Source organism: Meriones unguiculatus, chromosome 7 (assembly GCF_030254825.1).
Source record: "Meriones unguiculatus strain TT.TT164.6M chromosome 7, Bangor_MerUng_6.1, whole genome shotgun sequence".
NCBI lineage: Eukaryota > Metazoa > Chordata > Mammalia > Rodentia > Muridae > Meriones > Meriones unguiculatus.
In genome coordinates this window covers 48,914,400-48,986,488 of record NC_083355.1, presented here as the reverse complement: position 1 = coordinate 48,986,488, position 72,089 = coordinate 48,914,400, and the positions used below count along the sequence as shown (strand labels likewise).

The 72,089-nt window shown below is 38.8% G+C and overlaps 1 protein-coding gene and 2 pseudogenes across 1 annotated transcript; 2 read left to right on the top strand and 1 right to left on the bottom strand.

The window, feature by feature from the left end:
- Positions 1 to 26,533: 26,533 nt before the first annotated feature.
- LOC110543923 (olfactory receptor 4C15-like) lies at positions 26,534 to 27,475 on the top strand (annotated as a pseudogene).
- A 20,758-nt stretch (positions 27,476 to 48,233) lies between these two features.
- On the top strand, positions 48,234 to 49,249 carry LOC110565936 (olfactory receptor 4C15-like). The gene has a single exon (XM_021663718.2). It carries the CDS (start codon positions 48,269 to 48,271, stop codon positions 49,199 to 49,201), a length of 933 nt encoding a protein of 310 aa, XP_021519393.2. The 5' UTR covers positions 48,234 to 48,268; the 3' UTR covers positions 49,202 to 49,249.
- Positions 49,250 to 61,998: 12,749 nt separating this feature from the next.
- Positions 61,999 to 62,451, bottom strand: LOC110565932 (actin-related protein 2/3 complex subunit 5-like; annotated as a pseudogene).
- Between the last annotated feature and the right edge of the window lie 9,638 nt (positions 62,452 to 72,089).

The following is a 72,089-nucleotide window of genomic DNA, read 5'->3' as shown; positions in this document are numbered from 1 at the left end:
TCTAGGTTGTTTCCAGTTTCTGGCATTTGCAAATAAAATTGCTATGAACACAGTTGAGCAAATGCCCTTGTTGTGTGGTAGAAAATCTTTTTTCCACGAGTAGTATAGCTGTGTCTTGAGATGAGGTTATTCCCAATATTCTGAGAAAGCATCAGATTGATTCCCAAAGTGGTTGCACAAGTTTGCCCTCCCACCAGCAGTGGAGGAGTGCTCCCCTTTCTCCACATCCAGGCCAGTATCTGCTGTTCACAGAGACTTTGATCCTAACTACTCTAACTTCTGTGAGCCGAAATCCAAGAGTTGTTTTAATTTCCATTTCCCTAAAAAAAAAACATTTCTTTAAAAAAAACTATTAATTACACTTTATTCACTTTGTTTTCCCCCTGTGGTTCCTTCCCTCCTCCCATCCCAACCCCTCTCTTCCTCCACCCTCTGCATGCATGCCTCTCCCCAAGTCCACTGATAGGGGAGGTCTTCTTTTCCTTCCTTCCTATCCTAGTCAATTAGGTCTCATCAGGAGTGGCTGCACTATCTTCTTCTGTGGCCTGGTAATGCTGCTTCCCCCTCAGGGGGAGGTAATTAAAGAGCAGGCCAATCAGTTCACGTCAGAGACAGACCCTGTTCCTATTACAATGGAACCCACTTGAACACTGAACTGCCATGGGCTACATCTGTGCAGGGGCGTTGGCCCTTGGTTGGATTATCAGTCTCAGGAAAGACCCCTGTGAGCAGATTTTTTGGTTCTGTTGCTCTCCTTGTGGAGTTCCTGTCCTTTCCAGATCTTACTGTATCCCACTTATTTTCTAAGATTCCCTGCACTCTGCCCAAAGGTTGCCCATAAGTCTCAGCATCTGCATTGATAGTCTGAAGAGCAGAGCCTTTCAGAGGTCCTCTGTGTCAAGCTCCTGACTTGTTTCCCCTTTTCTCCTTCTTCTGATGTCCATCCTCTTTGCCTTTCTGGATAGGGATTGAGCATTTTAGCAAGAGTCCTCCCTCTAGTTTCTTTAGGTGTACAGATTTTAATAGGTTTATCCTATATTATATGTCTATGTGAGTGAGTATATACTGTGTGCATCTTTCTGCTTCTGGGATAGCTCACTCAGGATGATCTTTTCTAGATATTCTCCATAGAGGAATATAAAATGGCAGAAAAACACTTAAAGAAATGCTCAACATCCTTAGTCATAAGGGAAATGCAAATCAAAACAACCCTAAGATTTCACCTTACACCCATCAGAATGGCTAAGATCAAAAACTCAAGTGACAACACATGCTGGAGAGATTGTGGAGAAAGGGGAACCCTCCTCCACTGCTGGTGGGAATGTAAACTTGTACAACCACTCTGGAAAGCAATCTGACACTTCCTTAAACAACTAGGAATAGCGCTTCCTCAAGATCCAGCTATACCTCTCCTAGGCATATACCCAAAAGAGGCTCAAGTACACAATAAGGACATTTGCTCAACCATGCTTGTAGCAGCCTTATTTGTAATAGCCAGCAGCTGGAAACAGCCCAGATGCTCCTCAGTGGAGGAATGGATACAGAAATTGTGGTACATCTACACAATGGAATGTTATTCAGCGATAAAAAAAAATGAGGAAATCATGAACATTTCTTTAAATGCTTCACAGCCTTTTGAGATTTCTGTTGAGAATTCTTTTTTTTTTTTAAGAGGGTATATATGCCCAGGAGTGGAATAGCTGGATCTTGAGGTAGTGCTATTCCCAATTTCCTGAGAAAGCGGAAGACTGATTTCGAAGGTGGTTGTACAAGTTTACATTCCCACCAGCAATAGAGGAGGGTTCTCTTTTCTCCACATCCTCTCCACCATGTGTTGTCGCTTGTGCTTTTTATCTTAGCCGTTGTGACAGGTGTAAGATGGAATCTCAGAGTTGTTTTGATTTGCATTTCTCTGATAACTAAGGATGTTGGCATTTCTTTAAATGTTTTTCTACAATTCTATATTCCTCTATTGAGAATTCTGTTTAGCTCTTTACTCCATTTTTTAATTTATTTTTTTATTTATTACACATTATTCACTTTGTATCTATACAAAAAGTTGTCTCCTGTGCCAATGAGTTCAAAGCTCTTCTTCACTTTCTTCTCTAAAAGAGTTATTGTACCTGGTTTTATGTTGGTTTGTATCCCAGCTGTAGCCCCCTCCTTCATTTCCTCCAAATCTCGCCCTCCATCCCTCAATTCCTCCCATACCCCTCCCCGAGTCCTCTGATGGGGAGGTCCTCCTTCCCTCCCATCTGACCCTAGCCTATCAGATCTCATAAGGTCTGTTTGCACTGTCTTCCTCTGTGGCTTGGTAAGGCTGCCCCAGCTCTGTGGGTGGGCGGGGGAAGGTGATCAAAGAGCCAGCCACTGAGTTCCTGTCAGAGAGAGCCCATGTTTCCAGTACCCCATTTTTAATTGTGTGGTTTGTTGGTGTCTATTTTTTTTATTTCTTTATATATTCTGGATATTAGCCCTTTCTATCAGATGTAGGGTTAGTGAAAACCTTTTTCTAGTCTGTAGGCTACTGTTTTGTTCTGTTGACAGTGTCCTTTGCTTTACAGAAGCTTTTCAGTTTCAAGGGGTCCCTTGTATTAATTGTAGATCTTAGAGCCTGAGCTGTTGGTGTTCTGTTCAGGAAACTGTCTCCTCTGTGAATGAGTTCGAGGTTCTTCCCCACTTTCTCTTCCAACTGATTTAGTGTGTCTGGTTTTATCTTGAGATCTTTGTTTCACTTGGACCTTAATTTTGCGCAGGGTGATAGATATGAATCTATTTGTATTTTTCTACCTTTCCCACCATTCAATAAGGACATTTGCTTAAGTGTTCACAGTAGCTTTATTTGTGATAGTCAGAATCTAGAAACAACATGATGTCCAGCAACGATGGAATGGATACAGAAATTGTGGTATATCTACACAATGGATATCATAGTAATTCAGCTATTAAAAACAAGGAAATCATGAAATTTGCAGCTAAATGGTGGGAACTAGAAGAAATAATCCTGAGTGAGTTAACCCAGAGAGACAGCATAATATATACTCACTTATAAGCACATATTAATTGTATAATATAGGGTAGCCATCTACAGACCTAATGAAGCTAAACACTAAGGAGGACCCTAGGAAGATGCTTAAATCTCATTCAGAATGCCAAACTAGTTAGACACCAGAAGTGGTAAAAGAGAGAAAATAGGATGGGGGCTTACTATAGAGGGTCCTCTGAAAGGATCCACCCAACAGGGGATGGAAACAGATGTTGAGACTCAAGGCTAAACTCTGGGCAGACTGCAGGGAGTCTTATGGAAGAAGAATGGTGTGGGGTAAAGGGACATGTAGGGGGCAGGGGACCAACAAAGCAAAGACCCAGGGGGTCCTGCAGATACTGATGCATCAATGGAGGACAATGTATGGAGAGGACCTAGACCTCTTGCTCAGATGTGGCCAATTGGCAGCCCAGTCACCATGTGGCTCTCTGAGTAAGGGGAGCAGGTGCTGCCTCTATAATGAACTTGGTTGACTGGTCTTTGATCACTTGACCCTGGTGATGTGGATACCATGGAGGAAGAGGTTCCAGGTAGTCCTGATGAGACTTAACAAGATATGGGCAGATGGCAAAGGTGGAGAGCTCTCCCTTTTATTTGACTAGGGGATGGGGATAGGAGCAAGAGGGAGGAAGGGTAGGACTGGGGGGAGTTGATGGAGGGGCTTCAGTTGGGATATATAATGAATAAATTGTGCAGAAAAAAACAAAAATTGAAAGAATAAAAAGAAAATTCTTTGTTTAGCTCTCTATCCCATTTTTAAAATTGGATTACTTGGTTTGTGGTGTTTAATTTCTTGAGTTTTTTATGTATATTGGATATTAGCCATTTGCTGGATGTAGGATTGGAGAAGATCATTTCCCAATCTGTATACCACCCTTTTGTTCTTTTGACATTGTCCTTTTCTTACATAAGCTTTCCTCCCTTCCCAATCCCACCCTCCCTCTTCCCTACCCGTGTCCTTCTCCCAGTCCACTGAAAAGGGAGGTTCTCCTCCCCTTTCCTTTGACCCTAGTCTATCAGGTCTCATCAGGAGTGGCTGCATTGTCTTCTTCTGTGGCCTGGTAAGGCTGCTCCTCCCTCATATAGGTATTTTACTTGCTTGGTTAGAGTTACACCTAGATACTTTATATTCCTTGTGGCTGTTGTGAAGGGTGTGGTTTCCCTAATTTCTTTCTCTGCCCCCTTGGTTTTTATATACAGAATAGTTACTGATTTTTTTTTAATTAACTTTGTATGCAACCACTTTGCTGAAGGTGTTTAGCAGCTGTAGGTAAGCTCTGGTGGAATTTTTGGGATCACTTATGTATATTATCATATCATTTGCAAATAGCAGTATTTTAACTTCTTCCTTTGCTATTTCTATCCCATTGATCTCTTTTTGTTCTCTTATTGAACTTCTAGTACTATATTAAAAAGATATGGAGGGAGTGGGCAACCTTGTCTTGTCCCTGATTTTAGGATTGCTTAAAGTTTCTTCCCTTTTAGTTTGAGGTTGGCTATTGGCTTGCTGTATATAGCCTTTATTATCTTTTGGTATGAGCCTTCTATTCCTGATCTCTTCAAGACAGGTATTGAATTTTGTCAAAGGCTTTTTCTGCATCTAATGAGATGATCATGTGATTTATTTTCTTTCAGTTTGTTTATACAGTGTATTGCATTGATGAATTTGTGTATGTTGAACCATTCTTGCATCCCTGGGATGAAGCCTACTGGATCAGGTGGATGACATATTTGATGTGTTTTTAGATTCTGTGTATCTTATTGAGCATTCTTGCATCAGTGTTCATAAGGGAGATTGGTCTGAAATTTTATTTCAGGGTGACTGTGGCTTCACAGAATGAGTTTGGTAACGTTCCTTCTTTTTATATTCTGTAGGATAGTTGGAGGAATGTTCTTTGAATGGCTGGTTGAATTCTGAGCTAAAATCATTTGGTCCTGCACCTTTTTTTGGGGGGAGGGGTTGGGAGACTTTTGATGACTGCTTCTATTTCCTTAGGGGTCATAAGACTATTTAAACTGTTTACCTTATCTTTATTTAACTTTGGTAGGTGAAATCTTTCAAGAAAATTGTCCATTTTCTTTAGTTTTCCAATTTTGTGGAACATGGGCTTTTGAAGTTAGAACTAAAGATTCTTTTGAATTTCTCAGTGTCTATTGTTATGTGTCACTTTTTATTTCTGATTTTGTTAATTTGAGTACTGCCTCTCTCTTTTATTTAGCTTGGCTGGGGTTTGTCTATCTTGTTGATTTCCTCAAAGAACCAACTCTTGGCTTCATTGAGTCTTTGTATTGCTGTCTTTGTTACTAATTTATTGATTTCACCCAGGTTTGATTATTTGCTGCCATGTACTACCCTTGAGTGTGTTTCTATCTTTTTTATAAAGCTTTCATGTGAGCTGTTAAATCGCTAGTGGGGGATCACTCTAATGTTTTTATAAAGGCACTTAATGCAATGAACCTTTCTCTTAGCACTGTTTTCATGTTGTCCCATAAGTCTGGGTAAGTTGTGCCTTCATTTTCTTTGAATTCTAGGAAAAAATTGTTTATTTATGTTTATTTCTTTCCTGACCCAATGGTCAGTGAGCAGGAAGTTGTTCAGTTTCCATGACTGTGCAAGTTTTGTTTTATTTCTCTTTAGTTGAGGTCTAGTTTTATTCCTTGGTTATCTGATAAAGAACAATGGGTTAATTCAATTTTCTTGTATGGTTGAGGTTTGCGTTATGACCGACTAAATGGTCAGTTTTGGAGAAGGTTCCTAGTTCTGAGAAAAAAGTATTTTCTTTTGTGATTAGGTGAAAAGTTCTGTAGACATTTATTAGGTCCTTTGATTTGTGACCTAGGTTAGTCTCATCATTTCTGTATTTAGTTTCAGTCTTAATGATCTGGGTCTATTGGTTAGAGTGGGTGTTGAAGTCTTCTCCCACTATTTTTTTTAGTTCATAGAAGCTTTATTCTTTATTTTTTATTAATTATTATATTAAATACAATTTATTCACTTTGTATCTCAGCTATAGCCCCTCTGTCATTCCCTCCCAATCCCACCCTCCCTTACTCATCTCCTCTCATACCCCTCTCCATGTCCACTGATAAGGGAGTCCATCAGACCGTAGCTTATCAGGACTGGCTTGCATTGTCCTCCTCTGTGGCCCAGCCAGGCTGCTCTCCCCTTGAGTGGGGGGGGGGGGTCAAAAAGCCTGCTACTGAGTTCATTTCAGAGACAGTTCCTGTTAACCTTACTAGGGTACCCACTTGGATACTGAGATGCAATGGACTACATCTGAGTAGGGGAAGTCTCCCACTATTTTTTTAATTAATTTTTATTTTTCTAATATTAATCACAGGTTATTTACTTTGTATCTCAGCCATAGCTCCCTCCCTCATTCACTCTCAATCTCACCTTCCATCTCTCACCTCCTCCCTGTCCCTTTCCAAGTCCACTGCTAGGGGAGGACCTCCTCCCCTTCCATCTGACCCTAGCTTATCAGGTATCTTTAGGACAGGCTGCAATGTCCTCCTCTGTGGCCAAGCAAGGCTGTTTCTCCCTCGGGGTGTGACGGGACAGGTAAAGGAGCCAGTCATTTTGAGTTCATGTCAAAAATAGTTCCTGTTCTCCTTACTAGGGTGCCCACTTGGATACTGAGCTACCATGGGCTACATCCGAGCAGGGGTTCTAGGTTATATCCATACGTGGTCCTTGGTTGGAGAAACAGTCTCATAGATGACCCCTTTTCTCTGAGATAGTTGGTCCTTGTGGTGTTCCTGTCCTTTCCCGGTCATATTAACTCCCCCTTTTATCATATGGTTCCCTGCACTCTGCCGAAGGTTTGGTTATGAGTCTCGGCATCTGTTTTTATACACTGCTATGTAGAGTATTTCAGAGGCCCTCTATGGTAGGCTTCTGTTCTGCTACTTGTTTTCTCCTACTTCCCATGTCCATCCCATTTGTTTTTCTAAGTGAAGCTTGATCATCTTAGCCAGGGTCCTCTTTCTTGTTTAACTTCATTAGGTGCACATATTTTAGTATATTTATCCTATCTTATAGGACTATATAAGTGAGTATATATCATGTCTGTCTTTCTGCTCCTGGGATACCTCACTTGGGGTGATCTTTTCTAGATCCCACAATTTGCCTACAAATTTCATGGTTTCCTTGTTTTTAACTGCTGAGTAGTATTCCATTGTGTAAAAGTACCACAATTTCTGTCTCCATTCCTCCATTGATAGACATATGGGTTGTTTCCAGGTTCTCACAATTACAAATAAAGCTGATACAACATGGTTGAGCAAATGTCTTTGTTGTGTACTTGAGCTTCTTTTGAATATATACCTAGGAGTGGTATAGCTGGATCTTGAGGGAGCACTATTCCTAATTGTCTGATAAATCGCCAGTCAGATTGATTTCTAAAGTGGTTGTATAAGTTTACATGCCCACCAGCAATGGAGGAGGGTTCCCAGTTCGCCACAACCTCTCCAGCATGTGTTTTCACTTAAGTTTTTAACCTTTTTCATTCCAATGGTTGTAAGGTGAAATCTCAGGGTTATTTTGATCTCTCTGATGGCTAAGGACGTTGAGCATGTTTTTAGTTGTTTCTCTGCCATTCTATTCCTCTACAGAGAATTCTCTGTTTAGCTCCTTATCCCATTCTTTAACTGGATTGTTTGATTTATTGCTTTTTAATTTCTTTAGTTCTTTATATGTGCTGGATATTAGCCCTCTGTCAGATATAGGGTTGGTAAAGATCCTTTCCCAATCTGTAGGCTGTCGTTTTGTTCTGATGAAAATGTCTTTTGCTTTACAGAAGCTTTTCAGCTTCATGAGGTCCCATTTATTGATTTTTGCTCTTAGAGCCTGTGCTGTTGGTGTTCTGTTCAGGAAGTTGTCTCCTGTGCCAATGAGTACTAGGCTCTTCCCCACTTTTTCTTCTAACCAATTTAGTGTATCTGGTTTTATGTTGAGGTCTTTGATCCACTTGGGCTTTAGTTTAGTGCAGGTTGATAAATATGGATGTATCTTAATTTTTCTGCATGTAGACATCCAGTTGGAGCAGCACCATTTCTTGAAGATGCTGTCTTTTTCCATTGAATGGTTTTGTGTTCTTTATTGAAAATCTAGTATTCATGGGAGTTTGAGTTCAATTCTGGATCTTCTATTTGGTTCCATTGACCCTCCATTTTGTTTTTATGCCAATACCATGCAGTTTTTATTACTATTGCTCTGCAGTACAGCTTGAGATCAGAGATGGAGATACCTCCAAATGATCTGTTGTTGGACAAGATCGTTTTGGAAATTCTGGAGTTTTGTTTCTCCATATGAAGTTGAGAAATTTTCTTTCAAGGTCTGTAAAGAATTGTATTGGTATTTTGATGGGAATTGAACTGAACATGTAGATTGTTTTTGGTAGGATGACTATTTACACTATGTTAATCCTACCAATCCATGAGCACAGGAGATGTTTCCATCTTCTGATATTTTCTTCAATTTCTTTCTTCAGATACTTGAAGTTTTTTTCAAACAGGTCTTTCACCTGCTTGGTTAAAGTCACCCCAAGGAACTTTATATTATTGGTGGCTATTGTGAAGGGTGTTGTTTCCCTAATTTTTTTCTCAGCCCTTTTTTCTTGTGTATACAGGAGGGCTTCTGATTTTTTTGAGTTAATTTTTTATCCAGCCACTTTGCTGAAGGTGTTTATCAGCTGAAGGAGTTCTCTGGTTGAATTTTTGGGGTCACTCATATATACTATCATATCATCTGCGAACAGTGAAACTTTGACCTCTTCCTTTCTGATTGATCTCCTTTACCTTGATATCCTTTACTTGTCTTATCACTCTATCTAGGACTTCCAGTACTATCTTGAATACATATGGAGAGAGTGGGCAGCCTTGCCTGGTCCCTGATTTCAGTGGGATTGATTTAAGTTTCTCTCCATTGAGTTTGATGTTGGCTATAGGCTTGCTGTATATTGCCTTTACTATGTTTAGGTATGTGCCTTGTATCCCTGATATCTCCAAGGCTTTAAACATGAATGAATGTTGGATTTTGTCAAATGCTTTTTTGGCATCTAAGGAGATGATCATGTGGTTTTTAATCCTTCAGTTTGTTTATAAGGTGGATACATTGATGGATTTCCATATATTGAATTACCCTTGCATGCCTGGGATGAAGCCTACTTGGTCATTGTAGATGATATCTTTTATGTGTTCTTGGCTTCAGTTTGCAAGTATTTCATTGAGTATTTTTGCATCAATGTTCATAAGAGAGATAGCTCTGAACTTTTCTTTTTTTGTTCAGTCTTTTTGTGGTTTACCTATCAAGGAGATTGTAGCTTCATAGAATGAATTTATTAAAGTTCCTTCTTTTTTTTAATTTTGTGCAATAGCTTGGAGAGAATTGGAATTGCCACTTCTTTGAAGGTGTGGTAGAATTCTGCACTGAATCCATCTGGCGCAGGGCATTTTTTGGAAGGGAGACTGTTGATGACTGCTTCTTTTTCCTTGGGGGATATAGGTCTATTCAATCTTTCTACCTGAGCTTGACTTAATTTTGATAGAGTCTATCTAGAAAATTGTCCATTTCTTTTAGATTTTCAAAATTTGTGGCATATAGGCTTTTGTAGTATGACCTGATGATTGTTTGAATTTCCTCAGTAGTTATGTTCCCCTTTTCATTTCTGATTTGCTGATTTGGATGGTGTCTCTTTGCTTTTTAGTTAGTTTGGCTACGGTTTGTCTATCTTGTTGATTTTCTCAAAGAACCAGCTCTTGGTTTCATTGATTCTTTGAATAGTTTTATTTGTTTCAAATTGATTTATTTCAGCCCTGAGTTTGTTTATTTCCAGCCATCTGCTCCTCTTGAGTGTATCTGCTTCTTTTTTTTTTTCCCTAGGGCTTTCAGTTGGTCCATTAAGTTTCTTATATGAGATGTTACAAATTTCTTCTTGAAGGTACTTAGTGCTATGAATTTTCCTCTGAGCACTGCTTTCAATATGTCCCATAAATTTGGGTATGTTGTATCTTCATTTTCATTGAATTCTAGGAAATCTTTGATTTCTTTATTTCTTCCTTCTTCCAGCTGTCATTGAATAGCAAGTTGTTCAGTTTCCATGTGTCTGGAGGCTTTATGTTATCACTACTGTTATTTCTATTTCTATTTCTGTTGTTGAGGTTCAGCTTTAGTCCATGGTGGCCAGATAAAATACAGGGGATTATTTCAATCTTTTTGTATCTGTTGAGGCTTGCTTTTTGACCAACTAAATGGTCTATTTTGGAGAAGGTTCCATGAGTTGCTGAAAAGAAGGCATATTCTTTTGAGTTTGGGTGAAAAGTTCTGTAGACATGTGTTAGGTACATTTGGATTAGGGCCTCTGTAAGTGCCTTTATTTCCCTATTTGGCTTCTGTCTAGATGATCTGTCCCTTGATGAAAGTGGAGGGTTAAAGTCTCCCACTATCAAGGTGTTAGGATCGATGTGTGATTTAAGTTTTACTAACATTTCATTTATGAATGTAGGCGCTCTTGTATTTGGGTCATAGATGTTCAGAACTGTGATGTCCTCTTGGTGGAATTTTCCTTTGATGGGAATGTAGTGACCCTCCTCATCTTTTTTGATTAAATTTTCTTGAAAGTCTATTTTATTAGATAGTAGGATAACTACTCCAGCTTGTTTTCTGGGTCCATTTGCTTGAAAAAACTGTTTTCCAGCCCCTCACTCTGAGGTATTCTTTATCTTTGTTGCAGAGGTATGTTTCCTCGATGCAGCAGAATGTTGAATCCTGTTTTCACACCCATTCTGTTCATTCTGTTAGTCTGTGTCTTTTTATTGGAGAGTTGAGTCAATTGGTGTTGATAGATAATAGTGACCAATGAATGTTAGTTCCTTTTATTGTGTAGTTGGTGGTCTTATTGTGATTCATTATTTGTTTTCTTTTAATTTCTTTAGGGACATTATCTGTACCATATATTTTCTTGGTTATAGTTGTTTTCATTCGATTACAGTTTTCCTTCTAGTATCTTCTGTATGGCTGGTTTGCTGTGTACAAAGTGCAAATTTAGTTTTATCATGGAATATTTTGTTTTTTTCCATCTATTTTGATTGATAGCTTTGCTGAGTATAGTAGTCTTGGATGGCATCTGTGGTCCCTTAAAGTCAGCATGACACCTGCACAGGCCCTTCTGGTTTTCGTAGTTTCTGATGAGAAGTCTGGTGTGATTCAGAAAGGTCTACCTTTCCACATTACTTGGCCTTTTCCCCTTGCTGCTTTTAATATATCTTCTTTGTTCTGTATATTTAATGTTTTGACAATGATGTGACATGAGGATTTTCTTTTTTGATCTACCTTGCTTGGTGTTCTGTAGGCCTCTTGTATGTTTATGGACATCTTTTTCTTTAAGTTGGGGAAATTTTCTTCTATGATTTTCTTGAAGATATTTTCTTGATCTTGGAGACTGGCGTCTTCTTTTTCATCAATTCCTCTTATTTTTAGATTTCACCTTTTCATGGCATTTTTGATTTCTTGGATATTTTGTGTTTGAGACTTTTCTGATTTTACTTTTTCTTTGAGAGAAGTATCAATTTCTGCAAGCGTATCTTCAGCACTAGAGATTCTCTCTTCAGTCTCTTGTATTCTGTTGGTGATGCTTACTTTTGTGGTTCCTGATCTTTTCTTTAAATTCTACAACTTCAGGGTTTTCTCAGTTTGTGTTTTCTTTATTGATTCTAATTCTGTTTTCATGCCTTGCCCCATTTCCTTCATCTGTTTGAATGTGTTCTCCTGTCTCTGTATGATGACCTCTATTTTTTTGTTTGTTTCTTCTCTATACGCCACTAATTTTGCCTGTACTTGTCCCTCTATTTGCCTGACTATTTCTCTGAGAAATTTGTTTGTTTCCTCTTTATGAGACTCTAATAACTGGATCAGCATATCTTTAAAGGTCATTTTCCTGTGTTTCTGATGAATCAGAGTAACCATTGCTTTTGGGGATTGCTGGTGAGGCCATGATTCCCTGATTTTTGTTGGGTGTGTGCTTTTGTCGACCTCTGGCCATTTCTTTATATGCAACCTTCACTGTTTGTTCTTGGATTCTTCAGTTCAGATTGGTACCATCTTTCTCTGGTGTCTGGAGAATTCTTCAGGGAGATGAGAGAGGTCAAGTGGTTTCAGTGTGTGCATTGGTGCTTCAGCTGTACCTGTGGAAGGGAAGTCCATGGGTGCAGAAGGACAGATATGAGCAAGTGCGTATGCTTGCACGTGCATGGAGGTTTGCCTTGAGGGACAGGGTGCTAGAGAGTGTAGAGTATGGTGCTGAAGTTATTACAAGCACTGGTGGTGTTATGGTGTGCAAATTTCCTCTTTAAATGCTTCTAATAACTGCATAAGCATAGATTTAAGGTAACTTTCCTGTGTTTTCAGCTACATTAGAATATCCAGTGTTTTCAGGGGTTTCTGTTGGAGCCATGATGTCCTGATTTTAGTTGATCATGTTCTTACACTGGCGTTTAGCCATCTGACTTTCTGTAACCTTGGCTGTTTGTTCTAGGAAATTGCTTGGTTTCTGGGACCTTTGTGATTCAGTGAAGTCCTTCTCTCTCCTCAAGACCACTAGTAGAGTTGCACCAAATATTGGATCTGCATGTCTCAGGATTCTGGAGTAGTCTTCAGGATGATGGAAGAGGTCTGGAGGAACACCAATGAGTGCTGGTATTTCAGAGACAGCCAGACATGTGTGGGTTTTTCAGAAGGCAACTGTGGCTTACTGGCAAAGCAGGCACTGGGTTCCTGACACTCAGACTCTGCTGGGCTCTGCCATCTTGGACCTGGGATTGGCTTTAATCTTTTTGACTTTTGTAGCCAAAATAAAAACAATTTTAGTCAGACACAGTGGCTCACGCCTTTAATCTCAGCACTCAAGGAGGCAGAGGCAGGCAGAGACCAAGCCAGTCCAGTCTACAGAGTGAATCCAGAACTGCCAAGGCTACAGAGAAAATGCTGTCTCTAAAAAAGTTTTATTTGAAGTCATCAGTGATGAAAACATTCAAAATTTGACATATCTTCTTATTGTAGGGGGATATAGTTGTAATACCAAAATTATAGAGGTAGAGACAATAGGGTCACCTGAGTTTGAGACCAACATGGTATACATAAAAAGTATTAATCCACTCTCTGAAACAAGAACAACCTGCCTCAAAAAATAAGAAAAATAAAAGATAAATTTTTGTCTGTAATTCCCTAAATAAATTTATCTCAGGTTGCATTGTGGTTATATTTCAAATTCCTCTAGCATACCAATATTACTAAAACATATTGATTGAGAATTCTGAAAAAATTACTACATCATTTTGTTCTTTTCTTAAAATTAATGTTTTCACAGCCATAGCTTATGACCAGAATGTCATTATTTTCAAGACTTTCTCTTATGCTTCCATCATGAACTGGGGACTCTGCTAGGGATTCCCAGACCTGGGGGCTTTTTGCATTCCATCATTCACATTTTAATCACTTTGTAGATGCAATGTTATTATCATATTTGGTGTGACTTGTACCCACTATTGCACAAATTTTCTAAGAATAAGTCCACTAAAGAACAGAAATTATTTTAGTCATAGTTGTTTCATGACAAAGTTCGTGAATGATTAAACTTTAAATTATCTGGACAAAGCATATACATTTCAACAGACTCAGAAGTGTATAACAAACCATGACATCCTGGTGTATTTTTCTTCACTTTTTAAGGATTTATTAGCTGTTCAATCTAAGTGGTCATACTATAATTCTATGCACAACATGTAACGTGTTGTGTTTGCTCACGTTCCTCTCCCCAATTATATTGGTTCCCCTTCATTTTTCTTCTTCATTCCTAGTGGTTTCCCTTTTACACACTTGTCCTTCTTTTATCCCTTACCTCTCACATCTCAGATAAAACATACAACAGGTTTTTGAATTGTAAAGTGGCTTATTTTACATGATGTATTTTCCTCTTTTTCCATTCATTTTCTTACAAATAACATAGATTTATTCTTCTTTATGACTACATAAAACAAAGGTTTTTTTTCTGTATAAACCACATTTTCCTTAGTAGTTGATCAGGATGATTGTATAATCCACCTTTAATGGATAAGTGATAAACATGGGTATAAAGGTAACTCCATTGTAAGTTGCTAGATAGATATTCATTACTGGTGTGCTTATATGTTATATGTTATAGTCTTAAAATTTTGAAAAACTCAAAGTCCAGCATATTTTCATTGACAGCCAAGTTGAGCGATTTGCCATAGGGTATCAATTTGCTCCTGCACGAGGTCAATCCTCTGATTGAATACCATCAAGCTTCCTTTTAGTTGAGCATTAATTCCTTTTTGTACAACTAAGGCATGAGTTACATTGGCTAAAAGATTATTCAGGGTCTGAGCAGTCTGCCCAGTATGACTCATGGCTAATGCCACGGTGGTAGCTCCAACAGCCGCCAATGAGATAGTAGTAACAATGGTGGCTGTAGTTCCAAGATCCCTTTTCTGTCTGAAGAGAGTCATAGCGTGAGGGGCATCAACGGGCACAGGCACCCAGCGAGGCATGCGAGTAACTAGGGCATACCTAAATTCACTAGCATTACAGCATTGGGCAAAAAAGCAAGTATCATTACCACAATTACTTGGCTCTATCTGGCTAATAATGAATAAAAATTGGGGATATAAACAAACAGGTGTGGGTTTATAGGAAATATTATGAGAAGCCTTAACCCCCTCGTTGGAACATCCTGCATCAATTCTAGAACTAGCAGTGGTCGTGTCCGATGTCTGAGTAGGTTCAGGAGACCATTGCCCCCAGAGGCGAGAAGTGCTCCATGTAAATTGACTAACTCCATGTTTTCCTCCATTTTTGAAAGTCCTTTAAGGTTCTTAAATTATTTTTCCCCTTTTTTAAAAATTTTTCATCAACTACACTTTATTCATTCTGCATCCCCCATAAGCCCCTCCCTCCTCCCCTCCCAATCCCACCCTCCCTCCTCCCTTTGCTTGCATGCCACTCCCCAAGTCCACTGATAGGGGAGGTTCTCCTCTCCTTTCTAGAATTCGATACTACGATGGAGCAGCTGTGAGTGGCCATTGTCACGGTAAATTCTACCAGAGTGGACGCAGGACTACCCACAGGATTATCATCATGGATTGCTGCAGCCATGAATCATCTGAAGGAATGGGCGGGCATGGGAGCATTAGCAGGCCTTCTGGTGTTGGTCTCCTTGGTTTGCCTGTGGTATATATGCAAGATTAGAGTCTCACAACAGAGTAATGCAGCCATGACCATTCAGGCCTTTACAGCCATTGAAGCAGGACATTCTCCCCAAGCATGGTTGGCTACCATAAAAAGCTAAAATGTTATGCTCAGGATGCGAGGCTAAGCACTGCACTCAGGGTCAGCCACTTTCTACCCAGAGAAGAGCAAGTCTGATTGCATGCGGGTTGATGCCCCAGGTCCTGCCTCTGAGAAAAAGGTATCAGACGGGTCTGATGCTCTTTGGGTGGATGACACCTAAATGAACATCAGTACAAAGTCCCAATTTATTTCTAATATCAGAGATCAGACCTCTACTCTTGCCTGATGCATCTAAAACAAAAAGGGGGAACTGTAGAGAGCTGCGGAATGCTATGCCTTAAAGATGGAGCTGGTTTCCGCCTTCCACCTTCCCGATGGTGAGTGCTCTCTGTCACGAACAATTCCACATTTGGCTAAGCTGAGGATCTGGCTTGCTTCCGTGTATGTGGACCTATCTGCATTGCCCACATGGCATGCTGGGGTTGGCTACCCAGAGGCTATTTAAGCTGTGGGCTGGTTTTCCCCAGGGTCAGATGATTGTTCAAGGTTCCTGAATAAACTGCATTGAAAAAAAAAAGAAGCTAAACAACAAGGAGGACCCTAGGGAAGATGCTTAATTCTCATTCAGAAGGGCAAACAGGATAGGCACCAGAAGCAGTAGAAGAGAGGGAACAGAATGGGAGCCTACAGCAGATGTCCTCTGAAAGACTCCACCCAGCAAGGTATTGAAACAGATGCAGAGACTCACAGCCAAACTTTGGGCAGAGTGCAGGGAGTCTTATGGAAAAGGGGGAGATAGAAAAACTCAGAGGGAACAAGAGCTTCGCAAGAAGATGAACAGAGCCAAAACTTCTGGGCCTAGGTGTTCTGCAGAGACTGATGCATCAACCTTGGTTAACCGTGCATGGAGAGGACCTACACCCCATGTTCATATGTAGCCCATAGGCAGCTTAGTTTTTATGGTTTCCCTAGTAAGGGAAGCAGGGGCAGTCTCTGGCATGAACTCAGTTGCCAGCTCTTTGATCACTTTACAGAGGAAGAGGATCCAGGCAGTCCTGATGAGACCTGATAGGCTAGTGTCAGACATTTGGAGAGAAGGACTTCCCCTATCAGTGGACTAGGGGAGAGTAGTGGGGTGAGGAGAGGAAGGGAGGTGGGACTGGGAAGAGATGAAGGAGGCAGCTACAACTGGGATACAAAGTAAACAAGTTGTAAAATAATAATAATAATTTTTAAAAAGAAAAAAAAAGAATTTTTAATTTTGATGGGAATTCATTGAATCTGTAGATTGCTTTTAGTAAGATGACCATTTTTACTATGTTAATCTTACTGATCAATAAACATGGGACATTTTTTCAAAAAAATTTTGAAAAACTCTTCTACTGATTTTCAATATGGCTGAACACATTCTCACCAGCAATAAATAAGTCTTCCCACTGTCAGAAATAAGTTTGGGGCTGCAAAGAAAGGAAGGGTTATTCAGAAAATAAACAAAAACAGAAAAAGGGGTAACTGCTTTCAGCCATCAAATTCCTATAATAGAAACACAGATCTTTGTGTAAACAAAGGTTTTACTGGATAGGGAGAATTTTAAAAATTACATAAAAGTCTTTTTTTTAATTTACTTATTTATTATTATAAATTACAGTTTATTCACTTTGTATCCCAGCTATAGAATCCTTCCTCATCCCCTCCCAATCACACCCTCCTTCCCTTAATTCCTCTCATGTCCCTCCCCAAGTCCTCTGATAGGAGAGGTCCTCTTCCCCTTCCATCTGAACATAGCCTATTAGGTCTCATCAGGGCTGGCTGCATTGTTTTCCTCTGTGTCCTGGTAAGGCTGCTCCCCACTCATGGGGAGGTGATCAAAGAGCTATCCATGAGTTGATGTCAGAGACAGTCCCTGTGCCCATTACTGAGGAACCTACTTAGAGACTGAGCTGCCATGGCCTACATCTGTACAGGGTCATTGGTTAGAATATCAATCTCAGAAAAGACCCTGTGCCCACAGTTTTTGTTTCTCTTGCTCTACTTGTAGAGCTCCTGTCCGCTCCAGGTCTTTCTATCTCCCCTTTCTCTCAGAAGATTCCCGCAGTCTGCCCAAAGTTTGGCTATGAGTCTCGGCATCTGTTTTGATACCTTGCTGGGTAGAGTCTTTCAAAGCCCCTCTGTGGATAGGCTCCTATCCTGTTCCTTTTTTTTCCCTCTTCTTTTTTTTATAAATTTTATTTGTTTATATTAATTACAGTTTATTCACTTTGTATCCCTGCTGTAGCCCCCTCCTCTTCTGATGTCCATTTAGTTTGCCTATCTGAGTAAGGATTGATCATCTTACCCAAGGTCCTCCTTCTTGCTTAGTTTCTTTAGGTATGCAGATTTAAGTATGTTTATCTTATATTATATGTCTAATACCCACTTATAAGTGAGTATATACCATGTGTGTCTTTTGGCTTCTGGGATACCTCACTCAGGATGATCTTTTCTAGTTCTCACCATTTGCCTGCAAATTTCATGATTTCTTTTTATTTAATAGCTGAGTATATTGCATTGTATAAATGTACTACTATTTCTGTATCTGTTCCTCAGCTGAAGGACATCTGTGTTTTTTCCAGATCCTGGCTAATACAAATAGAGCTGCTATAAACATGGTTGAGCAAATGTTCTTGTTATATATTTGAACATATTTTGGATATATGCCTAGGAGTGCTAAAGAAAAAGTGGGTAAGAGCCTTGAGCTCACTGGCACAGGAGACAATTTCCTGAGCAAATCACCAACAGCACAGGTTCTAAGATCAACAATCAATAAATGGGACCTCATGAAATTGAAAAGCTTCTGCAAAGCAAAGGACACTGTCGTCAGAACAAAACGACAGCCTACAGATTGGGAAAGAATCTTCACTAACCCTATATCTGACAGAGGGCTAATATCCAGAATATATAAAGAACTCAAGAAGTTAAACAGCAACAAATCAAGTAATCAAATTAAAAAAATTAGAGTAAACAGCTAAACAGAGAATTCTCAATAGAGGAATAACAAATGTCAGAGAAACACTTAAAGAAATGCTAACCAAAACTACCCTGAGATTTCACCTTACATCCATCAGTTTGGTGAAGTTCAGAAACTCAAGTGACAACACATGCTGGAGAGGATGTGGAGAAAGTGAAACTCTCCTCCATTGCTGGTGGGAGTATAAATTGTACAACTACTTTGGAAACCAATCTAGCACTTTCTCAGAAAATTAGGAATAGTGCTACCTGAAGATCCAGCTATTCTACTCCTAGGCATATATCCAAAAGATGCTCAAGTATACAACCACAACATTTGCTCAACCATGTTTGTAGCAGCTCTATTCATAATAGCTAGAAGCTGGAAACCACATAGATGTCCATCAATGGAGGAATGGATATAGAAATTGTTGTACATTTATACAATAGAGTACTACTCAGCTATTAAATACAGGAAATCATGAAATTTGCAGGCAAGTGGTAGGAACTAGAACAGATCATCTCAAATCAAAATTTTAGTCATTATTTTACATAATTTTATATTCTTAATTGAAGAAACTATTCTATCTGATCATGGCAGTATGTAGAGTGTTGGGATGCTGACAGTTTAAAAAGATTCTATAACTCAGAAATTAAGCGATTATGCTCTAAGAAGAAAATAAAAACACTTTCAGAAAATATGTAGATCCTTATCCTTTCTATAAAACTTTAAATAAACCTCAACTGCCTGAAAGATATGCCCACTGGTACAACAGTAGCATAAATTATTAATTTAAGGCTCATTTCATGAGATGGAACAAATAAATGATACTTTTAGTGGGGTCAAAAATCTGTTATCACATAGGTCATGGGTACTACAGGAAACCTAATACTACTATTTGGCTAAATGGCATAACAATAAGATTACTCCTAATGATCATAGATCAATACATAAATCAACCATCATCAGAAAAGCCTTATTTCAGTAGATAGCAATTAACAAAACATTCATAACAGAACAATATGCAGACAGTGACAAACTTTTGAGCACTCAGCCCTAAATGGGCTGTCTTTTTCACACCTTTCCCCTCAAGGCTTAGGGATCTATGTAGAATGGGAGACAAATCACGTTATTTATTACTACATTGCTTTTCATATATTTTATAAAATGTTTGTTTTTAATTAACAATTCTTGATAAAGTATTTTTAAAATTTTATTCATTTTTTATTCACTTTACATCCTGGTTGTAGCCCCATTTTTCTTCCCCTCTCAGACCCACTCTCCTCTCCCTGTCCTGCCTCTCCTTTTCCTCAGAAAAGGGGGGCTCCATTTCCCATCTACCCCAGCTCATCAAGTTGCACCAAGACTGAGCATGTCCTTGATCCCTGTGGTCTGGCAAGACAGTCTTGCCAAGAAGAAGTGATCAAAAAGCTGGCAAATGAGAACCTGTCTAGTGCAGGTCCCTCTTCCCGTACTAGAGAATCCATATGAAGCCTAAGCTGCCCATCTGCTAAATCTTCTTAGAGGGCCTACGTCCGGTTAATGTATGGTCCCTGGTTGATGCTTCAGTCTCAGCAAGCATCTCTGGGCTCTGGTTAGTTGACTCTGTTGGTATTCTTGTGGAGTGCCTGTCACCTCCAGGTACTTTTTCTTGTCACTTTTCCACAAGACTTCCCTATGTCTCACCCCATGTTTGGCTGCGAGTCTCCGCATTTGTTTTGAGGCTATCCTTAGTAGAGTCTCAGAGGACAACTCTGACAGGCTTCTGTATGCAAGCTTAGCAGACTATCTTTCCTATTGTCAAGAGTTGGCACTCTTCTATATGGTGAGTTTCAGTTAGGCCAGGCATTGGTTGGGCATTCCTTTAATCTCTCTCTCTCTCTCTCTCTCTCTCTCTCTCTCTCTCTCTCTCTCTCTCTTTATCTGCTGTAACTTTATCTCTTGTAGTATTTTCAAGACAGTACATATACTTTCTTTGCAGACAGGTAGAAGATTCCTTAGGAGAGCACTCAGCATTTATGTTTTGTGGGTACACAGCATCTTAAATTCTGTGAGAGCTATAGCCCACTCATCACATAGCAATGTTCTCTACCTACACATGATGCCATTTTAAAGTACTCTCAGATGAATATCCAAGAACACTTAAAAACAAAAGAGTTAATATTTGAGGACCATAAACAAATTATACTTTTTTAGAGTGATAAATGTTGCACATGAAAAAAATGTAAAAGCGTTTTTAGTAGAATTCAAAGTTATGTGAAAATAAAAAATGAAGGGAACAATGGGCAAGAAGAAACCCTTGGCATAGGGAAACACTTCCCAAGGCAGCTGCAGAGCAAGCTCAAAGAAGCATAATCCTGGCACTTGGAGGTAGATGCTGGATGATCAGGAGTTTTAAAATCATGCTAAGCTGCATGGTGATGCTGATTTTAAAACTGATTATCAGAGGCTCCACACAGCAAAGGATGAAAACAGATACTGAAATCCATCACCAAATGTTTGGTGGAGTTCAGTGAGCCTTATGGAAGAGATGGGAGCAGGATAGAAGGACCCAGAGGGGACCGGAGTTCCACAAGAAGACCAACAGGACCAGCTAACTTGGGCCTAGGCAAGCTTGTGAAGACTGAAGCACCTACCAAGGGCCATGCATGGACTGGACCTAGGCCCTCTATACATATGTACTTGACTGGAAGCTTGGACTTTATGTGGACTCCTTAATAAGGGAAGCAGGGTCTATTTCTCACAAGTCTGATGCATGCTTTTCGACTGATCACCCCTGGCAGGGCTGCCTTACCAGGCCAACATGGAAGAGAATGAATAGATGTACTAGGGTGGGTTGTTGTTGGTGGGGGTCCCCTTTTCTGAGTAGTAGGAAATAGGGGAAAAGGGATAGAGGGTAGGACTGTGAGGGTAGGAGAGAGGGAGCTATGATTGGGATGTAAAGTGAATAAGTAAATTAATTAATAAAAACAAAACTCATATCAGAAAGGGATGTATTTTACAAGCTCCCTTAAATTTGAAAAAAATAAAACTTCTACTCTCAATTGTGTACTGAGTACAAATGTGTAAATCCGGATTATCATGCTATACAAGTCAAACACAAACACAGAAAGTCAAATAAAACCCAATATTACTGATGAATATAGATGAAAAATTCTTCAAGAAAATTCAACAAAACCCATGATGATAAAATTTCATTTCCGAGATGCAAAGAGGTGTCTACATACGTACATAAGTAAATTTACATATGTAAATAAATTATTACAACTCATTGTAGTGATAGAACAAATAACAATCAAATTATCATCTTAATAAGAACAGAGAAAATACTGACAAAATTAACACCGTTTCATGGTAAAACTCCTCACAAATATGCACAGAAAGAATTTCCATTAAAGTAATAAAGATAATTTATCAACACAGGAAGCAGGCATCATACTCTGTGGTGATCAAGAGGAAGGCAAAAACGTCTGTTACACTTCTGTGAAGGTCCACCATAGGAACTAGGCAATGAAACACTCATTCAATAAAACAAGAAGACATAAAATTATTTTATTTTGCAGAGAAACATGTAAAACCATAAGGTTTTTTTGAGAAAATTAGAACTGCTATAAAAGTTCAGTAAAGTGACTGGATACAAAACAACATTAAACATAAGATATGTGGCTATAAATGTATTATTTGAAATAGAAACTAAGACAAGTAAATTTGCAAGAAAAATAAAAATGCCTAAGTTTTTAGAATAAACTTAACCAAATCGGTGTCATACATGTGTGCACACACATGCATGCATGCACATATTCACACAGAATACATACTACAATAATTTGAGTAAAGACATTAAGGGGAGTGACACTCTCCCAGACAGCAAATGTATTTATTATGAGAAGTTGAAGGGAGCTGTTCTGCCCTTCTTCAAGATACAGCAACAATTGCCAGCTAATATTAGCAGAGTGTCAACCTGCCCCACACTGAACTAGCTGACACTTCCATCCTGGACTTCTCAGCCTGCAAGCTTTAAGAAATTTGTTGTTTTTCTTTATATACTACCTTATCTAGAGCAGATTGAGGAGACTGTAATATCCTTTTGAAAGTATTCTTTATGATGGCTTTTTTGATCTTCATTTATCCTGACTATACAAGGGTAAGGGACAAGAGAACTATTTGAAACTTTCATCTATTTACACAAGAATGATGAGGCCATTATTATTTCCATGATGCTATGCTGACAAAAAGAACCAACAAAATAAGAAAAAAATATTCTGCAAATTAGGATTATATGATTAGAGATTATATGCTTTCTCCTTGATCTATGTTAAACTCTGCAGTTGATTAGTTTAGCTTTCTCATATCATGCCAACAGCAGGTAAAAATAGGATTAAGAACTTACCTAGAGTGATTAATCATAGCTGCTAGAGAGAGAGAAAAAAATGTGTTGAGCAAGAAGCAAAAAAGAATATGTCTAGAAATGAAAAGGCCCCAGGCATGGAGGAGAGTTCCTTTATTTTCAGGTACAGCTTTAGGATACATGATGAGCATTGTCTGCCATTGCCACTTTGAATGTATGCTCCACGTCCATGAGATAGGTATGCTTTGAAATATGTCTCTCAACTTTCTTCTTAATCTGTGACCTTAATGTGTGCATACCCAGTAATATACTCATCAACTGCGGTATTTTCCTAAATGTATTTAAGTATCACCCATATAAAATGACAACAGTTCTTAAAAATAATTAAGATCTTTATAGTTATAGTAATTAAAAGTGCTTTAAACACCCAGGCAAGTGTAAAAGCACAAACTTTGTGCCATAAACTCATGCAGAAAGAAATCTTAAAACCCCAGGGAAATAAGAATCAGTCACCCCGGCTGATGACATCTCAGGAAAACCTCTTTAAAATCTAGTGGCAACAAAGGAGGGAACTTTGGCTTGTTTGTTTTTCTTGCATCTCGAGACCATGCTGATGGCTGGACCAGAGAAGCAATGCTAGCATGCTTTACATCAACTTCCAGAATCACTGTTCTCTCTCAGCTGAGGAGGGTAGTTGGATACAAACAGAAGTTTGGCCACCACTGGATGGTGTACTCCATATAGAGTAGGAAATGCCTGTTTTCTGACTTTTCACAGAAGAGATGGCTTATATATGTAAGGTACATTTCAACATTTTCAGTGATGATTTTAAGACTATAATGGGGTACTTTAAATGTGAATGCTGTGTGTTAGGCTACTGTGTTTAAAGCAAACGAGGAAAAATCAGTGTGTAACTGTGCGTATGGAGTTTCACACACTTGGTGCTCAGGCTCTTCATCAATAGTGTGGACATTGAAATTATGGGTAATCAATACCATCAGTTATTAGAGTGATATATTAGGAGCTCAGAGGCTAGTACATGTAAATGAATAATTGTTCAGGTGGCAATAATTGCTCAGGTGGCAATCAGTTGTCTACTCAGAACTTTTTCCTTCCTTTCTTCTTTCTCCTCTCTAACTTCTTCTTTTCTCTCTTCCCCTTGAACATTTGCTTCTTTTTTTTTCTTTTTTATTATTATCATTCATTACAATTTATTCAATGTGTATCCTGGCTGTGGCCCCTTCTCGCATCTCTTCCTAATCCCACCCTCTCTCCCTTTCCCCCCACTTGCCCCTCCCATAGTCCGCTAATAGAGGAGGTCCCCTTCTATTTGACCCAAGCCAATCAGGTCTCAATCAGGACTGGTTGCTTCTTTAATTCTAATGAAATCAAACACATTCCCAACTTGTCATCTTGAAGTTGAAAGCAAGTAACAGAGAAATAGCGCAAATGCATTATCAGTGGGTAACACTAGTGTTCTATTGTTCTGATATCATTGATTAGAAAGCAGTATATTTTGAAGCTGTGTAAGGAATGGCAACACTGGGGCCTGGCTGGTTGGGCTGTTGTCTATGTACTACATCGCTATTGATAGAGAATGTAAAATGTAATCTTCCCATAACTGGATACTTGGTTTGGTACAGAGAAGGACACGAAATCAGGGAGAGTGACTTAAGTCAAAACAAAGTCTGGTGGCTTAAGAATGTCTATTTCACTTTCTCTATGTGGCTGAGACTTCCTCTGAACTGCACAGAAAATTCAATTAAAGATTAAAGAACACTGTTTCAGTGTTCATGGTTGTGACTTGGTCTCTCCTAAAATTAGCAGAATCACCCAGACACCAAAAAGAAGTTTCAGAAATGCATTAGAAAGGCAATGAGAGGGAGCAGTAAAGGTTTTTTTTTTTTTTCCTGTATGCCATAAACAGTAAAATAAGATAAGCTGAGACATTTTTGGAAGGTGGCAGCTAGAAAAGGTTAGTAATCTGAAGATCAGTGGGTTCTTTACCTTTGCATTTTTATTCTGTGAAATGCTGAGTTTCATTCTGACATTTCATGTATGGGCACCATGCCTTGCCATCTTCTTACTAAACTTTTTTTGTCCAGTTTGCTTTAGCACTGAATGACAACTGGTAAACTAAGTAGTTATCATCTTAGTTTATTGTAAATATTTGCTGCTCGATCCAGTGACTTTATAGGGTGTGTTAAAGACCTCTACTTCCTTGGCTACAGCATGGTTGAAGTTTATATTACACATGTTAGTGAGGACCTTATATTAGGATATCATTTAAATGACTGTTGTAAAATAAATAAGTAAACTGTCACATGATAGATTATAATATCTATTTTCTTTAGATGTCAGTCATTACATCTCATTTTCTTTTCAGAACAATCTTATTCTTATAAACACATATATTTGCAACAGTAACCATGTATTCATAAAATTACATACTCATGAATATGTATAGATATATTCACATAAATGTACATATATGTCTATACATAAATATTTTACATGAAAAGATACAGAAGAATTTGGGTTGTGACTGCCTAAGAAAAATAAATCAGAAAGATGGAATATTTACACAAAGAATTTGTGGAAGTACATTCTGTGGACAAAACAATTAAGTCTTCTTGTGAATTAATAACACTTAGAATTGTAAAGGAATGCTACCATGAGTAACATTTTGATATTTTCAAATTTGACCATATAATGAAGATGAGCAAGTAAGATGTTATTGACATGTTTTATAGTGAATTCTTACAGGTTTCAAATTCTTATATTTTGCAAATAATTAAGTCTCTTTAAATTATATTTAAGGGAGTTTCTCTTTTTCAGCTCTGTGTTATGACCAGTCTTCATTTGTAGCTGATTGGTACATGACTTTCTGATTCTTTGTCATTGACTCTGTTGCTGTTATCTGGATGTCTCATGTGCATAAGGACAGAGGAAGTAGATGCTTTAACCTTTACAGAGAGACACTATAAGGCACATCTCTTTCCAGAAGTTCTATCAGAGAAAATCTCACTCTTCATCTTATTGATTCAGTGTAGACATCATGAATATAAGAGATTGAGTCTCTAAAGTTCCAGGTTGAGTGTCTTTTTTTTTATCTGATCAATATAGTTGATGATAAATTTTACAAAAATAAAATACAGGAACCCGGTTAACATAGTGCTGACTAGGGCTAGGGTTTGCTTTTTATTTCTTTTTGTGGTATTTTAATTAGCTATTATGAAAATGATATGTTTTACAGAGTAATCATTACAATGAATAGATTGAAATTTCCATACTTTTAACATAAGCATCATGAAGAGCACTGCATAATTTTCCACAGAATACTAATTAATTAAAAGTTCCAATAAATTCATAGTTTTACATGCATTTAAGATGAATCATTGATTTTGAAGTGTACTCTATAGTAACTTTTGACTCTTCTGTTGGTAGATAAGGCAGTGCTTTGGTCAGTCAATGATGAGTTAAGATCTGGTCTTCATTTACATCCTGAATAGTTTAAAATGCATTTCAATATTCTGCTTCAAGAAGCTCATAGAGACTGATGAAAGCTGACCCTTCAAATATAGGCTATTGCTCTCATCTCACCCACATAGATGCTTTTATCTCCAATATTTTAAATGTGGTTATTTAAGTATAATTTAATTTATAATTTATCTCAGTTTCAACACTGTGTTATACAATTGTACTTTAAAAATATTATAATATTTTTTAAATTACAAAACAATAAAACACCAACTTTTATATGATAATTACAGAAACTTGAATGAGCTACTCTTTTCTCATCATTGCAGACTGACATGAACATGTAACTTTAACATCTTCTTGAGAATAATGTGAAACCAGAGCTTTGTCACTGAGTTCATACTCCTTGGACTTTCACAGAACTCATGTGTTGAGAATATATTGTGTGTTATATTTTTGTTTATCTACCTTGCAACTATTGGAGGCAACATGATAATTGTGGTGACCATCATCTACAGCCCTGCACTACTTGGTTCCCCCATGTACTTCTTCTTGATATTCCTGTCCTTACTGGATGCATGCACCTCTTCTACTGTAACACTTAAGAAGATTGTAGACTTCTTCTATGAGAGAAAGACCATTCCTTTGGCTGTTGCATGACACAACTGTTTGTTATCCACTTCTTCACTGGGATAGAAGTGATTGTCCTGTCAGCCATGGCCTATGACCGCTACGTGGCCATTTGCAAGCCTTTACATTACTCTTGCATAATGACTGGAAGGCTCTGTGGCATTTTGGTGATGGTATCCTGGGCAGGAGGCTTCTTGTATTCTATTATACAAATTATCTTCACTTTGCAGCTGCCCTTCTGTGGACCCCACATTATTGATCACTACATGAGTGACTTGTTCCCATTGCTGAAGCTTGCCTGCACTGAGCCACATCTATTTGTCATTTTGGTGTTTGCCAACAGTGGGTCTATATGCATCATAATCTTCTCTATTTTGGTTGTCTCTTATGGTGTCATCTTGTTCTCTTTGAGAGCTCACAGCTCTAAAGGGTGACACAAAGCTCTCTCCACCTGTGGATTCCACATTACAGTTGTCCTTTTGTTCTTTGTTCCATGCTTTTTAATATATGCACGACCTACATCTGCCTTCTCTTCTGAAAGAAAAAAAAATGCATTTGTTTTTTGCAGCCATCATAACACTACTTCTGAATCCTATGGTTTACACTTTCAGGAATAAGGAAATGAAGAATGCCATCAGGAAAATGTGGAAGAGATTGATAGTGGTTTCTCATGACTATTAAAATATTAGACTTAAAATGCTGGGGAGGATTATCAACATGGATTGCTGCAGCCATGAATCATCTGAAGGAATGGGCGGGCATGGGAGTGTTAGCAGGCCTTCTGGTGTTGGTCTCCTTGGTTTGCCTGTGGTATATATGCAAGATTAGAGTCTCACAACAGTGTGATGCAGCCATGATCATTCAGGCCTTTACAGCCATTGAAGCAGGACATTCTCCCCAAGCATGGTTGGATACCATAAAAGGTTAAAATGATACGCTCAGGATGCGAGGCTAAGCACTGCACTCAGGGTCAGCCGCTTTGGACCCAGAGAAAAGCATGTCTGATTGCATGCGGGTTGATGCCCCAGGTCCCGCCTCTGAGAAAAAGGTATCGGACGGGTCTGATGCTCTTTGGGTGGATGACACCTAAATGAACATCTGTGCAAAGTCCCAATTTATTTCTAATATCAGAGATCAGACCTCTACTCTTGCCTGATGCGTCTAAAACAAAAAGGGGGAACTGTAGAGAGCTGCGGAATGCTATGCCTTAAAGATGGAGCTGGTTTCTGCCTTCCACCTTCCCGATGGTGAGTGCTCTCTGTCACGAACAACTCCACATTTGGCTAAGGCCGAGGATCTGGCTTGCTTCCATGTATGTGGACCTATCTGCATTGCCCCCGTGGCACGCCTGGGTTGGCTACCCAGAGGCTATTTAAGCTGTGGGCTGGCTTTCCCCGGGGTCCGAGGATTGTTCAATGTTCCTGAATAAACTGCATTGAAAAAAAAAAAATGCTGGGGAAAACTGATTGGCCTGCTCTTTGATCACCTCCCTCCCCCTGAGGGGGGGAGCAGCCTTACCAGGCCACAGAAGAGGACAATGCAGCCACTCTTGATGAGACCTAACAGACTAGGATCAGAAGGAAGAAAAAGAAACCCTCCCCTATCAGTGGACAGGGGGAGAGACATGTGTGAAGAAAGGGGAGAAAGGAAGGTATTGGGTGGGGAGGAGGGAGAGAACTAGAGGGGGGATACAAAGTAAATAAAGTGTAATTAAAATGAAATTAAATTAAAATTAAAAACTGCTGGGGAAATTGACCATTGGGTAAAAGCATTTGCTGTGCAAACATAAGCTATTATTTTTGATTCCCGGAACCCATGTCAGAAGTCAGTCATGGTAGCATATTTTTAACCAAATACTGGTGAAGGGCTCCTCCCAAAACCAGCGATGCCAAGGTTCAGTGGACATATTCTCATAAGGAAATAAGGTAGAAATGATAAACACAGAGTCAGTCTCTTCATTTGTCTCTGCATGTATGTGGACAGGTAAACATACCATCCACACATACACACATATATGCAACACTAAATGTATATATGTGTGTGTGTGTGTGTTTGGGGCTGATTTTTTAGATTTGAGCAATGTAGACTTAGCCTTGGAGAAGACTCATTCTTCTGATTTTAATATTTTTACTTTGTATATACACAGAAAGATTATATTCAATAATTATCAATATGTATCAATAACCAATGAAATGTATATATTTTAGATCACTCTGTATTTTCCATATTTATTTACTTATTTATTTTGAGATAAGGTTTCTCTACATTGCTTCAGCAGTCCAAAAACTCATGTAGACCAGACTGTCCTTGAACTCACAGAGATTTGCTTGACTCTGCCTCCCAAGTGCTGCGATTAAAGAATTGTACCACCACACCCAGCAATATATATATTTATACACACACACACACACACACACACATATATATATATACATATATATAGCCTTGGCTATCCTGGACTCACTTTGTAGACCAGGTTGGCCTCAAACTCACAGAGAGCCACCTGCTCTGCCTCCCAGAGTGGTGGGATTATAGGCATGTGCCACCGTGCCTGCCTATATTTTCTAGTATTCAGGTTTTCATATGAAATATTTAGCAAATTTATTGAATATAACATACTTTCCCCTTTGAACCAAAAGCTCTAACAGGTCAGGAAAACTTTATATCCCATGGGAAATTCCAACTATCATGGCACTTTTATTTGTCAGAGTGAAGGGAATCATATGAAAGAAGGGGGAGTTAGTATGACCAGGAGAGGACAGGAGCTCCACAATGACCAAATATCCCAGGGCACAGGGGTCTTTTATGAGACTTTTACTCCAACCAAGGACCATGTATAGGTATAACCTAGAACCCCTGCTCATATGTAGCCCATGGTAGCTCACTATCCAATTGGGTACCCTAGTAAGGGAACAGGGACTATTTTTTATATGAACTCAATGGCTGGCTCTTTGACCTCCCCATGGGAGGAGCAGCCTTGCTTGGCCACAAAGGTGGACATTGCAGCCAGTCCTGAAGGAACCTGATAAGCTAGAGTCAGATGGAAGGGGAGGAGACCTCCCCTATCAGTGGACTTAGAAAAGGGCAGAGAGGAGATGAGGAAGGGAAGGTGGGATTGGGAGGGAATGAAGGAGCAGGCTACAGCTAGGATACAAAGTTATTAACTTGTAACTAATATTAAAAAAATAAAAAATCACTCTAGAATTATTAAATTTTCCACAACAGAAGACAATGATTGAAATAAAACTATGAAATAAAATACTGACTACCTTGACTAAAACATTCATTTTGTTTCATTATACATCACATTCAGGCATTATTTTATATTTCCTTGACTTCAGTTTTATAGATGTGGACTCTTCTATTGCTATGAGAGGAGAACAAAAATTAGTTTTTAGCTGTGAGATAAAAACTGTATGTCATTTACCTAATTTTTATTCACACTAGTTTAAAGATAAGAACTTGGTCAGCTTCTCTTACCCTGTCCTGAAACACATGTAAACTCACAGAAACTGTGACACAGAGAGATTCAAACAGAGCCTTTACTGAAAATGAGAAATGGACACTAAGCCCCAAGCCCAGTCAAGAAGCAGTTTAGAGTTGATACCTGCTAGAAATAAAAAAAGAGTTTTCCTCAATGAAGTGTTACTGGTTATGCTACCCATACCCCCCAGCAGGACTCATGCTCAAGAGTAGTTTGACAACATAAGATGGAACCCAAGTGTTTTGGTGGACTTGTTGTTTTGTTTTGCCATTTTCTATTTTACATTTGAAAAATTTTTCTTTTATTTTGATTTATAGAATTATCATTTCTTCCTCCCTGTTCTATACTTCAAACACTCCAATACATTCCTATATGCTGTCTTTCAAATTCCTGATTGATTTTTTCACTGATTGCCATTACATGGATATACATCCATATTCCTAAACATAACATGCTCAGTTTAAATAATTTTGCGTGTATATATGTTTTAAGAGGGCAATACTTGGTATTAGACAACAGTTCATGAAATATTCTCTGTGGAAGACTATTTTTCCTACTCTTAGCATTTTGTATTTGCTTGTGGTTCTATGTGTAGTCTTTCCCACACCCACTTTAGCATATCTATTGTGGTGTCTTTGGTTAGCTCATGTATTGGTGGTCATGTTGGCGTGATTTTACGGGTGTATATTCTGACATTACTGTGATTCACAGCCTCACAACAAATTCCCTGTTCTTCCGGCTCTTACATTCTTTCCGGCCCATCTTTTACATTGTTCCCTATAACCTAGGTATATAAATGTATGCATAATTTGTCTTTCAATATGGTTTCAAATTCTAGAGTCCCATTCCTAAGCCTACCATGTCCTCCCAATGATTCTAGCTCTTTTAGCCTGCCCACATGAATGGCTCTCTTCCACTCTCCTTCTTGGCTTTTTGCAGCCAGTCTACACTATTCTAAGCCAAGATCTCTCTCTATCTCTTCCTCTATCGTCTCAGATTTTATTATCACAGCTTGGCCTCATTCAGTAGCTAGAACTTAGTGAATCTGATTTCCAAATTCTCACTGAAATGGACACATAATTACAAAATGTCATATGTCTAAACTTGCTCTGCTCTACGCTCACAAGTTTCTCATCTCTAAGTTTCTACTTCTTTCTTTAAAAAAATCTTTTATCTCTGATTTTTCTGCACTCTGATCACAAAAGTAGAATAAAAAATCTTAATATTGTGTTGCAAACTCTTGTATTTTATTTTAATTTTTATTATTATCATATTTTACAATTTATTAAATTTGTACTCCGGTTATGGCCCCCTCCCTCATCTCCTCCCAATCTCACCTTGCCTTCCATCTCTCCCCTTATGCCCCTCACTTAGTCCACTGATAGGGGAGGTCCTCCTCCCCTTCTATTTGACCCTAGCCTATCAGGATTCATCAGGATTGGTTGTATTGTCTTCCTCTGTGGCTTGACAAGCTGAGGAATGGATACAGAAATTATGGCACATTTATACAATGGAATATTACTCAGCAATAAAAAGCAAGGAAATTATGAAATTTACGGGTAAATGGTAGGAACTGGAAAAGATCATCCTGAGTGAGGTATCACAGAAGCAGAAAGACATACAGGGGAAATACTTACTCATAAGTGGATATTAGACATATAATATATGATAAATATACTAAAATCTGTACACCTAAAGAAACTAATCAAGACAGAGGATGCCAAGCCAGTTAAAATACTCAGTACCCATTCAGAAAGGCAAAGAGGATGGATATCAGAAGAAGGAGAAAACAGGGAACAGGACAAGAGCCTGACACAGAGGGCCTCTAAAGAGCTCTACCCTGCAGGGTATCAAAGCAGATGATGGTACTTATGCCCAACTTTTGGACAAAGTGCAGGGAATCTTATGAAAGAACTGGGAAATAGTAAGTCCTCGAGAGGACAGGAGCTCCACAAGGAGAGCAACAAAACCAAAATATATGGGCACAGGAGTCTTTTCTGAGAGTGATAATCCAACCAATGACCACTGATGGAGATAACCTAGAACCCCTGCACAGACGTAGCCCATGACAGTTCAGTGTCCAAGTGGGTTCCATAGTAATGGGAACAGGGACTGTTTCTGACATGAACTGATTGTCCTGCTCTTTGATCACCTCCCCCTGAGGGGGGAGCAGCCTTACCAGCCACAGAGGAAGACAATGTAGCCGCTCCTGATGAGACCTGATAGACTAGGATCAGAAGGAAGGAGAGGAAGACCTTCCCTATCAGTGGACTTGGGGAGGGGCATGTGTGGAGAAGTGGGAGAGAGGGTGGAACTAGGAGGGAAGAGGGAGGAGTTTATGAGGGATACAAAGTGAATAAACTGTAATTAGTAAAAATTAAAATGTAAAATAAAATAAAAAACAATAATAATAATTTTTATATTAATCACAGATTCTTTACTTTGTATCCCAACCATAGCCCCCTTTCTCATTCCCTCACAATCACACCCTCCCTAATCTCCTCCCTGCCCCTTTCCAAGTCCACTGTTAGGGGAGGTCCTCCTCCCCTTCCATCTGACCCTAGCATATCAGGTATCTTCAGGACTGGCTGCTATGTCCTCCTCTGTGGCCTAACAAGGCTCCTCCTCCCTCAGGTGTGTGTGTGTGTGTGTGTGTGTGTGTGTGTGTGTGTGTGTGTGTGTGTATGTGTGTCAAAGAGCCAATCATTGAGTTCATGTCAGAAATAGTACCTGTTCCCCTTACTAGGGAAAAACAGTTGGATACTCATCTACCATGGGCTCATCTGAACAGGGGTTCTAGGTTATATCCATACATGGTCTGTGGTTAGTGAAACAGTCTCATAAAATATCCCTGTGCCCTGATATATTTGGTCCTTGTGGTGTTCCTGTCTTCTCCTGGTCATACTAACTCCCCCTTCTTTCATATGATTCCCTGCACTCTGCCGAAGGTTTGGCTATGAGTCTCAGCATCTGCTTTGATACACAGCTAGGTCGAGTCTTTCAGAGGCCCTCTGTGGTAGGCTCCTGTCCTGTTACTGTTTTCTCCTATTTCCTATGTCCATCCCATTTCTCTTTCTGAGTGAGGATTGATCATCTTACCCAGGGTCCTCTTTCTTATTGATCTTTAGGAGTACATATTTTAGTATGTTTATCTTATATTATAGGTCTAGTACCCACTTAAAAGTGAGTATATATCATGTGTGTCTTTCTGCTCCGGGGATACCTCACTCAGGATGATATTTTCTAGATCCCACCATTTGCCTGCAAATTTCATGATTCCCTTGTTTTTAATTGCTGAGTAGTATTCCATTGTATAAAAGTACCACAATTCCTATATCCATTTTTCAACTTATTGACATCTGGGTTGTTTCCAGGTTTTGGCTATTACAAATAAAGCTGCTACAAACATGGTTGAGCAAATGTCTTTACTGTGTACTTAAGCATATTTTGGATATATGGTAGGAGTGATATAGCTGGATCTTGAGTAAGCAGTATTCCTAATTATCTGTACCTCATTATTTAAATGTATTACTTGGTTTGTTAGTGTTTAACTTCTTGAGTTCTTTTTTTCTTTTTTTTAATTTAATTTAATTTTTTTATTATTAGTTACATGTTATTAACTCTGCATCCCAGCTGTATCCCACTCCCTTATTCCCTCCTAATCCCACCCTCCCTCCCTCATCTCCTCCCTGCCCCTTCCAAGTCCACTGATTGGGGAGGACCTCCTCCCCTTTCATCTGACCGTGTTTTATCAGGTATCTTCAGGACTAGCTGCAAAGTCCTCCTCTGTGGCCTAACAGTATTTCTCCTCCCTTGGGGGGGTGGGGAGGTCAAAGAGCCAGCCATTGAGTTCCTGTCAGAAATAGTCCTTGTTCCCCTTACTATGGGAAACTAATTGTTACCTAGCTACCACGGGCTACAGCCAAACAGAGGTTCTAGGTTATATCCATACATGGTCCTTGGTGGAGTGTCAATCTCAGAAAAGATCCATGTGCCCTGATATATTTGGTCCTTGTGGAGCTCCTATCCTTTCCATATCATACTAACTTCCCTTCTTTCATATGATTCCCTGTACTCTGCCAAAGGTTTGGTTATGAGTCTTAGTATCTTCTTTGAAACACTGCTAGGTAGAATCTTTCAGATGCCTTCTGCGGTAGACTCCTGTCATACGTCCAAATGCACATATCATTTGTCTTTCTAAGTGAGGATTGATCATCTTACCTCGTGTCTGCTTTCTTGTTTATCTCCTTTAGGTGTATAGACTTCATTATGTTTATTATATTTTGTAGGTCTACATAAGCGAGTATATACCATGTTTGTTTTTCTCCTTCTGGGTTACTTCACTCAGAATGATCTTTTCTAGATCCCACCATTTGCCTGCAAATTTCATGATTTCCTCATTTTTGATTGCTGAGTAGTATTCCATTGTTTAAAAATACCACAATTTCTGTATCCATTCCTCTGCTGTTGGACATCTGGGTTGTTTCCAGGTTGTGGCTATTACAAATAAAGCTGCTACAAATATGGTTGAGCAAATTTCCTTGTTGTGTACTTGTGCAAATTTTGGGTATGTACCTAGCAGTGGTAGAGCTGGGTCTTGAGGAAGCACTATTCCTAATTGTCTAAGAAAGTGTGAGAATGACTTCCAAAGTGGTTGTACCAGTTTACATTACCACCAGCAACGGAGGAGGGTTCCCCTTTCTCCACAACCTCTCCAGCATGTGTTGTCACTTGTCACTTGAGTTTTTCATCTTGGCCATTCTGATGGGTGTGAGGTGAAATCTCAGGGTCGTTTTGATTTTCATTTCCCTAATGGCTAATGAGGTTGAGCATTTCCTTCTTTTTTTTCTATTTAAAATATTATTTTAGGTGTGGTAGCCTTTAATTACAACACTGGGGAAGGTGAAGCCATCCTGGTTTACCTGGTGAGTTTTGTCTATGTAAGGCTACATAGAAACACCCTGTCTCATAACAAAAACAGTGATGACAACAACAAGAACCAGAAAACCCAACAAACACAACAGCAACAAAGGGTTTTATGGCTTTCCTGAGAAAAGAAAGTTATACTTATGAATTATATCTATATCTTAGAGTATTAAGTTCTTTAAAAAATTTTTCATTATTAAATATGCTTTATTCACTTTGTATCCCCCCTTTGGTTCCCTCCCTCCTTCCCTCTCAATTCCTCCATTCCTCCACCCTCTGCATGCATGCCCCTCCCCAAGTCCACTGATAGGGGAGGTCTTCTTTTCCTTCCTTCCTATCCTAGTCAATTAGGTCTCATCAGGAATGGCTGCCTTGTCTTCTTGTGTGGCCTGGTAATGCTGCTTCTCCCTCAGGGGGAGGTAATTAAAGAGCAGGCCAATCAGTTCATGTCAGAGACAGTCCCTGTTCCTATTACAATGGAACCCACTTGGATACTGAACTGCCATGAGCTACATCTGTGCAGGGGGTCATAGGTTTAGAAGACCCTGAGATAAATCCACACACTTATGGACACCTGATTTTTGACAAAGATGCCAAAACTATTCAATGGAAAAAAGACAGCATCTTCAACGATTGGTGCTGGTCTAACTGGATATCTACATGTAGAAAAATGCAAATAGATCCATACTTATCGCCCTGCACAAAACTAAAGTCCAAGTGGATCAAATACCTCAACATAAAACCAGACACACTAGACCTGTTAGAAGAAAAAGTGGGGAAGAGCCTTGAACTCATTGGCACAGGAGACAACTTCCTGAACAGAACACCAACAGCACAGGCTCTAAGAACAACAATCAATAAATGACACTTCATGAAACTGAAAATTGTCTGTAAAGCAAAGGACACTGTCGTCAGAACAAAATGACAGCCTACAGATTGGGAAAGGATCTTCACCAACCCTATATCTGACAGAGGACTAATATCCAGTATATATAAAGAACTAAAGAAGCTGAAAAGCAACAAACCCAGTAATCCAATTAAAAAACGGGGTACAGAGCTAAACAGAGAATTCTCTGCAGAGGAATATCGAATGGCAGAGAAACACTGAAAGAAATGCTCAGCCTCATTAGCCATAAGGAAAATGCAAATCAAAACGACCCTAAAATTTCACCTTACACCCATCAGAATGGCTAAGATCAAAAACTCAAGAACATTTCTTTAAGTGGACATCCAGTTGGAGTATCACCATTTGTTGAAGTTGTTGTCTTTTTCCATTGAATGGTTTTGTGTTCTTTATTGAAAATCTAGTATTCATGGGAGTTTGGGTTCATTTTTAGGTCTTCTATTTGGTTCCACTGATCTACTCTTCTGCTTCTATGCCAATACCACGCTGTTGTTATTACTATTGCTCTGCAGTACAGTTTGAGATCAGAGATGGAGATTTCTCCAGATGATCTCTTGTTGGACAAGATCGTTTTGTAAATTCTGGGGTTTTGTTTCTCCATATGACACACATGATATATACTCACTTACATAGTCCAATAAGATAGGATAAACATATTAAAATCTGTACACCTAAAGAAGATCAACAAGAACAAGGACCCTGGGTAAGATATTCAAACCTCACTTAGAAAGACAAATATGTTCTTTATATATTTTTAGATGTCAGCCCTTGGTCAGATATATGGTTAGTGAAGATCCTTTCCCCATCTGTAGGTTTACGTTTTCTTCTGAGGACAGTGTCCTTTGCTTTACAAAACCCTGTTACTTTCATGAGGTCCCATTTATTGATTATTGATGATAATTTTACCTACTTTGTCAAAATCAAGTACTCATAGGTATGTGGGTTTATTTGTGGATCTTTGATTCAATTCCATTGATCCACGATTCTGTTTCTTTGCCAGTATCATTCAGCTTTTATTACCGTTGCCCTATAGTACAGCTTGAGATCAGAGATAGTTGGTGAAGAAACTTTCCCAGTCTGTAGGCTGTCGTTTTGTTCTGATGACAGTGTCCTTTGCTTTACTGAAGCTTCGGTTTCATGAGGTTACTGTGCTGTTGAATAGCACCTTGAGCACTCCTGACCTAGTCTGACTTTGGAAGCTAAGCAGTGTCAGGCCTAGTTAGTACTTGGATGGAAGGAATCCAAATTATTTGTATACAATGATTGCTAGATTTTTCATGACAAGAAAATCAGGGAGGAGCAGCCCTGCTAGGTCACAGAGGAGGACTTTTCAGCCAGGCCTGAAGATACCTGATAAGCTATGGTCAAATGAAAGGGAAAGAGGTCCTCCCTTATCCATGGACTTAGAAAGGGGCAAGGAGAAGATGAGAGAGGGAAGGTGGGATTGGGAGGGAATGAAGGATCAGGCTATACCTGGGATACAAAGTTAATAAACTGTAACTAATATTAAATTTAAAAAAAGGAGAAAATCAACTTTTGCAGCCAGCTGCTGTTGAACATGCCTGCAATCCCAGCACTTGGAGAGGCAGAGGCAGAGGCAGGCTGATCTCTGTGAGATCAAGGCCAGCCTGGTCTACAGAGCAAGTTTAAAACAGCCAAGGCTACACAGAGAAACCTTGTCTTGAAAAATATCAGCTTTTATTTTACTTAGTACACAGCATTATACTTAAATTCTGCACAGAGTTCCTGCATTCCATCTGTTATATATGCTTTATTTCTGAGAATGATACTTTATTAAAGATAAGCATCTCTATCTCAATACTTTAAACTTGACTTTGGATGAGAATAAAAGTCTTATAAAAATTTATTCAGTGAAAAAAAATATGCTATTTTATTCCTTGGGTACTCCTGGGGCCATAAGTTATACAAGTCCTCAGGGAGCTAGGAATAGGTCTCACAAGTGTATTGCCTCTCAAGAAACCCTCATTAATTTTCATTCACTATTAAACTGAAATTTTGGCTGTTTTCATTTCATTTTTATGGTTAAAACATGAGACAACCTCAGAGAAACATTATAAAATTCCCTTCCTACTCTGTGAGAGTACTTTTCTTTATTACAAGTAGGAGGAAGCATTGGATGCAGTGTTTTGGTCACCAGTGAACAGACTGCACTCAGAAAACAGCAAGGCTGTCTTCATGTTTCTTTTCATACAACTGACATATGGTTAAAAATATAAGGTACATTTTTACATTTTCAGAGATGCTTTTAATTTTGATAAAGTAAGTTATAGTTTTGGTGTTGTCACAAAACTTTGTGTTTAATTCAAAGACTGATTTTTCACTTCATAAATGTGTTTTGAGAGAGTTACATATTCTCTAAAGATCAGATTTATTACCTTAAATGGGGAATTTTATATGAAAATTAGAGCACATAGAAGTCAATAAAATAATACATGTAGAACCGAGAAAATAGCACTTAAAAGTAAGAACTACTCAAGTCTTCATAAAAAATATTTTCAGATTATAAATTCTTTTTCCCCCATCCCTCCCTTCCTGACCCTACCTTTACCACTTCTTTCTTTTTCTCCTTCTCCTCATTTCCCCTCCCTTCATTCCCCTCCTCCTTTTCCTCCTCTTAATCTTCTTTTCTTTCTCCTCAGTCTCCTTTTTTTCCACCTCCTTCTCTGCTTTCCATCTTCCTGGACATTTCCTACTTCCCTCCTTTCCTGTCTTCTTTTGATCATGTATTTCTTCAAGTTTAATGTAACCAATCACCATTTCACATTTTCACTTTTGTGGTGAAACCAAGTAATGTATAAAGGTACCAGATGTGTTTTCTATTATCCCTGCAATCATTTATTACTTGTTTTTTTTCCCCCTAAATACATGATCATTTATGTATGAATATACTTACCATTCTGACACTTGGATGCATAGGTAGTATGCTTCAAGGTTTTGTAAAGAATGCTGATTTAGGTTTATGGAAAAATTGATGTGCTATTAAACTCTATGTAATAATGAAAATGAATATTAAAATAATATATGCTGTATCTACAACTAACACTAAAACATGACACAAAGAAGGACACTATAGTCAAATTTACTTATGTTACAAAGCAAACAGGCTTCTGATATATGGCTACTTAAGTTTTTCCCCTTAGTGTTAGGTTTTGAGCTCAGAACCTTTCAGGAAATTCTAAATTGAAGCTTTGAACTGTTTTTGTGTTTTTAATCTTGGCTTGATCACTCTTCCCAAAATGAGCTGATTCAACAAGTCATCAATGAGGAGTTTCTAAATCCATGAGGAAGGAGAGGAGAAGAAACAGAAAAAAGAGCTTTCTCCGACATTTCAAAAATACTAAGATAAGGAAGTTGAGGCATTTAGGGACATTAGCGGAGAACAAAAGAGGATTACTTATCTTTGGAGAGCATATTCCCAGAGAGCTGTATAAAGAAATTTCTACTGAGACACAACATGAAATAGATCTTTTATTGGTAGCTAGTAATCTTAAATGAAAAGATGTTAGATTTATGGATCAATTAAGAACAATCAATTTAAGAACAATTTAAAGTCAGGTTTTAATCCATTTATTATTTATAATATTTATTTTTTAAATACATTTTTAAAAAACAACCTAGAAAAAACAGCCTTTCTGCTCATCCCTTTTACAGTTTTTAATTTTACAGACATTTTTATATTATCAAAGAAATTCTGTTCTTTGTAGATATACTGATGCTAAAATTAGCTTTTGTACTAAAATAGTGGGCTATACGGATACTTGAGAAAAGGGAGGTACAAAATTCCCAAAGTTAACTGCTCAGTGAGATGCCTAGTGACATCCTGTATAACTCAAGAATTTTTAAGTGTATTGCAGTTAGAAAAGAAACTCATGCTGAGTAGTATTCCATTGTGTAAATGTGCCACAAATTCTAAATCCATTTCTCAATCGAGGGTAATCTGGGTTGTTTCCAGATTTTGGTTATTATGAATAAAGCTGCTATGCACATGGTTGAGCAAATATCCTTGTATACTTGAGCATATTTTGTATATATGCCTAGGAGTGGCATAGCTGTATCTTGAGGTAGCACTATGCCTAGTAGTCTGAGAAAGTGCCAGATTGATTTCTAAAGTGGTTGTACAACGTTGCATTCACACCAGTAATGGAGGAGGGTCTCCCTTTCTCCACAACCTCTCCAGCAGGCTTCATTCCTTGAGTTTTTGATCTTAGCAATTCTGATGGGTATGAGGTGGAATCTCAGGGTCATTATATTTGCATTTCCCTGATGACTAAGCACATTGAGCATTTGTTTAAGTGTTTCCCTATTTGATATTCCTCCATTGAGGAATATCTCTGTTTAGCTCTGTACCTCATTTTTTAATTGTATTACTTGACTTGTTGCTGTTTAACTTTTTGAGTTCTTTATATATTCCAGATATTAGCCCTCTGTAAGATAAAGGGTTGGTGAAGATCTTTCTCAGTCTGTAGGCTATGGTTTTGTCCTGATGACACTGCCCTTTGCTTTAAAGAAGCTTCTCAGTTTCACGAGGTACCATTTATTGATTGTTGATCTTAGAGACTGTGCTGTTGATATTGTGTTCAGGAAGATTGCTTCTCTGCCAATGAGTTCAAGGTTCTTCCCGACTTTTTCTACTCAGCAATTTTAAACAAGAAAATCATGGAATTTGCAGGCAAATGGTGGGAACTAAAAAAGATCATCCTGAGTGAGATAACCCAGAAGCAGGAAGACAAACATGGTATATACTCACTTATAAGCAGATATTAGACATATGATATAGCATAAACATACTAAAATCTGTACACCTAAAGAAACTAATCTTGAAGGAGGACTCTGGCTAAGATGCTCAATCCTCCTTCAGAAAGGCAAACCAAATAGACACCTCAATTGGAAGAAAACAAGGAACAGGACAGGAGCCTACCACAGAGGGCCTCTGAAAGACTCTACCAGCAGGGTATCAAAGCAGATGCTGTGACTCACAGCCAAACTTTGGGCAGAGTGCAGGGAATCTTATGAAAGAAGGGGGAGAAGACACTAAGACCTGGAGGAACAGCCAGTGCTCTTAACCCCTGAGACAAGTCTGGGCACAGGGATCTTTTCTGAGACTGATTTCCAACCAAGAACCATACATGGAGATAACCTAGAACCCCTGCACAGATGTAGCCCATGGCAGCCCAGTATCCAAGTAGGTTCCCCAGTAAGGGGAACAGGGACTGTCTCTGACATGAACCCAGTGGCCTGCCCCTTGATAACTTCTTCCTCGTGGGGTGACTTAACCAACACACAGAGTAGAGGATCCAGGAAGTCCTGATGGGACTTTATAAACTAGGGTTAAGAGTACTTCCCTTATAAGTGGACTAGGGAAGAAGGATAACGGAGGAAAAGAGTGGGAGGGTGGGATCAGAAGGAGTTGAAGGAGGGGGCTGCAACTGGTATAAAAAGTGAATAAATTGTAAATAATAATAAATTATAATAAAAAAGAAGAAATATCATTTGATAATTGTGGTAGTCTTGTTTACATATCATATCATTAATGAATGTGTTACATGTTTCCTCCCCTTTCAGTATTTCTGACACTATGATATATTCTATTAGAAACCTTTCTTATCTCATTTTATTATAAAAATAGAATTTTGGGGTTATTTAGCTGTTTCAAAGATATAAACATATTTAAGATTCTGTAATTGGTTTCTAATATATATTTTGAAAGAATTGCATGAACAAATGAATATTTTAAAACGTGATTGTAAAAGATTATTTTAATTCAAGTGATTGAATTCCCTTCTTTTGGGTTCACAAGCATTGTTTAAAATAATGTGTATGATAAAATATTCACAAATTTATTTTGATTTATAGCTTATGGTATACAATGATAAAATCTATGAAGTGGACTTTGTGTGGTGGAACATGATTTTAATTCCACTACTTTGGAGGTATCACGAGTTCAAATTCATTCAAGGATACCTGGTGAATTTGAGTCTGGCCTGGGCCAGATATTGTTTATCTTGGAACCTATCAGTGAGGGCTTTATTTTTCACAAGATCGTCTTTATATTCTACTACTAATTATTAAGAATATTAGGTCTTTTTGCTTCTGGGACAACTCACTCAGGATGATCCTTTCCAGATCCCACCATTTACCTGCAAATTTCATGATTTCCTTATTTTTCATTGCTGAGTAATATTCCATTGTGTAGATGTACCACAATTTCTGCATCCATTCTTCAGTTGAGGGGCATCTGGGTTGTTTCCAGCTTCTGGCTATTACAAATAAAGCTGCTACAAACATGGTTGAGCAAATGTCCTTTTTGTGTACTTGAGCCTCTTTTGGATATATGCCCAGGAGTGGTATGGCTGGATCTTGAGGAAGCGCTATTCCTAGTTGTCTGAGAAAGCGCCAGATTGATTTCCAGAGTGGTTGTACAAGTTTACATTCCCACCAGCAGTGGAGAAGGGTTCCCCTTTCTCCACAACCTCTCCAGCATGTGTTGTCACTTGAGTTTTTGATCTTGGCCATTCTCATGGGTGTAAGGTGAAATCTCAGGGTTGTTTTGATTTGCATTTCCCTAATGGCTAGTGAGGTTGAGCATTTCTTTAAGTGCTTCTCTGCCATTCGGTATTCCTCTACAGAGAATTTAGATTAGAGTCTCACAACAGTGTGATGCAGCCATGATCATTCAGACCTTTACAGCCATTGAAGCAGGACAGTCTCCCCAAGCATGGTTGGCTACCATAAAAAGCTAAAATGATACGCTCAGGATGCGAGGCTAAGCACTGCACTCAGGGTCAGCCGCTTTGGACCCAGAGAAGAGCATGTCTGATTGCATGCGGGTTGATGCCCCAGGTCCCACCTCTGAGAAAAAGGTATCAGACGGGTCTGATGCTCTTTGGGTGGATGACACCTAAATGAACATCAGTACAAAGTCCCAATTTATTTCTAATATCAGAGATCAGACCTCTACTCTTGCCTGATGCGTCTAAAACAAAAAGGGGGAACTGTAGAGAGCTGCGTAATGCTATGCCTTAAAGATGGAGCTGGTTTCCGCCTTCCACCTTCCTGATGGTGAGTGCTCTCTGTCATGAACAATTCCACATTTGGCAAAGGCTGAGGATCTGGCTTGCTTCCATGTATGTGGACCTATCTGCATTGCCCACGTGGCACGCCTGGGTTGGCTACCCAGAGGCTATTTAAGCTGTGGGCTGGCTTTCCCCGGGGTCAGAGGATTGTTCAATGTTCCTGAATAAACTGCATTGAAAAAAAAAAAAAAAAAAAAAGAATATTAGGTAGTACTGTGCATTGAAGCTATCATATCTTGTAGCTATGAAATGAAGCATTTTGGTGTTTTGCCTTTTATATAAATATGGTGAACAGCACTTATCAGCTTTAGCTATGCACATCAAGAGTTTATCTAAAATTGAATTATCTGGTGAATGTCATTGCTTAGGGCAATTTAGGCCATTTATTCTTAGCTCTCAGTATCTCTTCCTACAGATTTTTGGTTCCAGAATTAATTTTTATATAACACCATAAAAAACTTTAGTACTTCTTTCTATTCAATGTTTGTGAAAGTGAAACACATGAGACAATTACTATGAGTGACATTTTGAGGTATTTTTTTTTACCTTCTGCATCATCCTTAGAGAAGAGCAGGTAGGCTGTTTATGAAAATATTTTATAATTAATTCATACAGATTTCAAATCATATACATTATAAAACTACATTTTCAGAAAAATTCATATTGTGTTAACAATTGACAAGTAATTAAGTCTCAAAAGCCTAAATTCTACTTAATGAGTGGTCTCTTCTTCAGATACATGCTGCCCCAGTTTTCATGTTTAGCCTGTTGGTCCCTCCCTACTGATTCTTCAACATCTTTTGTGCTGCCATCGTAAAGATGCTTTTCTCATATAAACAAAGTAATAAAATTATTTAACCTTTACAGAAAGAGGGAGATGGCAGAAAAAAAAATAAAAATAAAAAAAACACTGCTGCTCTGAAAAAACAATTTCACTGAGAAAACAGTTTCAGTCTTTACCCAGTAGACTCTGTGGAGACCTCCTGGGTATTGACACCTGGGTCACTAAGATCCCAGATTAATCACCTATTCGCTTTATTTTAATATTTTCATTATATATTTTGAACAAATTAAATAGAATAAGTAAGCTTTCCCACATACTTTTTTACTAGGGGTTAAATCCTGCATAGCTTATAGTAGTTTATAGTCCCAGTAATATCATTTTGTTTTCATAAAAACAGGATGATTTTTTTTATAAAGTTCTGGTCACATTTTACTTATTTATTCATTTATTTATTTATTCTTTTATTTAATCTTGAAGTTTCTTTTATTGATTTATTATTCATTACAATTTATTCACTTTGTATCCAGGCCATATCCTCCTCCATCTCCCCCAGTCACACCTACCCACCCTCTTTTTTCTCCCCCTATCCTCCTTCCCTCTTCCACTATTCCCTTTCTATCTGACACTGGCCTAACAAGTCTCATCAGGGCTGGCTGCATCATCTTCCCCTGTGACCTGGCAAGGCTGCAATCCCAAGGGAATTTGATCAAAGAGCTGGCCACTGAGTTCAGTTCATGTCAGAGACAGCCCTTGTCTTCCTTGCTAGGAAACCCACTTGGAGGCTGAGCAAGGGTTCTATGTCAAAGTAATTTTAATTGGATTTCCAAGTAAGCCAATTAAAAAATGGGGTACATATGATGTTGAGAATTTTTCTTTTAATGTCTGTAAAGAATTGTGTTGGTAATTTGATGGGAACTGCATTGAATCTGTAGATTGCTTTTGGTAAGATGGCCATTTTTACTCTGTTAATCCTGCCAAACCATGAGCATGGGAGATCTTTCCATCTTCTGATATATTTTTCTGTTCTTTCCTCAGGAACTGAAAAAATCTTTTCATACAAGCCTTTGACTTGCTTGGTTAAAGTTACAGCAAGGTACTTTATGTCTTTGTGGCTATTGTGAAGTATGTTAGAAAGACCTAGAGGGAGCAGGAGCTCCACAAGGAGAGCAACAGAACCAGAACATCTGGGCACAGGGGTTTCTTCTGAGCTGATACTCCAAACAAGAATCATGCATGGAAATAACTTAGAACCCCTGCACAGAAGTAACCCATGGGACAGCTCATGTCCAAGAGGGTTCCCCAATAATAGGAACAGGGACCTTCTCTGACATGAACACAAAAGCCAGTTCTGGTGAGACCTGATAGATAGGGTCAGATGAGCAGGGAGGAGGAACTCTCCTATCATTGGACTAGGGAAGGAGCAAAGGAGAAGAGTGAGGGAGGGTGAGATTTGGAGGGGATGGGGAGGATTAGAGCTGGGTTATGAAGTGAATAAACTATAATTAATAAAAAGAAAAGAAAGAAAAGAAAAAACAGAAAAGAAAAAATGGGATACAGAGCTAAACAGAGAATTCTCAAAAGAGGAATATCTAATGGCAGAGAAACAATTAAAGAAATGCTCAACAGAAATTGTGGTACATTTACACAATGAAATACTATTCAGCTATTAAAAACAAGGAAATCATGAAATTTGCAGGCAAATGGTAGGAACTAGAAAAGATCATCTTCAATGAGGTAATCCAGAAGTAGAAAGACACACATGGTATATATTCACTCATAAGTGGATATTAGCCACATAATATAGGATAAATATGCTAAAATCCATACTTCTAAAGAAGCTAACAAGGAAGACTCTAGGGAAGATGTTCGATCCTCATTCAGAAGGACAAATGTGATAGATATCAGAAGCTGGAGGAGTTAGGGAACAGTAAAGCAGCCTACCACAGAGAGCCTCTGAAAGACGATTGACGGAGGTATTGAAGCAGAGGCTGAGACTCATAGCCAAACTTTGGGTAGAAAACAATAAATTTTGTGAAAGAAGGGGAGAGATAGGAAAACCTGAAGGGGCCAAAAGAGCTCCAAAAGGAGACCAACAGAGCCATAAAAACTCAGCCCTGGGGGTCCTGAAGAGAATGACACCGCAACAAAGGACAATGCTTGGAGAGGGCATAAAACTCAGGTTCAGATATAGCCCGTAGACTTAGTCTCCAAGTAGGTCCCTAGTAAGCAGGGACTTTCTCTGGCATGAACTCAGTGCCAGGCTCTCTGATCACCTTTCCCTGGGAGGGGGGTGTGTTGCAGCCTTGCCAGTACACAAAGGAAGATAACGCAGCCAGTCCTGATGGGACCTGATAGTCTAGGGCCAAATAGAAGGGGAGGAGGACCTCTGCTCTCAGTGGACTATGGGAGGGGAATAGGGTAGAGGACGAAGGGAGAGTGGGATTAGGAGCAGATGAGGGAGAGGAACACAGCTGGGATACAAATTAAATAAATTATAATAAATGACAATAATGTAATTAATCTGAAAAAATAAAAATTTATTTAAATTAAAAAAATAAATATATATTTTTATAAAAAGAAATGCTCAGTGTCCTTAGTCATCGGAGAAATGCAAATCAAAACTACCCTGAGATTCCAATCTGCAGCCATCAGAATGGCTAAGATCAAAAACTCAAGAGATGACTCATGCTGGAGAGGATGTGGAGGAAGGTGAACCTTCCTCCATTGCTGGTGGGAATGTAACCCTGTACAACTGCTTTGGAAATCAATCTTGTGCTTTCTCAGAAAATTAGGTATAGTACTACCTCAAGATCAAGCTATACCACTCCTGGGCATATATCTGAAAGATGCTAAACCATACAAGATCATTTGCTGAACTATGTTCATAGCAGTATTATTCATAATAGCCAGAATGTGGAAACAACCTAGATGTCCCTTAAGTAATGAATGGATGCAGGAATTGTGGTACACTTACACAATGGAATACTACTCACCTATTAAAAACAAGGAAATCATTTTGTTTTTTTAAATATTTCTTAGACATTTTTATTTCAGCTTTCAAAAACTTTTCATTAGTTTCATGTTCTTTTTTAATTTTTTTCTTTATTATTATTATTTATTACAATTTTTTCACTTTGTGTTCTGACTGTAACCTCCACCCTCATCTCCTCCCACTCTCACCCTTCCTTCTTCTCCCCCTGTATCTCTCCCCTAGTCTACTGATAGGGGAGGTACTCCACCTCTACTATCTGACCCTAGCTTATTAGGTCTCATCAGGACTGGCTGGTTGTATCCTCTTCCTCTCTGGCCTGACAAGGCTGCCCCCCCCCCCCCAGCCCCAGTGAAAGGTAACCAAAGAGCTGGCCACTGAGTCCTTGTAGAGACACCCCTGCTCCTCTTACTAGACAACTCAACAGAAACTGAGCTGCTTATGGCCTACATCTGAGCAGGGGGTCTAGGCCCTCTCCATGCATGGTCCTTGGTTGGTGATTGGTCTCTTCAGGGCCCCCTGGGCCCAGATGTTTTGGCTCTGTTGGTCTCCTTGTGGAGCTTGTGTTCCCTCCTGGTCACATTTTAAGATATTAAGAGTCTCATGCTCTACCGACTGAGCTAGCTGGACTGTGGTCACATTTTAAAATGATGAAGTAAAAGTGAAATTTCAATATTTGGCTCATAGACAACAGACAGAATTTTCTTTAGTAAAGTGAAGATTGAGTCTTTTGATGTTTCAACATACCTCATTGTTGTAAACAAATTCACAGCGCAGCCAGTTTTTCAAGTGAATGATTTACAGCTTCTCTTATTGCTAGATAAGGCAGTGTTCTGATTAGTCACTGAGGATTATCCCACCTGCTCTAATGTGTGCGATACCAGATAAGATGGCTAAATTGTGATCTTTTGTACATATCTCGAATATAGTTTCTAAATGTTTTTTATTATTTAACTTAAAAATACAAAAATTATGATAAAATATAACAGTTCAAAGATATATTATTTTTCTTCCCTACCAGAGAGTAGATGCTTTCATCCCTAATATTTAAAGAGTGGCTATTTCATGGTGTTCAAGTTCGTTCTCACCTCAGTTCTACATGTTATATACCTATATACTTTACAAACATTTTAAAATTCTGCTTCTAATAGTGATAAAATAAATCAAGATAATTTTTATAAAGGACATACCAACTTGTTCATAGTAATTCTATAAATTATATTTAGTGGTTTTTTTTTTCATAATTGTAGTTTTAGTTGAACATATTTTACATTTACCATCTCCTTGAGAATCATGAAAAACCAGAGCTGTGTCACTGAGTTCATATTCCTGGGGCTTTCACAGAACTCAAAAGTTGAGAAAGTACTATTTGTTGTATTTTTGATGATCTACCTTGCAACTATTGGAGGCAACATGATAATTGTGGTGACCATCATCTACAGCCCTGCACTACTTGCTTCCCCCATGTACTTCTTCTTGATATTCCTGTCCTTCCTGGATGCATGCACCTCTTCTACTGTAACACCAAAGATGATTGTAGACTTCTTCTATGAGAGAAAGACCATTTCCTTTGGCTGTTGCATGACTCAACTGTTTGCTGTCCACTTCTTCACTGGAATGGAGGTGATTCTCTTGTCAGCCATGGCCTATGACCGCTATGTAGCCATTTGCAAGCCCCTTCACTACTCTTCCATCATGAACTGGAAGCTCTGTGGCAATCTTGTGATGGTGGCCTGGACAGGAGGCTTCTTGCATTCTATCATACAAATTATCTTCACTTTGCAGCTGCCCTTCTGTGGACCCAATATTATTGATCACTACATGTGTGACTTGTTCCCATTGCTGAAGCTTGCCTGCACTGACACATACATATTTGTCATTTTGGTGTTTGCCAACAGTGGGTCTATATGCATCATAATCTTCTCTATTTTGCTTGTCTCATATGGTGTCATCTTGTACTCTTTGAGAGCTCACAGCTCTGAAGGGAAATTTAAAGCTCTCTCCACCTGTGGATCCCACATTACTGTTGTGTTTTTTTTCTTTGTTCCATGCATATTAACATATGCAAGGCCTACATCTGCATTCTCCTTTGAGAAAAATGCTGTTGTGTTTACCACAGTCTTGACACCATTGCTCAATCCTATGGTTTACACTTTCAGGAATAACAAAATGAAGAACTCAATCACAAAATTGTGGAATAAACTGATAGTTTCTGACAAATATTAAAAATTACCATTACTGTGTTCTGGAAATGGATTTGTGGGTAAGATAACTTTATGCTGTGCAAAGAGAAATACATAAGTTTTAAGTTTCAAGCACCCATATCATAATCCAGTCATAACAGAGTCCTTTAACCCAGTATTGGTTCAGTGGGTCAGATAAACTAATCCCAGATACTTAAAAGACTGTTAATCTATTCAAACACATAACTGAAAGCTCATTCCAGAACTTATTCCAAGATAATTAAGTAGTGTACAACAGGTGAAAATAGTCATATTGTCTAATGTATTTGTACGTATGTGCACAAGCACAAAGATCATGCTTTCTTCATGTCTACAAATATATGTGCTACCTACTTACCTACCCATTTATCCTCATACAAACATGAAGAAACAAGAATTCATTATTTACCTATGCAGTCTACATTATTTAGGTTAACATATAGAATGAAATTACATCATTCTTTAGAGAGCCCTTTAACGATTGAGGTGAGAAAACTTTTTAATGTTTCTTTTTATTTTTGATATTTTCATATAAATATTTTACTTCTCCTCTACCCTTTATTCTTCAAACCTTTCCAGATGCACCATCTTGCTCTCTTTCAAATTCATAGTTTTTTCATTAATTATCATTATTTGCATAACTGTATATGTATACACATTTATATTCCTACATATAACTGTTTCAGTCTATATAATGTTACTTATGTGTATGTTTTTAGGGCTGAGCATATAATATTGGATAACCATTTGGCATGTTCTTTCCTGAAGAAGATTATTTTTTCCACTCTCAGCCAGTTATGATGACACACACTGGTTGTACATGCTGAAGAGACAAAAGCAGAAGGATCCTGAGATAGCTTTTGTAGAGATTACATTATTGAATTGTTGAATTGAACTGTAGAGATTACACTATTGAATTGACTACTTAGTATTGTCACATGACAACACTAGTTCATGTGAAAATAAATTCATAACTTTCTACTCTCATAAATCTAATGAAACATTTGAAAAGGTTTAAATATTAGAATACTTGCCATTTAAACTATGACATATTTAAAAAGCATGTTGAAAAACTGAATGTACATTAAAATTAGGAAAAAATGCTGAAATTATTCCAAGAGAAAAATAGAATATTAAGTGACATTTTGAGACATCAAAATGCATCAAAAGAATTCAACCCAAATTCTGGGTGCTTCTGTATTATTTGACTTAACTTTAAAATTAGTACTATTCTTGTTTGATATAATACTTGAGTAAGTTCATTTCTTCACAGATTAGTATGACTATACTGAGTACCTCTTAGGTGATATTATGAACTCACTCCAATGAGTTTTGTGACATAATTCAATAGAGGAAAATGCATAAACTCTTCCTCTTCCAATTCATCCAAAGGCAGGTAGGTGTTGGGCATCACTTTGTGGCCTAAGATGTAACATATTTATCTCAATCTTTACAGGGAGAAAAAGAAAACCAGAGAAAGGAGATTCAAGATTAGTTTTTATAAAAGTAATATATTTTTAATTATTGAGTGATTTTTATTATTCTAAATTTTCTTTATATATGATATATATATATGATATATGATATATAAATATGTGACTCTCAATGAAGCTCATTGAGATTTAAGCATATTCTATAACAATTTATGGCAATGTTATGTGAAGGTTGACAAATTAAATTTGTAGGAAAATATTTAGTTATAGCTTGCTTTTCTTTTCAGTGGCACTAACAGGCCAACTGAATTTTACAGACAAAATTAATAAATGCTCATGTTTGTCTCTTCTTAGTTTTACATTGCAATATGAAAGTACAAGAACTCAAAGAAGATGCATGGCATTGTCCTGCATGCCCAGTGGAAACTGTTCAAAATTGAAGATCCAGATCAAAACAACATTTGAGTAAAGTGTGTAGCTTACATCAGACAAAATGCTTAATAGAAGCTTAGACATTTTGGGGGCGATTTGCCCACCCAATCTCTATGTTTGTTATCAAACTCAAAGGAAATACATCTTCCTGATGTCCTTGCCTTGCAAGTAAAGAATATTTTCCCCAAAGTTGTTCATTTATTCACAAGAATTAGCTTAAGAAATAAATATCTGACAAAAATCAGTGACTTAACTTATTTATCAAGCGACTAATCCAATGTTTGAAACAAAACCATGAACTAAATTATTTTAAATATAGTATAGTATCCAAAACAGGTTTGTTTTGTTACATTAAAATCAAGCATTACCCTTTTATTATTTTAATCTTGAATATTCAATTGTAGAGAAAAGTGTGAGAAGTTGAGCAAATCATCTCTCCTGAGGGATATGGAAGAACTAAAATGGGAAATTAAGAACTCAGGAGCAGAGAGCATAAGAAGCACATTACATCCCAGGGTTCATTTTTATTGTTATGACTCCTTTTTAATAATTACAAGTTTAAAATTAGTAGAGAAGCATAATTCATAGGCCACTATGTTCAGGGTAGGGAGGAAATACAGTCCACAGTTAATGTGCACTATTGAAATAATTATGGCCATGTCAAGGATGCAAATACCTCAAACCCATGGAAAGCTTTCACTGGGTCAGGCTCGGAGAAAAGGTAAAGCTTCTCTCTTGTGCTATTATGAGTATTTACGAATGATTGACCCTTAGTTAAAACCAGTGTATGCAGCAATAATCCACTATAGCTTTCTCCTTTAGGATGACTGCAACCTGAAACTGTTCCCCTCCTATGAGGATGAGTTAATCCATGTCTTTTTCTTTCCTGTTGTATATAATGAACTTGCTGAATTTCCAATTTGCTCTTGTTTCATCTCCATCAGAGCACATGTTCCACTCAATTCTAGCTTTTCTCTATATGTTTGCTGTTTTTTTTTTTCCTTTCTGCCAATTCACATCAATAACAGAGACTTGAAGATGGCCTTGTGAAGGTAGCCTTCATAAAAGCTTATGAAGAACTTCAAGGTCCTAGGGGAGAATCTACCTACTGTTGTTGTTGTGTTTTTTGGTTTTCGTTTGTTTATTTTGTTTTTTATCGTACATGGAAATGATGGCAGCCTTTTAAATACTTGTGCTAATACCCTTAGTACACTTTTTAGCGTGTTGAGTAGTTTCTTCTTACACTGTGTAGTGCTTAATGCAAAGAACTATACATCTTTCAAGTGCAGAGCAAGTGACTGTTTAATGTTCATCCCTAAATGAAACAGTTATTTTACTTTTTTCCTAGATCCAGGAAACATTTTTGAACAGAAGCCAGGAATATCATAAGAATTTGAGGAAGATGAAAATCACTATGAAACATTGTCTTTTGGATATGATAGGATCATTGAAATCATGAAAAAAAAATAGCACTGGAATGGCACAAGTTCCAGCCTGTATAGGAAAGGGGTCATGAATCCCCAAGTCTCACCCGAGGAGTTATTGACAATTAAGCTTTCCTAGTTTAGGAATAGCATTTTCTTTAAGCTTGAGGCCCCAGGAAATTTGCCTATGATCCAGTAAAGAATCTTCTATCCATGTTCGTAAAAGTAATCCTAAAGACAGTAGGTCAAAACCAAAAGACTCAAATATAAGAAGAAATATAGTTAGGGAAAAGAAAGGAGTCAGTATAATTGCAGTGGCCACAAGAGAGTTTACTGTGTAGTCAATGTGGTCATAGAACACTGTGTACATGTACATGTTATCTTATCAAAAAGACAAAATTATTAGTAGAGGAAATGAACATTTTTATTAATGTATACATCTTTAAAGTTTTATACATAAAACCATGAAAATGGAAATGTTTCATATAGAACTAGCCCCCAAAGTTTTAATTATTTTTTTCTTTTTTTATTGTTTATTATTATTAGTTACATTTTATTAACTCTGTATCCAAGCTGTATCTCCGCTCCCTTATTCCCTCCCAATCCCACCCTCCCTCCCTCAGATTCTCCCTGCCCCTTTCCAAGTCCACAGAATGGGAAGGACCTCCTCCCCCTTCGTCTAGCCCTGTTTTATCAGGAATCTGTTTTATCAGTCCTCCTCTGTGGCCTAGCAGAACTGCTCCTCGCTTGGGGGGTGGGGAGTCAAAGAGCCCGCCATTGAGTTCCTGTCATTGAGTTCCCTGTTCCTCTTACTATGGGAAACCAATTAGTTATTGAGCTACCAGGAGCTTCATCCAAGTAAAGGTTCTAGGTTAAATCCATACATGGTCCTTGGTTGGAGAAACAGTTTTAGAAAAAAAACCCTGTGCCCAGATAAATTTGGTCCTTGTGGGGCTCCTATCCTTTCCCTGTCATACTAACTCCCTTTCTGCCAAAGGTTTGGTATGAGACTTAATATCTGTTTTGAAATGTTGCTTGGTAGGGTCTTTCAGATGCCTTCTGCAGTAGACTCCTGTCATATGTCCAATGCACATCTCATTTGTCTTTCTAAGTGAGGATTGATCATCTTACCTCATGTCTGCTTTCTTGTTTATCTCCTTTAGGTATATAAACTTCATTATGTTTATTATATCTTGTAGGTCTATATAAGCAAGTATATACCATGTTTGTCTTTCTCAGTCTGGGATACTTCACTCAGAATCATCTTTTCTAGATCCCACCATTTGCCTGCAAATTTCATGATTTCCTCATTTTTGATTGCTGAGGTATTTCATTGTGTAAAAATACCACAATTTCTGTATCCATTCCTCTGTTGATGGACATCTGGGTTGTTTCCAGGTTCTGGATATTACAAATAAAGCTGCTACAAACATGGTTGAGCAAATGTCCTTTTTGTATACTTGAGCAAATTTTGGGTATGTACCTAGCAGTGGTAGAGCTGGGTCTTGAGGAAGCATTATTCCTAATTGTCTGAGTAAGCACCAGATTGACTTCCAAAGTGGTTGTACCACTTTACATTCCCACCAGCAATGGAGGAGGGTTCCCCTTTCTCCACAACCTCTCCAGCATGTGGTGTCACTTGAGTTTTTGATCTTGGCCATTCTGATGGGTATAATGTGAAATCTCAGGGTCGTTTTGATTTGCATTTCTCTAAAGGCTAATAACATTGAGCATTTCTTCTCTGACACTTAAGGAAATGCTCAATGTTATTAGCCTTTAGAGAAATGGATTAAGAAATAATCCTTAAGGATTATTGATAGAGGATTCAATAATCCTCTATCAAGAATTCTCTGTTTAGCTCTGTTCACCATTTTTTAATTGGATTACTTGGTTTTTTGCTTTTCAGCTTCTTTAGTTCTTTATATATACTGAATATTAGCCCTATGTCAGATGAAGGGATGGTAAAGATTCTTTCCCACTCTGTAGGCAGTCGTTTTGTTTTGATGATGGTGTCCTTTGCTTTACAAAAGATTTTCAGCTTCATGAGGTCCCATTTATTGATCATTGCTCTTAGAGCCTGTGCTATTGGTGTTCTGTTCAGAAAGTTGTCTCTCCTGTGCCAATGACTTCTAGGCTATTCCCCACTTTTATTTTCTAACCGATTTAGAGTATCTGATTTAATGTTGAGGTCTTTGATACACTTGGACTTTAGTTTTGTGCAGGGTGATAAAATGGATTTATTTTCATTTTTCTGCATGTAGACATCCAGTTGGACCAGCACCATTTGTTGAAGATGCTGTCTCTTTTTTTTCCCATTGAATGGATTTGGCTGCTTTGTCAAAAATCAAGTATTCATAGGTGTGTGGGTTTATTTCTGGATCTTCTATGCGGTTCCATTGATCCTCCTTTCTGTTTCTATGCCAATACCATGCAGTTTTTATTACTAATGCTCTGTAGTACACCTTGAGATCAGGGATGGAGATACCTCCAGATGATCTGTTGTTATACAGGATCGTTTTGGAGATTCTCAGTTTTTTGTTTCTCCTTAAGCAGCTGAGAATCTTTTTTTCAAGGTCCATAAAGAATTGAGTTGTTATTTTGATGGGATTTGCATTGAATCTGTAGATTGCTTTCGGCAGGATGGCCATTTTCAGGATGTTTATCCTACCAATCCATGAGCATGGGAGGTCTTTCCATCTTCTGATATCTTCTTCAATTTCTTTCTTCAGAGACTTGAAGTTTTTATCAAACAGGTCTTTCACTTGCTTGGTTAGTGTCACGCCAAGGTACTTTATGGGGTTAGTGGCTATGGCGAAGGGTTTTGTTTCCCTTATTTCTTTCTCAGCCCTTTTGTCTTTGGTACACAAGAAGGCTTCTGATTTTTTTGAGTTGTTTTTGTATCCTGCCACTTTGCTGAAGGTGTTTATCAGCTGTAGGAGTTCTCTGGTTGAATTTTGCGGTCGCTCATATATACTGTCATATCATCTGCGAATAGTGATACTTTGACCTCTTCCTTTCTGATTTGTCTATTTTATTAAATATTAAGATAGCTAAACCAGCTTGTTTTCTAGGTCCGTTTGCTTGAAAGACATTTTTCCAGCCCTTTACTCTGAGGTAGTGTTTATCTTTGTTGCAGAGGTGCATTTCTTGGATGCAGCAGAATGTTGGGTCCTGTTTTTGCACCCATTCTGTTAGTCTGTGTCTTTTTATTGGTGAGTTGAGTCCATTGATGTTGATAGATAATAGTGACCAATGTTAGTTTCTTTTGTATTGGAGTCGGTGGTCTTACTGTGTTTCATTGCTTGTTTTCTTTTCATTTTTGTTGGGATATTATTTGTATGTCATGTTTTCTTGGGCGAAATTGTTTTCAATGTTTTGGTGTTTTCCTTCTAGTATCTTCTGTACGGCTGGTTTGCTCTGTAGATATTGCATAAATTTAGTTTTGTCATGGAATATTTTGTTTTCTCCATCTATGTTGATTGAAAGCTTTGCAGGGTATAGTAGTCTGGGTTGACATTTGTGATCTCTTAGAGTCACCATGACACTTGCCCAGGCCTTTCTGTCTTTCATAGTTTCTGATGAGAAGTCCGGTGTGATTCTGATAGGTCTACCTTCATATGTTACTTGGCCTTTTTCCCTTGCTGCTTTTAATATCTTTTCTTTGTTCTGTAGATTTAGTGTTTTGACTATGATGTGACGTGATGTGTTTCTTTTCTGGTCTAGTCTATTTGGTGTTCTGTAGGCCTCTTGTATATTTATGGACATCTCTTTCTTTAAGTTGGAAAATTTTCTTCTATGATTTTTTTGAAAATGTTTTCTGGACCTTGGAGCCTGGAGTCTTGTTTTTCATCAATTCCTATTATTCTTAGATTTCGTCTTTTCATGGCATCTTTTATTTCTTGGATATTTTGTGTTTGAGATTTTTCTGATTTTACTTTTTCTTTGAGAGAAGTATCAATTTCTGTGAGTGTATCTTCAGCTCCAGAGATTCTCTCTTCCATGTCTTGTATTCTATTGGTGATGCTTATCTTCGTGGTTCTCCAGCTCAAATGTTTTCTCAGTTTGTTTTTTCTTTATTGAGTCTAATTCTGTTTTCATGCCTTGCACCATTTCCTTCATCTGTTTGAGTGTGGATTCCTGTCTCTCTATGGTGGTCTCTATTTTTTTGTTCATTTCCTTTCTATATGCCACTACCTTTATCTCTACATGTGCCTCTATTTGTTTGGCTATGTTTGCTTATGTTTCTTTAAGGATTTTGTCTTTTTCTTTTTTCTTTACCTCCAATTGACTGGCCAAGTCTTTGAAAGATTTGTTCATTTCCTCTTTAACTGACTGAATTTGCATGGTTATTGTTCTCAGAGAGCTGTTTGTTTCCTCTTTATGAGCCTCAAATAGTTGGGTAAGCATAGCTTTAAAGTCATTTTCCTGTGCTTCTGTTGAATTGGAGTATCTGTCAATTTTGGGGGTTGCTTGTGAAGTCATGATGTCCTGATTTATGTTGGAAGAGTTCTTTCACCTATCCCTGGACATTGGCTTATCTGAAAACTTCCATGTTTGTTTTTGGGTTCTGCAGTTCAGACTGGTACTGTCTCTCTCTGGCATCTGAAGAGTTCTTCAGGAAGCTGAGAGAGGTTCTGTGTCCTCAGCGTATGCTGAGAACTAGCTGTTCCTGTGGAGAAAAGTACACAGGTGCAAATGGAGCAAATGCAGGCATGTGTGGCACGCATGTGAGTGTGAGAGAGAGAGAGAGTGTGTGTGTGTGTGTGTGTGTGTAAATGTGCGTGGAAGTGTGTCTCTGGGGACAGAGTAATAGATAATGTTGAACCCTTGATTGAGTGGGAGGGACTCTGCACTGTATATGTAGCAGGCGCTAGTCATGGTTGAGGTGCAATTTCTGGAATTAACTGTCTTCACTCCTCAATTGGTCCCACAGAGCAGGGGCTGAAAAGTCCCAGGTGACCCTCTGTTTCCCAAAGTGGGTATGTGGGTGGGGGGGTGTTCGATGCCTGGCTTCTGTTTTAGAAGGACCCAGGATCTGGGGAACTGCAGATTCTCAAGGGTGCACTCACTTACAGGCAGGTCCTTGGCAGAGATCGGGGTATCTGGGTTCTCTGCTCTCTGGTTTGGCCCTGCTTCTTTGATGTGCTCAACCAGCTCCATGCTGCTGTCACTGCCAGGTTATGAGGTCCTGCTGCAGCTGGCAATTTCAAGGTGGTCACGTCAGTGGGGATCAGGGTAACCAGGCTCTCTGTTCTCTGGTTTGGTCCTGGTTAGTCTTAAATTGGAGGGCTGATGTGCCCAGACTGCTCAGTGCTGTTCCACCGCCAGGTTAGGAAGTCCCACTGTAATTGGAAACTGGGTTGCTAGTCCAGGTGCTTGCTGGGAAGACTTGGGGTCTCGCCACTGTGCTCTCCAAGCTGGGAGGCCCCGTACCTGGTGTGCCTAACTTATATGGCCTTTCTGCCTGGTTTTAGTGAGTATATAGCATATTCTCTGTCATTGTGGGATTGGATTGGCTGTACCATCTGTGATGGCGATCCTGTGAAGCCAATAAGGCATCTAGCAGACTCTTGGCCCTGGGAATCTGGTGCAGCCACTGCTCAGATCTGGGACTTCAAGATGGGTACCACTGGCATTTGCCGATAAAGGGCTTGGAGCTCTGCCTCAGGGGCTGCTGACCCCAGGCAGTTAGGTCTGTGCTGAGAAAGATGAGTCTGCTGTGCCGAGGAGGAGGGAGGTCCGGGGGAGGGGAGTGCCTGCAGATCAAAGGCTCGTTTCTCTCCTCCAAACAAGTCCCCAGGTGACCCGAGACCAAAGTTTTCACCTCCTGCAATGTTCCCTGTTGTTTAGAAAGCCTCACCACTGTTTTCCTGGGTTCAGAGGTCCTTCCACTCACCAACTCAGACGTTTAGCTCTTCCATAGCTCAGAAACTGTGTGTGCTAGTTGCCATCTTGGCTCAGCCCCCCCCCCCGCCAAAGTTTTAATTTTTTAAATATTTCAAATTTAATTTAAATATTATTTATTATAACTTAGTCACTTTATATTTCCTCTTCAATCACTCTCTTATATCCTCCCAGTCCCACCCATCCTGCCTCTTATCCCTTTTAATTCCTGTCCCCTCCAGGGCTTTCTATCTCCCTCTTCTTCCCTAAGGATTTTGGCACTCTGCCTAAAGGTTGGTTATGGGTCTCAGTAGCTCCTCTGATACCCTGATGGGTAGGGTCTTTCAGAGGTCCTCTGTGGAAGGCTCCTGCCCTGTTCTTTTTCTTGCCCTACTTCAGTTGTCTATCCTGTTTGTCCTTCTGAGTGAGGTTTTGACGTCTTCCCTAGGGTCCTCCTTGTTGTTTAGCTTCTTTAGGACTATTGATTTTAGTAGGTTTATCATATATTATATGTCTAATATCCACTTATAAGTGAATAGATACCATGTGCATCTTTCTGCTTCTGGATTACCTCACTCAGGATGATCTTTTCTAGTTTCCACCATTTGCCTGAAAATTTCATGATTTCCTTTTTTTTTTTTAATTGATGATTAGTATTCTATTGTGTGAATGTACCACACTTTCTGTGTCTATTCCTAAATGGTGATGTCTACATGTAGAAAAATGCAAATAGAACCATATTCATCATACTGAAGAATGTTAAAGTCCAAGGGGATCAAAGACCTCAAACATGCTAAACCTGTTAGAAGAAAGTGAGAAAGAGCCTTGACCTCATTGGCACAGGAGACAACTTCCTGAACAGAACACCAACAGCACAGGCTCTAAGATCAACAATTAGTAATTGGGACATCATGCAACTGAAAAGCTTCTGTAAAGCAAAGGACTGTGTCATCAGAACAAAACAACATCCTACAGACTGGGAAAGGTTGTTCACCAACCCTACATCTGACAGAGGGCTAATAGCTAGAATATATGAAGTTAAACAGCAAGCAACAAGAAGTTAAACAAACCAAGTAATAAAATTAAAAATGGGGTACAGAGCTAAACAGAGAATACTTAACAGAGGAATATTGAATGGCAGGGAAACACTTAAATGCTTAACATCCTAAGTCATTCGGGAAATGCAAATCAAAACAACCCTGAGATTTCAGCTTACATCCATCAGAATGGCTAAGATAAAAAACTCAAGGGATGATGCATGCTGGAGAAGATGTGGAGAAATGGGGAACCCTCCTCCATTGCTGGTGGGAATGTAACCTTGCACAAGCACTTTATAAATCAACCTGGAGCTTTCTCAGAAAATTTCTCAGAATAGTGCTATCTCAAGATGCAGCTATACCACTCCTTGGCATATACCCAAAAGACTCCCCACCATTCAATGGTGGGGAATTCATAGTTGACATTTGCTCAACTATGTTCATAGCAGCTTTATTTGTAACAGCCAAACTCTGGAAAAACTAGCCCCTAAATTTTTAAAAACTTTGGAGGAAAATGAAATTATTGCAAACTGTCATGTCATCTGTGAATAGTGACACTTTGACTTCTTCCTTTCCAATTTGTAGCTTTGTCTCCTTTTGCTGTCTTATTGCTCTAGCTAGGACTTCAAGTACCATCTTCAATAGATACAGGGAGAGTGGGCACCCTTGCCTTGTCCCTGATTTCAATGTGATTGATTTAAGTTTCTCTTTCTCTCTGCTAGGAAACTAGGCTAGTTAGAGGGTGTTCTCTTCAGTTTCTATGGCCTCTGCTATTAGGAGTCTCTGCTTGAGTCGACCTCAAATCCTCCCAGGAGTCTACCTTGACTTAGGTCCCCAGCTTGTCACAGAGATAATCCCACCTTCAGTTTCTCTTTTCTTTTTTCTCTACAGTCTTTCTGTCTTCTTGCCCTAGCTCTCCCCTGGTCTGATCTCCATCCTCTTAACTCTGTTTCCCCTCTCCTACCTTGTTCCTCTTATTAGCCATCACCTCTGTCTATTCTTGCTCCTCTTTCATGTGAGATTCATGCACCCTCCCTTGGATCCTCTATGTTACTTATCTTCTTTGGTTTTGTGCCTCATGGTATGCTTATCCTGTAATATGAGGCTAAATTCCACTTATAAGTGAGTATACACCGTATACACCATGTGTGTCTCAGGATGATCTTTTCTAGTCTCATCCATTTGCATGCAAATTTCATGAATTTTTTTGTTTTCAATAGAGGAGTGCTATTCCATTGTATAAATGTGGCACAGTTTAGTTATCCATTCTTTGGTTGAGGGGCACCTAGGTTGTTTCCAGATTCTGGCAATTGTGAGTAAAGCTTCTATAGTGTATTTGTTGAATGGTCTATCATCTTTTGGGTAGATACCCAGGAGAGGTGTAGCTGGATATTGAAGTAAAGCTATTCTGAAATCTGAGAAAGTGCCAGGTCGTTTTCCAAACTGGTTATACAAATTTACACTCCTACCAGCAATGGAGGAGTGTTCCCCTTTCTCCACACCCTGGCCAGCATGTGCTGCCCTTTGACATTTTGATCTTAGCCATTTGACTTGTGTGAGCTGGAATCTCAGAATCTTTTGATTTGCATTTCCCTGATGAATAAGGATGTTGATCGCTTCTTTAAGCGTTTCTTGGCCATTTGAGATTCCTCTGTCTAGTTCTGTGTCCTATTTTTTTTAATTGGGTTATTTTGTTTATTGTTTTTTCATTTCTTGAGTTCATTATATATTTTGGATATTAACCCTTTGTCAGATGTAGGATTGGTGAAGATCTTTTTCCAATCAGTACACTTATTTTGTTCTATTGGCAGTTTCTTTTTTTTTCTTTTTTAAAATTATTATTATTTATTATAATTTATTCAATTTGTATTCTGGCTGTCGCCCCCTCCCTTCTCTCCTCCCAATCCCTTTTTCTTACAGAAAGTTTTCAGTTTCAAGAAGAACAATTTGTTAGAATTGTTATTTCTAGGTCTGTAAAGAACTGTGTAGATATTCTGATGGGGACTGCATTGAATGTGTAGATCGCATTGGGTATGATGTCAATTTTTACTGTGTTAATCCTACTGATCTACAATTATGGGCATCTTTCTATCTTCTGATGTCTTCTTCAATTTTAGAGACTTAAAGTTCTTGTCATACAGGGCTTTAATTTGCTTGATCAGAGTTAAACCAAGAAACTTTATATTATTTGTGACTTTTATGAAGGGTATAGTTTCCCTAATTTCTCTCTCAGCACATTTGTTGTTTGTATACAGGAGGGCTGCTGTTGTTGTTTGTTTGTTGTTATTGTTTTTATTAATCTTGTATCTAGCCACTCTGCTAAAGCTTTTTAACAGCTTTAGGAGTTCTCTGGTGGAAATTTTGGGTTTGCTTACATACACTATCATATCATCTGCAAAAAGCAATATTTTGACTTCTTCTCCAATTTGTATTCCTTTGTTCTCTTTTAATTGTCTTATTACTCTAGCTAGAAGCAGGAAGGCAAAGTTGAGAGAAGTAGATCCTACTCACAGGGCAGCAGTGCTGTTTGGTTATTTTGGTCTTTGTACCAGCAACTCCCACTCCTGTGAATGACATCCAGTTTCAGCTGGACTACACAGTTTTTCTTGCAGTCAAAACATGAACATTGGACCCAGCCAACAGCAAATGCCTTTTCATGCCACTGTAGTAACAGCACTGCTGTTGCCAGTGGAACAGCAAAACCTTTGTAAATATACTTTGTAAATATACTTCATTAAGAGGTCCATATCATTCTTATCCAGAGACTGAACAGGTTTTTCAGTATCATTAGCATTTAAAGAGATGAGCACCTTCAAGACAATGCTGCCTACCTGGTCCTTCACTGCCTTACTCTTTGTGTTGATAGGGGGGTGTTTCAGAGCAGCCTGGAGAGCAGTTATGTTTCCATGCCACAGGCCTGAACTCACCGTCATCAGGCCTGGCCTGGCCATTGCCATAGCCCTCCTCTTCTACAAACTTGTTCTCATGATATTTATCTAAGTCTACCTTCCGGAAGTAGGACAATGACACCATGGTCTTAGACATCCTGGATCATGACTGGACCCTGGCCTCCCCTCAGCAGTGCCTCTGCCTGAGGGATCCTGTGACCACAGTTTTAATAGTCATCTTCAGAAGCTCTGCAATCATTCAGGAGACAAGCCTCCAGGCACACATGGAAGGAGTTTTCTTGATTAGGCTAACCACTAGGAACATCAGTGAGGGTTCCTCTTGAATAATTTTATTAATGTGGGAAAGTCCATAAGAAATATGGGAGTTATTCTTTTGGCTTGTGCCATGAACTCTGTAAAAATGAGAAAGATAGCAAAGCACAGATATTCATTGATTTTCTTCCAGATTATGGATACAATGAAACCAACTGCCTCAACCTCCTGCTGTCATAAGCACCAACCATGACAGACTAACACACTGAACTGTATAACCCAACCTACTTTTCCTTCATTAAATCACTGTGTCAAGAATGCTATTGCAGCAAAGAATAACATAACTGATACAAAATTAGTATAAGGAGTGCTGCTATAGTTTTAATAAACACAATAATAGGAATTTGGGCCTTCAGAACTGATTTGGGGCTTTAAGGTCCGAATGTGGTTCATTAGGCTAGAAAAGGCCTAGCATGCCAGAGATAGTGTTTAATGGGCTACTTAGGAAAGAGCTTAGAAAATAACATTCCTCAGAAGCTTTAGACAATTAAAGCTTTCATCAAGAGTTCAATTAATGAAGGACTCCAGCAGAAAATACACCAGGAGTCATTTCCATGGTATTTGGCTGAAGACTCTACTTTCACTTTACCCCTGTCATAAGAAATTGGTTGCAGGTAATTCTTTAATTTATTTGGTGAGAAGAAACTTTAAGACAATAGAATATTTAATGTATGGTTTGTTTCTTTTTTATTGCACATGGCCAGGTCCACAAGGAAAGGGAACAGCAATATAGGCAGAAATATGTAAAAGAAAAACAAACAAACAACAACAAAATAGTGGTTTTTAATGATGGAAAGAATTCAGCAATTTAACTTTAGAAAAATCAGCTGTGTGTTGAAAAAAAAAGGCATCAGTTCTCAAAAACAAACACTTTATGCTGCACTGTTATAATAGCAAGTATGATCCAAGGACAAAGCCAAACCAGTCAAAAGGTCTGTCTTGTGACATGTGACCTTATACAAAAGGATAAAAATATTAACTGAGAATGAAGCAGAAAGAAAAGTAGGAGGAATTCACTACTTGGAATCAACTACCTAGGAAACGGGTTCCCTGGTATTATTTCACAGAAGACCTCAAGCCTCAGTGTCAGGCTTCATTGCCATCTCCAGCTGGAGAAAAAGTTGGCAGCATTGTCTTTGTGGGATTTGTTTGGTGGAAATGAAAGATATACTATTGTGGGAAGGGGTTGTAAAGTCATTGCAGCATTTTACAGAGAAGCTGAGGTTAAACCATGAATGTCATGGCTGCAGTCCCTGAAAAGATTCACAGAAGATGGCTGCTTGAAGTTGTGAATGGGAAGTATAAGATGAAGTGGAGACCCAGGAGTGTTTAATGCCAGAGTCATATGATATTCTGTAAATATTTGCCTTCAGAGATTGCATCCAACTCATGGGCAAGGCTGTCATTGGCAGCAGAAGTGAAGAGTACAGGAACATATGATGCATCATGTGCTCCAGATGCTAGAGCACATGGAGCCACAGGGTTTGGTGTTTGCTCTGCTGAGCTCTCATTGTTCATTTTATTTTATTTTATTTTATTAATATTAATTGCAGTTTGTTAACTTTTAATCCCTGCTGTATCCCGCTCTCTATTTCCCTCCTAATCCCACCCTCCCTCATCTCCTCCCTGTCCCTTTCTAAGTCCACTGATAGGGGAGGCCCTCCTCCCCTTTCATCTGATCCTGATTTATCAGGTGTCTTCAGGACTGGCTTCAAATCCTCCTATGGGGCATAGCAGGGCTACTACTCCCTTAGGAGGAGTAGCTACTTAGGGGGAGGTCAAAGAGCCCGCCCTTGAGTTCATGTCAGAAACAGTCCCTGTTCCCCTTATTACATTACCCATTTGGATACTGAGCTACCATGGGCTACATCCGAGCAGAGGTTGTAGGTTATATCCATACATGGTCCTTGGTTGGAGAAACAGTCTCATAAAAGACCCCAGTGCCCAGATATATTTGGTCCTTGTGGAGCTCCTGTCATCTCCAGGTCATATTAACTACCCCTTTTTTCTTATGATTCCCTGAACTTTGCTGAAGGTTTGGTTATGAGTCTTACTATCGTCCTAGCCATCAGAGAGATGGAAATAAAAACAACCCTGAGATTTCACCTGACACCCATCAGAATGGCTAAGATCAAAAACTCAAGTGACAACACTGTAAGACCTGGGGTCTCACAGCTCAGGAGTTCAATTGTGCCCTTCCCAGAAACTCCCCCAGACCAAGACTCGTTGCAAAAGCAAGAGGTTTATTAACCACTGTACAACGGGATCACCCCTGCCGGTCAGCAAAGAGTGGCACCGGAAGACAAAGGCCTTTAGGTTTTTAAAAGAAAAATTGCGGGAAATTTGAAGTTGGCAATTTAGGATTGGATGAGGAAGTTATAAAGTAAGATAATTGGTTAGTCTTAGGTGTTCAAGCTTGGCCAGTCCTGCCAAGTGTGGATGCAGCTGCAATTTAAGGAGGGGGTTAGGCCCATCAGAATGGCTAAGATCAAAAACTCAAGTGACAACACATGCTGGAGAGGTTGTGGAGAAAGGGGAACCCTCTCCTCCATTGCTGGTGGGAATGCAAACTAGTAAAACCACTTTGGAAATCAATCTGGTGCTTTCTCAGACAATTAGGAATAGTGCTTCCTCAAGATCTAGCTATACCACTCTTAGGCATATATCCAAAAGATGCTCAAGTATGCAACCATGTTTGTAGCAGCTTTATTTGTAATAGCCAGAACCTGGAAACAACCCAGTTGTCTCTCAGTTGAGGAATGAATACAGAAATTGTGGTGATTTTACACAATGGAATACTACACAGCAATTAAAAATGAGGAAATCATGAAATTTGCAGGCAGATGGTGGGACCTAGAAACAATCATCCTGAGTGAGGTATCCCAAAAGCAGAAAGACACACATGGTATATACTCTCTTATATAGACCTATAAGATAGGATAAACATACTGAAATCTATACACCTAATGAAGATAAACAATAAAGAGGACCCAGGGTAAGATGATCAATCCTCACTTAGAAAGAGAAATGAGATGGACATTGGATGTAAGAGAAAACAAGTAACAGGACAGGAGCGTACCACAGAGTGCCCCTGCAAGACTCTACCTAGCAGTGTATCAAAGTTCTCACTGTTCTTATTCCTGTCATTCCTTTCTTATTATTATTTGGATATCAGACAATCCTTCTGGAATAGGAATGATTATGTCATTGTGTGTGCAAAATTTGTAAGTGCATTTTAATTTCATAGAAGATCAAAGTAAGACTCCTTAGAGCATTCCTTTCTACTGGCTACTGTTCATTGTTCCCAAAGTGCCATATTTTCTTCTGGAGAAGAAAAATCATGAAATGTCTTATATATCTCTGGAGCTGTCTGGTGAAATTTGTCCACTGATGCAACAGTGACACAGCAGTTTGTGGGATAACCAGTCACTTTCAGATCTGATTGGAGACATTCTCAAATACACACACCTGATACTATAAACTTTAGTAAAAGGCTGTAGCTAGTGAGGTCACAGACTTCAGAGGAGATTTTTTTTGTTTTTTTGTTTTGTTTTTTATTATTATTATTATTGCTAAGTAGGCATGGTGTCAAATTGCCTCTTAAATATTTTTTTTTCTCCAGAAGGCATTTAAACTCTCAGGTATGAACAGAGAAGCTTTTTTAAAAGATATGAGCAGAGGTTAATGCAGACACATTTAATTGTTGGAAATACAGAAAATAAATGTTCCTTAGTGGGACAGCTGCAAAGACCAGGAAGTATCTCAAAATAGAAGACAGAATATAATGTAAAACATGGAAAATGGGAAAGTGTTATGAAATACTGTCTGGTGAATACTCTTGGTCACTGAAACATGAAATAACATAAAGTGTAGATATGTAAAAAAGAGAAAAAAAAAGAAAAGAAAAGAAAAGAAAAGAAAAGAAAAGAAAAGAAAAGAAAAGAAAAGAAAAGAAAAGAAAAGAAAGGAAAAGGACTAACATTAGACCTGGACCTTCAACAATGTATTGTAGCTATAGGATGGTTTCATGAGGTCCCAACCATTCTTAAGAAGCTATTGTCCACATAAAGGACATTTGCTCAACCATGTTTGTAGCAGCTTTATTTGTAATAGCCAGAAGCTGGAAACAACCCAGATGCCCCTCAACTGAAGAATGGATGCAGAAATTGTGGTACATCTACACAATGGAATATTACTCAGCAATGAAAAATAAGGAAATCATGAAATTTGCAGGTAAATGGTGGGATCTGGAAAGGATCATCCTGAGTGAGTTGTCCCAGAAGCAAAAAGACACACATGGTATATACTCACTCATATAGACATACAACATAGGACAAACCCACTAAAACCTGTGCATCTAAAGAAACTAAGCAAGAGAGAGGACCCTAACTAAAATGTCCAATCCCCATCCGGAAAGGCAATGAGGATGGACATCAGAAGAAGAAGAAAACAGGAAACAACCTAGGATCCTACCACAGAGGGCCTCTGAAAGCCTCTGCCCTTCAGACTATCAAAGCAGATGCTGAGCCGGATGGGCAACTGTTGGGCAGGTGAACGGAATTTTAGGTAAGAACTGGGAAATAGTAAGAGCTGGAGAGGACAGGGTCTCCACAAGGAGAACAACAGAACAAGAAAATTTGAACACAGGGAACTTCCAAGAGACTCATACTCCAACCAAGGACTATTCATGGAGATAACCCAGAACCCCTGCACAGATGTAGCCCAGGGCAGTTCAGAGTCCAATTGGGTTACATAGTAATGGGAAGAGGGACTGCCTCTGACATAATCTGATTGGCCTGCTCTTTGATCACCTCCCTCTGGGGGGAGCAGCCTTACCAAGCCATAGTAGAGGACAATGCAGCCACTTTTGATGTGAACTGACAGACTAAGATCAGAAAGGAGAGGAGAACCTCCCCTATCAGTGGACTTGGGGAGTGGCATGCAAGCAGAGGGAGGAGAGAGGGTGGGATTGGGAGGAGAGAAGGGAGGGGCTTATGGGGGGATGCAGAATGAATAAAGTGTAATTGATGAAAAATTAAAAAAAAAAGGGAAAAAATAATTTAAGAACCTTAAATGACTTTCAAAATTGGAGGCAAACATGGAGTTAGTCAATTGGCATGGAGCACGTCTCGCCCCTGGGGGCAATGGTCTCCTGAACCTACTCAGACCTCGGACACCACCACTGCTAGTTCTAGAACTGACACAGGATGTTCCAACGAGGGATTAAGGCTTCTCATAATATTTCCTATAAGCCCACACCCGTTTGTCTATATCCCCCATTTTTATTCATTATTCGCCAGATAGAGCCAAGTAATTGTGGTAATGATACTTGCTTTTTTGCCCAATGCTGGAATGCTAGTAAATTTAGGTATGCCCTGGTTACTCGCATGCCTCACTGGGTGCCTGTGCCCATTGATGCCCCTCACGCTATGACTCTCTTCAGACAGAAAGGGGATCTTGGAACTACAGCCACCATTGTTACTACCATCTCATTGGCGGCTGTTGGAGCTACCACCGGGGCATTAGCCATGAGTCATACTGGGCAGACTGCTCAGACCCTGAATAATCATTTAGCCAATGTAGCTCATGCCTTAGTTGTACATAAAGGAATTAATGCTCAACTAAAAGGAAGCTTGATGGTGTTCAATCAGAGGATTGACCTCTTGCAGGAGCAAATTGATACCCTATGGCAAATTGCTCAACCTGGCTGTCAATGAAAGTATGCTGGACTTTGTGTCACTAGCATACAACATGAGAATTTTTCCTGTGCTGCAAATCTGTCTAAACAATTGTCGAGCTATATTTTAGGTAATTGGACTGGAGAATTCGATACTACGATGGAGCAGCTGAGAGTGGCCATTGTCACAGTAAATTCTACCAGAGTGGATGCAGGACTAGCCACAGGATTATCAACATGGATTGCTGCAGCCATGAATCATCTGAAGGAATGGGCGGGCATGGGAGCATTAGCAGGCCTTCTGGTGTTGGTCACCTTGGTTTGCCTGTGGTATATATGCAAGATTAGAGTCTCACAACAGTGTGATGCAGCCATGATCATTCAGGCCTTTACAGCCATTGAAGCAGGACATTCTCCCCATGCATGGTTGGATACCATAAAAAGCTAAAATGATACGCTCAGGATGCGAGGCTAAGCACTGCACTCAGGGTCAGCAGCTTTCGACCCAGAGAAGAGCATGTCTGATTGCATGCGGGTTGATGCCCCAGGTCCCGCCTCTGAGAAAAAAGTATCAGACGGGTCTGATGCTCTTTGGGTGGATGACACCTAAATGAACATCAGTACAAAGTCCCAATTTATTTCTAATATCAGAGATCAGACCTCTACTCTTGCCTGATGCGTCTAAAACAAAAAGGGGGAACTGTAGAGAGCTGCAGAATGCTATGCCTTAAAGATGGAGCTGGTTTCCGCCTTCCACCTTCCCGATGGTGAGTGCTCTCTGTCACGAACAATTCCACATTTGGCTAAGGCTGAGGATCTGGCTTGCTTCCGTGTATGTGGACCTATCTGCATTGCACACGTGGCACGCCTGGGTTGGCTACCCAGAGGCTATTTAAGCTGTGGGCTGGCTTTCCCCAGGGTCAGATGATTGTTCAAGGTTCCTGAATAAACTGCATTGAAAAAAAAAAAGAAGCTATTGTCTTTTATCTCTGAGTAGTATGCCATTGTGTAGATGTACCACAATTTCTATATTCATTCCTCAATTGAGGGGCATCTGGGCTGTTTCCTGGTTCTGGCTATTACAAATAAAGCTGTTATGAACATGGTTGAGCAAATGTCCTTGTTATGTACTTGAACATCTTTTGGATATATGCCTAGCAGTGGTATAGCTGGATCTTGAGAAATCACTATTCCTAATTGTCTGAGAAAGCACCAGATTGATTTCCAAAGTGGTTGCATAAGTTTACATTCCCACCAGCAGTGGTGGAGGGTTCTCCTTTCTCCACATCCTCTCCAGTATGTGTTGTCACTTGAGTTATTCATCTTAGCCATTCTGATGGGTGTAAGGTGAAATCTCCAGGTCATTTTGATTTGCATTTCCCTGATGACTAAAGACGTTGAACAAAGAAATCATGAAATATACAGGTAAATAGTGGGAACTGGAAAAGATCATGCTGAGTGAGGTATCCCAGAAGCAGAAAGACACACAGGGTATATACTCACTTATAAGTGGATATTAAACATGTAATATAGGATAAACAAACTAAAATGTGTACACCTAAAGAAGCTAAACAGGAAGGAGGACTCTGGCTAAGATGGTCAATCCCCATTCAGAAAGGCAAAGAGGATGGACATAGGAGGCTGGAGAAAACAGGGAACAGGACAGGAGCCTACCACAGAGGGCCTCTGAAAGGCTCTAGCCTGCAGGGTCTTGAGGCAGATGTTGAGACTCATAGCCAAACTTTGGACAGAGTATAGGGAATCTTATGAAAGAAGTGGTTATAGTAAGACTTAGAGAGGACAGGAGCTCCACAAGGACAGCAACAGATCCTAAAATTCTGGGCACAGTGGTCTTTTCTGATACGCCAGCCAAGGACTACTCATGGAGATGGCCTGGAACCCCTGCACATAGGTAGCCAATGACAGTTCAGTATCCAAGTGGTCTCCATAGTAATGAGGACAGACACTGTCTCTGACATGAACTAATTGGCCTGCTCTTTGATCACCTCCCCCTGATGGGGACCAGCCACAGAAGAAGATAATGCAGCCACTCCTGATGAGCCTTGATAGTCTAAGGTCACAGGAAAGGGGAGGAGGACCTCCCTTTTCAGTGGACTGGGAAAACGACATGGGTGGGGAAGTGGGAGGGTGGGATTGAGGGGGAGGAGTGAGTGAGATACAGGGGGGATACAAAGTGAATAAACTGAAATTAATAAAATTAAAATAATTTAAAAAGAAGCTATTGTCAAATAAGGTGGAAAGAATTATCTTTTTTTTTTCAGGTGTGTATGCTTAAGTGAGTTCTTCATGGTCTAGTAATTAACCACATATTTTTGCTCATATAGACAACTCTAATTAAATTCATCAGCTAAAACACAAAGACATGAATATAAGAATGGGAGTGGTTGATAATAAGAAGAGGATATGGAAGATAGGGAAGAGGAGAAGAGATTACTATGTTGGTCACTATGTACTTTGCACATTGTATACATGCATGAAATTATCACAATTATGTAAAAGACAGACAATATTCTTAGATGAAATAAACAATATTAATATGAATATAGGTATCTCATATATTTATACATAGAATTTTTTCTTTAATGAACAGAGTTTGATAGTGTTTCCTAAAACAATGCATATTTTCTTATATATTCATTGATAGTTCTTTTGTGACAGAAAACATTTTATCTAAATTCTTCACAGACACTACATTCCATCTATTATGTAATATTGTACTGTTTATTAAGATGATGGCATTTGAAAATATTTATCCAATAGAACCCTTTCCAAATTAAGTAAAAGCACAGTATAATTTTGGATAGATATAGAAGTGCTATAAATACACAATTAAGTGAGAAGATATATAAATGGTGTATTAGATTCTCATGGGGCCAGAAATTTTAGACCCAAGGGAACTAAGAATTAGGTTCACAGACTCATGTCTTGCAGAAACCACTTTAAATTCCAGATTCAGTCTAGCAGAAATTTTGGATTCTTCAGTTTTGTTTGCTTCACAACGGTGATAAACAGAAGAAGCACTTGCCTGAGCTGCTCTCCTGTTTTCCCTTAGATGTGGAAGAAAGAGTTGGAAAAAGGCAGAGCATCCTGGTTACCACTGAGTGGACAATTGGCCAAAGATAATAGAGAATGGCTATCTTCAAATTTTTCACACAATTGACACATGGTGAGGCTTATAAAGCACTTTTTCCTTTTTAAGATATGATTTTAAATTGTGATAAAACTTAACATTTAACATAATCATGACCTATATATTCACTTCATAATTATTCTTGAGAGTAGCAAAAACCATGGTATTTATACTACTTACCATTACAGAGATTGTATGACCAAAGTCAGTGGTTTAGAAGTGAATAAAATGACACATGAGACCATAAAACAGCTCTTCAGAATGAATAATTACTCAAGTGACCAAAAGGCTCAAATAACAGTTGTTATAGTTCCCTTCCTTCAATCTTCTTTCCTTCCTTCCTTCTCTCCTTTCTTTCTTTCTCTCTTTCTTTCTTTCTTTCTTTCTTTCTTTCTTTCTTTCTTTCTTTCTTTCTTTCATTTCTCCCTTCCTTCTGTCCAAGGAAGTTCTATCTAGTTCATTTTTATTATGTGTTTCTCAAGTTTAATAATATTAAACATATTTTCAATGTTTTATGTTCACGTTGGAACCAAAATTTCAGAAATATGACACAAGTCTTACTTTTATCTGTCAATTCCTTGTTTATTTAAATACCTGTTAATTTATATAATAATAGACTTAAATGAATTTAAAG

Coding starts and splice junctions, on each gene's coding strand:
- LOC110565936 (XM_021663718.2), top strand. CDS start 48,269: ATGAAAAACCAGAGCTGTGTCACTGAGTTCATATTCCTGGGGCTTTCA.